Genomic DNA, 72,089 nt, shown 5'->3' on the forward strand with positions numbered 1-72,089 from the left:
ATTAACGAATACGAGGGTGTGCCAAGGAGTGTTAATGAATTCCAGGTTTCTCAAGGATAAAGTGTGTTAGTAGAAGATCAGAATAACACTTGTAGGAGGCAATCATATTGTTATAATAAGGGACTAGACAAAGAAGTTTCAGACAAAGGGATACTTTGGGTTGGACACAACACTGTTTTTCCAATGACTTATTTGGGTATCCAAGTCGCAAAAAAGTAAGGCTATCTACAAGGGAATGACAACTAGGGAGTACCAAGGTGTGTTGGGGAATTTCAGGAAGTACTAACAATTTCTAAATAGTTCCAAGGCATGATAGGCATGCCAAGTTGTGTCAGGTTCCAGACTGTGGCGTGTACGCATGCTAGAGAGTGTGAGGGCGAAGTGCTAGGGAAACACAAGGGAGCACTAGTTTCAAATGCATGGAAATGAAGTGTTAGTAAGTTCTAGGTGTGCTAAGGAGGGAGTGACAAGGTATGATAGGTAGTTCTAAGGCATGCTAGAATTCTAGGTAAGCATACCAAGATGTTTCAAGCGCCAAGGTGTGCCAATGCATGCTAAGGAGTGTTAGGGAGTACCAGGGAGAAACAAGGGAGCACTAGATCAAAATGAATGGAAATGAATGAATAAGAGTGTGTGACAGGGAGTGTTAGTGAGTTCCAGGTTTGCTAAGGGCAGAGTGACATGGTATGTTAGGAAGTGCTAAGCCATGCTAGAGTGTTAGGGCGACATGCGTCAAAGATGTGCCAAGTGCTAGGGTGTGCCAACATGTGCTAGGAAGTGTTAGGGAATGATAGGGAAACAAAAGGGAGAACTAGGTAAAAATGCATGGAAATTAATGAATAAGAGTGTCTGATAGAGAGTGTTAGTGAGTTGTAGGTGTGCTAAGTAGGAAGTGACATGGTATGATAGATAGCGCTAAGTCATGTTAGAATGATAGGGTGGCATGCGGCCAAGATTTGGCAGGTGCCAAGGTGTGCCAACATGTGCTAGGAAGTGTTAGGGAGTGCCAAGGAAACACAAGGGAGAACTAGGTCAAATTAACGCATGTAAATGAACAAATAAGAGTTTGTGACAGGAATAGTCGTTTGAGTTACATGTGAGCTAATGAGGGAGTGATAACATATGTTAGGCAGTGCTAAGGCATGCTAAAGGTTGAGGAAACATGCAAAGATATTCTAGGTGCTAGGGTGTGTCAATGCAGGCGAGAGAGTGTTATGGAATATCAGGGAAACACAAGGGAGTGCTAGTTTAAAATGGATGGAAATGAATGAATAAGAGTGTGTGACAAGGAGTGTCAACGAGTTCTAGGTGTGCTAAGGAGGGAGTGACAAGGTATTCTAGGTAGTGCCAAGGAATGCTAGAGTGCTAGGGTGACATGCCAAGATGTCCCAGGTGCGAGAGTGTGTCAATGTGTGCCAAGGAGTGTTAGGGAGTTCCACAAAAACACAAGGGAGAACTTGTTAAAAATGCATGGAAATGAACAGATAAGAGTGTGTGATAGGGAGTGTCAATAAGTTCCAAGCGTGCTAAGGAGGGAGTGACAAGGTTATATGCCAAGTAGTGCCAAGTCATGCTAGAGTGATAAGGCATGTCAGGGAGTGCTAGGGTGTGCTAGGGAGTGCCAAAGAATGCCAAGGAATGTATGGGATGCTAACACGTGGCACATAATGCTAAGGGATTATTAGACATGCGAGGTGTTATGGCATGTCAAGACGTAAACTATGTTGCTTAGTTGTTTCATGGCCACGGTTGGACGTGAGCCTTGACTTCGTAACTTGTTAAGTGGGATGAGTTGAGATTGGACATGAGTAGCCTAAGATGATTTATAGGTAGTTCTTAGCTGAACAAGGCATAGTCTAGTTGTAGTAACTATAAATTGGTCAAGTTGTTGTAGTCGACGTAGGACTTGGTTGGGTTCCCAAGTCTAAAAAAAGTAAGGATAGTTGTGAGGGTATGATACCTAAGGAGCGTCAGGTGATGAAAAGGAATGAAAAGGTATGTTAAGATATGTAAGACAATGTCAATGCATGTTGATGAGTGTTAGGGAGTGTTAGGGCATCACACGGGATAACTAGGTCAAAATGCATGGAAATGAACAAATCAGAGTGTGCACTAAGGAGCGTTAGCAAATTCCAGGTGTCCCAAGGATGAAGTGTGTTAGGAGAAGTTAAGAATAGTAGCTGCAAGAGGCAAGCCTATAGTTACAATAAGGTGTGGACAAAGCCAGACTTGGTTGGGTTCCCAAGTCGCAAAAAAAGTAAGGCTATATATGAGGGGATGACAGCTAGGGAGTGCCAAGGTGTTCCAGGGAATTCCAGGAAGTACTAACACATGCTAGAAAGTTCCAAGGAATTTTAGGCATGGAAAGACATGCCAAGTGCTAAGGCACACCAAGATGTTCCAGGCACCAAGGTGTGGCGCCAACACATGCTACTGAGTGTTAGGTCCAAGTGCTAGGGGAACACAAGGGAGCATTGGTTTCAAATGCATGGAAATGAATGAATAAGAGTGTGACAAAGAGTGTTATCAAGTAGTAGGTGTGCTAGATGTTGGGGAGTGCTAGGATTTGCTGAGGAGTCCCAAATCATGCTAAGGAATAAAACAGATGCTAACATGTGCCACATTTTATGGCATGTCAAGATGTAAACTATGTTTCTTTGTTGGTTTATGACCACAGTTGGATGTGAGACTTGTCTTCATAACATGTTAAGTTGTATGAGTTGAGATTTAACATGAGTAGCCCAAGATGAGTTATAGGAAGTTCTTAGGTGAACGAGGCATAGTCTAGTTGTAGTAACTATAACTTGGTCAAGTTGTTGTAGTCGAGGTAGGATTTGGTTGGGTTCCCATGTTGCAAAAAAAGTAAGGGTAGTTGTGACAACATGATAGCTAAGGAGTGCCAGGGCATGCTAAGGAATGAAAATACGTGCTAACACATGCCAAACACTGTTAATGCATGCTGAGGAGTGTTAATGGGGAGTGTCAGGGCATAACAAGGGATAACTAGGTCAAAATGCATGGAGATGAATGAATAAGAGTGTGTGTCAAGGAGTGTGAGTGAATTCCAAGTGTCCTAAGGACGAAGTGTGTTAGGAAAATTTTAGAATAGGACTTGCAGGAGGGAAGCCTACGATTGTGATAAGGGGATGAACAAAGCGGTTTTAGACAAAGGGAGACTTTGGGCTAGGCACAACAATATTTTTTCAATGACTTGGTTGGTTTACCAAGTTGCAAAAAATGTAAGGCTATCTATAAGGGAATAACAACTAGGGAGTTTCAATGTGTGCCAAGGAATTCAAAGAAGCGCTAACACGTGATAGAAAAACACAAGGCATGTTAGGCATGTCATGACATGCCATGTGCTAAGGCATGTCAAGTTGTGCCAAGTGCTAGGGTTTTCTGCCAATTCATTATAGGGAGAGTTAAGGAATGTTAGGAAACACAAGGGAGCACTAGTTTCAATTGCATGGAAATGAATGAATAAGAGTGTGTGATAGGGAGTGTTAGCAAGTTCCAAGTGTGGTAAGGAGGGAGTGATAAGGTATGTTAGGCAGTGCCAAGGCATGCTAGAGTGCTAGGGAATCGTGCCAAGATGTACCAAGTGCCAGAGTGTGCCAATGAATGCTAAGGAGTGTTAGTGAATGTTAGGGAAACACAAAGGAGCACTAGGTCAAAATGCATGGAATGAATGAATAAGAGTGTGTGATAGAGAGTGTGAGCAAGTTCTATGTGTGTTAAGGAGGGAGTGACATGGTATGTTAGGCAATGCTAACGCATGCTAGAGTGATAGGGCAACATGAAGCCAAGATGTTCCAGGTGCCGAGCTGTGCCAACGCGTGCTTGGAAGTGTTACAAAGTGCCAGGGAAACACAAGGGAGCACTAGGTCAACATAATGGACAAAAATGAATGAATAAGATTTTGTGACTGAAAGTGTCAGTGAGTCCCAGGTGTGCTAAGGTGGGAGAGAAAATAAAATCTAGGTAGTTCTAAGGCATGCTAAAGGCTAGGGAAACATGACAAGATGTGTTAGGTGCTAGGGTGTGCCAACATATGTTAGGGATTGTTAGGGAGTTCCATGGAAAGACAAGGGTGTACTGGTTTAAAATGCACGAAAATGAATGAATAAGAGTGTGTCATAGGGAGCGTCAGTGAGTTCTAGGTGTATGGAGGAGGGAGTGACTCTTTCACTTATGGTGAATCCCAAACCGATGAGATAGCTATCGATCTTGGTATACCAAGCATGAGGTGCTTGTTTGAGATCATATAATGCTCACTTGAGTCTGCACACATGAGACTCTTGATCAAATGTCTCAAAACCTTTGTGTTTTTCTATGTACACCATCTCCTTAATAACCCCATCGAAAAATGTTACTTTTACACCCATCTAGTGGATATTCTACCCCATCTGCATAGCCAGATCAAGAACTGGTCTAAATATGAGTACCTTTCTACAAGAGAAAAGGAATCCTCATAGCCAATTCCCTCAACTTGAGAGTACCCCTTGGCCACAAATCTGGCCTTATACTTCTCTATGCTTTTATCTGTTGTCTGCTTCACCTTGAAGATCCATCTCAAACCCACTATTGATTTATATGTTGGTCTTGGGACCTCTTCCCAAACATTGTTCTTTGCAATGGATTCATATTCCTCCACCACAATCCATACTGGTTTCTCTATTTCTTCCTCAAAATATGATGGTTCAATCTCTATAAGCTTAGCCAAAAGAGCCATGTAGCCAGTGTACCTCTCAGGTGACCTCCTTTGCTTACACAAATTTGAAGGATATCCCACATTCTCCCTCACATCCTGCACAAGTCTATCAACTTCCTTAGTTCTTTTTCTGCCTTCTCTGGATGGTTTTTCTTGAGTGAATGTCTCCACTCTCTGCTCCTCAATTTGTGGCTGCTCTACAACTTCGTGAGGTTCCTCCTTTGGAGCTAAAAGCTCATATTTTTGTGGGATCTAAAGCTCCCTCTCAAGGGAGCACCACATAACTTTCTCCTCATAAAAATTTACATCCCTTCACACAACTATCATTCTGAGTGATGGCAAGTACACATGGTAGTTGTGGGGATTTTCTGTGTAACCCACAAATACCCCCAATTCTATGGTCAACTCAAGCTTATTCCTTGGTTCTTTGGAGAGATGGTAGTAAACAGAGGCTCCAAAAATCTTGAAGTACGACATATCCCACTTTCTTCCCGAGAAAGCCTCCTCCAGTGTAATCATGCCAAGAATCTGATGAGGACTTCAGTTCTACAAACAAAATGTTGTATTGCATGCCTCAACCCACAAATGTAAAGGTAGGGCTTGGTTAAGAACCATCACCCTCGTTGATCCCAAAATGCTATGATTCTTTCTCTCAACCACCTCATTTTGATGTGGGTTGTGAGGTGTTGTCAACTCTCATCGAATGTCTTCTTTCACAAAAATTTTTAAATCATTCTACACATACTCATCTCCATTATTTCTCCCGAGAGCCTTCACCTTCTTGCTGGTTTCTTTCTCAACTAGTGCCTTGAATTCTACAAACTTGGAGAACATCTCATCTTTCTTTTGCATGAAGAGATCCAACACTTATGTGAGAAGTCATCAATAAAAAGGACAAAATATTTTTGTGTGGCAGTGGAGGCTATCGAGAAAGGTCCACAGACATCAGAGTGGATCCTTTCTTGGACTGCACACACTTTGTTGTCTCGATCATGGAATGCGGATTTTATGTACTTCCCCAAGGTACATCCTTTGCATACATCATGCTGCTCAAGTGCTCCTTTAGGGAGGCTAGTGGCTATTTGTTTTATAATATTCAAGGTGCCATGATGCAAATGGCCAAGTCTTATGTGCTAAATTTCACCTACATCGCGACCCTGCACTTTCTCTTCCTTAGTGCTTAATGTAGCACAGTCTTCCACATCTAACTTATACAGATTCTTCACACAAACCCTGATATTCTTCACCTGTCCCATGGCTATGTGTCTCAGGAATTATTTTCCTTTGTTGAAGATCACATCATAACCACAGTCTTCCAAAACTCCAACAAAGATGAGATTTTTCTTTAGGCCTAGAACAAACATGACATCCTTGAGCCTGAGAGGAGAGCCTAACTCCCTCTAAAAGGTGATTGTACCAATACCAATCATGTTGTATCTTCTGTCGTCCCCTAGCTTGATGTGCATATGGAGATCTTTCTCCTCCAGGTCACTGAAAAAATCTCTACACCCTCTCATATGGAAAAATGCACCTGAGTCCAGGTACCACACACTCCCCATCACTGTGTTGGACATGCATGTGATAAGGGTAAAGTCTTTCTTGCCTTTTTATGTGGGAACTTCATGGCATAGTGTCTATATTCATGACAATGGAAGCATTTGTTTTTTGACAAAACATTCTTCTTTCCCCCTTGGTTGGATTCTGGTTTGGTTTGAGATTTCTTCCCTTTTCCCTTCTTTCCCTTTCCAACCAATGCAAATTTTTATTCATCCTTGCCCTTGGATGAGGTCCCATCTTTGGTATTATTTCTTATTTCCTCCTGTACCAAATCGTACCATAAGTGTTTCCAATTCGGTAGTTTCTCCCTCTCGTTCACTTAATCTTGATAGTTATGCCAACTCTTGGGAAGGCCCAGAAGGGATATGCTTACCAAGTCATCCTTTAAAACAGTAACAAAAAATCCTACAAGCTCATCATGAATTTGTGAACCTCCTCAGATATTGCAGGATAAAGTCATTCTTCTACATCTTGATATTTCAAAGTTTATCCTTGAGCACCAACTTTTTGTGGTCACTACTATTCTAGAATAGATTTTTCAGTGCCTACCACATTGGATAAGGATTTTCTTTCCCATGGAGATTGCTGACAATGTGGTCCTGTACTCGCTCCAATATTATTCTCCACGCCTTGGCTACATCTTTCTTCCACTGAGAAAATTTTTGGGCATCAGATTCTGTTGTCTTTGTAACATCTCTCTTGATGTATTCTAGCAATCCATTGTCATTGAATACCTCCTCCATGTGAACCTTCCATTCAATGAAATTAAAGTTATGTTCCAAGGCACACTGTAGCCTCAGCCCGTTGAAGGTCATCTTCTCAGCTCTTAAGAGATCTTGCTACATTGAACTGCAAATTCAAATCACTTGAGAGACAATTTTGAAATTCCCACTCTAATGTGAATCCTGCAATGATACAATGTAGAAATTATGGTGTATATTTGCAACTCCTCATGAATTTTTTCCAAAATCACAAGACACAAACCTACTCTACTTCTGTACGAAAGTTAATTCACAATTTAGAACAAAAAATTCAGGCATGTAATAAGAAATAAAACACATGCACACAATATTTTTGCTGGGGAAAGAAATATGCTAAAAAATCTAATGACTTCTTGCATCAATATGATGAATATAGATGTATTACAATTTCTTTACTCAATTGTGCACAACCTATAAGTGAATAACCTACCTCTCTGCTCACTAAGAAGCTCAAACCCAAACTTCGTCAATTCCTGTCTCTTCTTAAGCCCCTGTTTCCTTGGGAAATTTCTTGAGAAATTAGGCCCTTATTATTTAGGAACTTTTCCAAAATCGATTGCGCAATTCTTAGGGTTTATCATGTGACTGCATGCAACACTTGTATGCTCAAGACTAGTCTACAACTAATGTTACACTTCCTTAGAATCTCCACCATAGCTGGGGAACTCAAATTATTTGCATGCACTAGCTATTTTGGGCTGATTGATCAGATAACTAGATGATCATTGCATTTGACTGAAGTCCCACTACACAACTGGCCTTCCACTAGTTCCTCCAACATTTAGAACTATTTTAGCTTAAAAAAACTTGAGATAATTGACTTTGATTGCTACAAATTAGCAATCACACATGCTTAACTGAATTCTGACTCCTCCAACTCAAATTTATTGTGTAAAATCGGGGACACAAGCCATGTCATACAAGTTAATTGCATCCAAGTTGTCTGCTGATGTGGAAATTCAAATTTTCTCAATTTAATCAAGGCAAAATCAAATTGAGAATTTCTTGCTACATTTTTCAACAATCCTTCAAGTGAATCTAATTCATGTTACTAATCCATCACAACAATGTGCTAATAACAACAACCAATGGATATAAGTAGCATTCAAAATAAATAAAATAACAAAAAAACATATTAAAACACAGTCGATGGAGACCCCGAAAAGTATTCCAACTATGTTACCACCTATCCACGTTTATCGAAAGTCCTTCCATCACTCCTCTCACGATGCACAGCCCCGTTGTTGACCTCCATCGCCCTAAATTCCATTAGTTGTTGTCAACGTCCATCGCTTTACTTCCTGAAGAACCCATCAATAGCGTAAAGAAGAACCTGTAATCCTTTACCTTTTTTACTAACGCCTCATATTAAAAATTTCAAGACAAAATATTTATTTTGTCTTAAAAATTGTCTTAAAATTCCCATCCATGTAGTAGTGTCGAATGCAATGACATACATGTTGTCTCTAATCATACTAACAGAGATCGAAGGGACAAAAGAGTAATTAATGTGTGGGAAATCTTGCCACGAAAAGTTTTTGCATTCTTCACAATCGGCTACCCCCACAAAATGAAAGCCCAACAAGTCATTGTCTTTATAAAATATAATGTGAATGGAAAGTGAAATAGCAGCATTGGTATAGGCACGATACAGTAGTAGCCTACAAATTGACAGACTTGGGGTGCACTGTGAGAGTCAATTTCATAGTTGTTAGATACTATTTTCTTAAATTGATATGTTTTTTTCTTAATTGTTAATTGCCTTAAATGGGTTTGGTCTTAAGTGACCATTTTCTTCAATATAAAGTTGTCTTAAAATATTTTTGTCTCAAATTTTTTTGTCTTAAATATAAAGTTTTGTCTTAAACTATTTTTGTCTTAAAATATTCTTGTCTCAAACTGTTTTTGTCTTAAAATAATTTTGTCTTAAATTTAAAATTGTGTCTTATAATATATTTGTCTTAAGTCTTTTTGTCTTAAATATAAAATTTTGTCTTAAACTATTTTTGTTTTAAATTTTATATTTAAGACAATTTAATTGATATTAAATTTTAATGTAAAATAATTAAAATAATAAGTGATTTTGTAAAACAAAAGATTTCTTTTGTCTTAAAAAAATGTCTTAAAAGTGCCCTTGGTGTAGTAGTAACAAGTCATGTGCACTGAATGTTTTATCTACATATGATATCCTATGTAAATTATTTTAAAATAATCAGCTCTCATTTATAAAAACCCTTTCACATGATAATGTTGTATTGTTTCTTACAGGACAGGGCATGTAAATTTTGTGTTTTATCTACATATGATATCCTATCTAATATGAGAAACGTTATTGTATCTTTCAAATAATAAAAATATAATGTTGTTGAAAAGTAATAAAAATAATAAATCCATTTAATTTGTTATTAAGATTAGAGGTATTATATAACAGAAATGTATTATAAAAAAGTGAAAAATAATGTGAAAAAGTTTATTAACATTTTTAAATATTAACTCAAAATATTTAAACAATAAAAAAAAATACCAGCTCAATATTTTTGTAATAATCAAATCAATATGTCTAACTATATGTTTAGTAAAATCTCTCAATCTCAATCAGTAGCATTTTTTGCAAAATTATGTCCTACCTTATTATCCTCATGTAACAACACAATCTATAATACTACGCTCTTTCGTACCCCTCCGCTACATTGAAAATTACACCGTGCATAAAAGAATTTGGAGAGGCTATACACTACCGCATTATTAATACAATCTCTGTGGCAATATAATCAATAACAATAACACTCTATGTGGCAAGAGGAGAGGCTATACACTACCGCATTATTAATACAATCTCTGTGGCAATATAATCAATAACAATAACACTCTATGTCGCAAGATAGGTTGTACCAATAACACTCTTTGCCGCAATATATCTGTAGTATATTGGGGGAAATATACTACTCGGTAGAACGAAAAAAATTACCGAAAAAAAATTTGTGGTATAAAATGCAAATTTGACATTTTGGAAATCAGATGCATGATTCATGATGGTATAAAGTGCAATTTTGACAATTTGGAATTTAGACGGAGCACGCAATTTTGAAATTTGGTAGAAGCTCCATGAAAACGATGTGAATCACATTTTTGAAATGATGGACCAAGACTGCTACTTTCACTATTTGTGATTTAGAAGTATCGACCGCAATTTTGACAATTAAGCATTTAAAGATATAAACCGAAAATTTGACAATTTGGGATCTAGATGTCTCATGAAAACGGTGTAAATCACATTTTTGAGTTGATGGGTCATCTTAAATCTGGATAATTTATTCATTAAAATTATATAAATCATATTATTTTTATTATCGTTGTAATGTCTTTTATTGTTTTACATTTTGATTCTGTCAAATTACATAAAAATAAAAATAAAATAAAATAATATATTTATAAAGGTCAGTTTTTGGATTGTAGATTTTAAATACAATACTTTTATTTTAAAATATAATGTAATATTTTCCATTTTAAATAAAATTATTCATTTTCTATGGCGGTATGGAATGGAAGATGTGTTGTCTTTTCCTTTAAGCAATAGAAATAAAATAATAAAAATTAAAACAAAGATATCTTAAAATAAAATTAAAATAACTTTTTTAGTTATTGTATTCACCATGACTTTTGCTATAGTATTTTTGACCTATGATTTTTCCCATGGTATTATCCTTTAAGGTAGGCTATTTAAAAACATGCATTCCCCGTTTCTCCAAAATAAAAGGATTTGATTGGGGGTTTGAGTTGTATCTATCCATTGTATCCCCCCACAAAATAATAGTCATTTCTTGTTGATGTTCCATGGTTAAACATTGAAGCCAAAGAATAATAAGAATCAAAACAAGAAAAGGTGAAAAGGCCAAGTATCTTTATATCTTCATTTGATTTATGCTTAATTTTGTGAAGTTTAGTGTTTTTTATGAAAATTTTGTTGAGATTACCATTTAAATCACGTTGCAAAAGTTTTATTAAATAGGGCCCATTAATAATAAAAAACATACCCAAAAAAGACATTTCAAAGTCTACTAGTGGAGATGTTTGGAACTCAATATTAGCGAAGACTTCATTGTTTATGGGTAGCAGGAGGTCAATAATTTGCTATAAAGAATCATGTGCAATACTTTTAAGATTTTCCCCTTTTTTGTATTTCCATTATTATTTATATGTGACTGATGTTTTTAGTATATTCCAGTGGTTGATTCATTAAGATCAACCATGGTCCAATGTGACATTGTGATAAAGAATGTGTTGATATGAAAATCAATCTTAGTTAATTATGGACAACCATGATTCAATGTCGCATTTTAACAAAGGTTATCTCAATATGAAAATCAACCATTGTCAACAATGGTCAACATTGTTTATTTTAGGGTTTATAATATTTACCTTACGTTTTATATACCTTGGGCTTGTAATATTAATCCCTTGAGTTTACCTTTGGGTTCATAATCGCTTGGGGTTTTAATATTAATCCTTTGGGTTTATTATTCCCTTGGGTCTATAATATCAACCCATTGGGTTTATTAATCTAATAGGTTCACATTCCCACGGTTTATTATTCCCTTGGGTTTACTAATGTCAGGTTTAATATTATTTCCTTGGGTTTATAATCGCTTGGGTTTGAAGTATTAATCCCTCGGCTTTACTATTCCCTTGGGTTTATAATATCATGCTCAATCCAGGTCAATCATGGTCAACGAATGTCAACCATGTTTTGCAAAATCAATCATGTTCAATCATGGTCAACCATGGTCCAACGTCACATTGTGACAAAAATTGTCTCAATATGGAAATAAACCATGGTCATCTATGCTCCATCGTTCCATTGTGAAAAATATTGTCTTGATATGAAAATCAATCATGGTCAACCATGGTCCAACTTCACATTGTGACATTGATTGTCTCAATATCAAAATCGACCATGGCCAACTATGTTAACTTTAAGGTTTATAATATTTATCTTAGGGTTTATATACCTTGGGTTTATAATATTAATTCTTTTGGTTTAATAATATTCCATTGGGTTTACAATTCATTGGGGTTCATAGTCCATTGGGGTTTTAGTATTAATCCCTTGGGTTTTATATCAATCCATAGGGTTTATTAATCTAAGCGTTCATATTTATAAGGTATAATACTAAAACCCCAAAGGATTATAAACCAAAGGGATTAATACTAGAAACCCAAGGGCATAATATTAAACCCTTGGGTTTATTAATCCCTTATGTTTAATATACATTTAGTTTATAATATTGGATTTATATACCTTGGGTTTAATATTATTCCGTTGGGTTTATAACCCTTTGAGTTTATAATTTTTTGTTTATAATTTCTAACTATAATTCATTGGGTTTATAATATTACTACTATTAATTAATATTACTGATTAATTTTATTAATTGATACTACTATTATTATTAATTAATATTACTACTATAAATTAATATTATTGCTATTGTTATTAAGTAATGATTTTATATTACATTATTTAAACTTAAATAATTATTATTATTTTAAAGTAAATAACTTTTATTTATAATAAATATTCTATATTTATTTATTTATAATAAATAATATTTAATATTAAATAATAATTAATAATTATAATGATAATAATATTTTTATTGCAATAAATTTTTCCTTTATTATTCTTATTGTTATATATTTATTAATGATAAATACAAATGAAACTTTCCGTTACCTCCATTATATTAATATAGTTGTGCGAATATATACAACTTGTTAATATTTGCTAATAATTTTCTTTAAAATTCTGTAATATTTTTTAACCTTCATTTCAAATATTCGTTTATATATATTTATATATAAAATTGTAGTTGAGAATAAAACGATTTTTACTTTCATAAATGATATGATATGAGAGAAGCTTTTTCTTTTTAAATTTTGAAATACATTATTTAGATTTACGGAATTAAATTAAAAAATATATGTTATATTATTTAGAAAAGTATAGCCTAGATCAAGCGCTTTGGATAAACACGTAGCATAAATGATAGGAAGTGATGGTTTTATCATTTATCTTAATCTCAATATTGTGTTAGTATTATATGTAATTTCTTTAATTAATTTAATTAACTGTTGAAAAAGATGATTAAATTACTTGATATTGTAGTCGACAATAAAACGATCTTTACTTTCATATATGATATGATATGAGAGACGCTTTTTCTTTTTAAAATTTTGATATACATTATTTAGATTTACTGAATTAAATAAAAACGTATATGTTATATTATTTAAAAAATGAAAGCTTAGATTAAGTGCTTTGGATAAACACGTAGCATAAATGATAGGAAATGATGGTTTTAACATTTTTCTTAATTTCAATATTGTGTTAGTATTATATGTAATTTCCTTAATTAATTTTAAAAAAATGATAAATTAAATTTTAAAAAAGATGATTAAATTAATTGATAATAATATCAATTATATTAAAAATGAAATATTAATTTTATTAAAAATTACATATATTTGGGTGAAAATAATATTATTAATTATGTTAATATTATTTTATTATGTGAAAAGATCACTCAAAATATAAGAAAGATTGAAGTTGTTTGATTTATATATATATTTATTATTATTATCCAATTTTAAGGTTATGGCCAAGCTAGACCATTTGTGAGAGGAGGAACTCATCTCCACACAGTGACTTCTAAATTGTCTATGAAAACATATATATTCTACCCTTCTAATTTTGAATCTATGACTTAGAAAAAAAAACACATACTCTTAATCACTAAACCCCACTAAAACTATATATATAAAAAATAAATTATACTTTGTTAGTAGAAATGATTGTATTTAAAGTTGAAAACTTTTCATATAAACTTTGTTAGTGGAAATGGTTGTATTTAAAATTGAAAACATTTGAGAGAAGTCTTGATACATCTGAGTATTCCCTTTGTTATCTTCGTACTATTATAAAATTAGATAAATCAACAGCTAGATATATATATGATGCCTCTCACGAAACTTTTTGTTTAGTGATGCACTCATGTAAGGAGAGTTCTTGTGTTGAGCCAAGTGTCGAGTAAATAAAGGAAGTGAAATACCAGATGACATTGATTTCTGTGGAAAGGATTTTGCTGAACATGAAAATCCAACGATCACATAACTTGATGCATCTCTGTGCAAGTGGACATTAAGATTGTCTCTTCAGGCACATCCGATAAAATTTCAACGATACAGAGAAAATTACCATCGCCCCTGCGCGCAAAAATCCAGAAATGGTCCAAATCAAAATTTTATGTGGACGTTAAGATTATATGCGGTGATTGTCATTCTCTGAACTATTAGTTGATATAAAAGCCTTAATGAGATTGCAGGCTTTTCTTGCACCTCACTATTACTGGTAGTCACCAGTCGAACAACAATTTCTTTGCTTTCATGTAACACAAGATTCCATGAAGATAAGCAACAATTTCTTTGCTTCCATGTAACACAATATTGCATGAAGAAAAGCAGTGGCATAAGGAAGCTGTGTAATTGAGCTACGCTAGCTGAATAAATCTATAAATCCTAGCTCATTCAACCCTTTAAATGCACAACCAAAAGAATGTAACTTGAACATGAAATAGTGCATTAACAAGACTTATTAAGGTACAACACCCTCGGTAAGTATGCACTAACAAGAATTATCAAGGTATAACACCCTCGGTAACAATGCACTAACAAGACTTATCAAGGTATAACACCTTCGGTAAAAATGCACTAACAAGACTTATTAAGGTATAACACCCGCGATAACTACAATGCAGTAACAAGACTTATCAAGGTATAACACCCTCGGCAATTACAATGCAGTAACAAGACTTATCAAGGTATAACACCCTCGGTAACAATGCACTATGAAGACTTATCATGGTTTAACACCCTCGGTAACAAATATCCTTCTCCCAACATGATCTGTCAGAACTCCTCGTGATGGTGCACATCTGGCCTTCGCAACTGGTTTTTGCGTTTCTACTAACCCGATCCTCAAGAATCCAAGCATAGTAAGTATGCAACCTCCAAGCGGTACTTCGATCCCGAGCTCTTCTTTCCTACATTGGACCTCTACTATCAGAGAATATGATAGGCTGCAAAGAACAGATTAAAAAATATAATCAGAAGTGAAGTATATTTCTTCATTCATTTGAACAAATTGAGATGAGAAACACTACTAAAAGTTGTTCATAAACATTTCTACCACGTTATAATTCTCAGACGATCAATTCCATCAAAATATGACTGAAGCTTTTAAAAGTAGTGAAACAGAAATGACGGACATTAGGGATACGTCGAAGATCAAAATTATTCTGGACTCGAGAACCGGAGTTAAGAAGTAGTATTTGGTAGTTGAGGGCATTTCTTACATTTCCAATTGAATTAACTGTAATCTAGAAACAACAAAACATAGAGGAATTGAATGTGAAATTCCAATTTAAATGAAAACATAAATGTGTTTAAAGTAATACAATTCACACAATTGGCATGAACTTTGGACCTATCTGCTAAAGAAGTGGCTCCCCAACTAAGATCTAGAATGGGTATCAATTATGTACATAAAAATATATGTCAAATTTAAGAAGATATCCCTCTCAAGAGTTAGTGATTGTGTTTGAGTGCAATTTGTTGGAAACGCAGAGGAGGATAGGCACAAAATAACACAAATAATTCACACAAAACACACAGGAGCTGCGACTCTTCTATTGATCACACAAAAATTGGATGATTAAATGAACCTGGAGAGGGGTATTTAAACCTTCTCCCACTAGTGACTCACCTAAAATAACTTGATGTGCAACCACGCACTAATTCGACTATGACTTAAATTGACTTGACTCGACTTGACTTAGTTAATTGTGTCTCTAATTTTAGCCAACTTCTTCATGTGGGAGTAATTATCTATCTTTCACACTCACCCTTAGTTACAACTGCTAAAATAGGACATGACTCATGACAACTCAAACATGCCTATGTCTCAACTAGGCTTACAAGACCCAAGTTTCCTCTATGAAACTAAAATACATATTTTGCTAATGTCTTAGTAAATATATCAACGAATTGATCACTCGATTTACAAGTGTTTAAGTGAACTTCTCCATTGCTCACAAGTTCTCTAATAAAGTGATATCTAATATCAATATGATTTCTCTTTTGATGATACATACTATTCTTGGATGTTGAAATCACTAAGGTGTTATCACAGTATATTGTTGTTGATCCTTGTTGTTTATGCTTGAGTCCATCCAATACTCTTCTTAACCACACAACTTTGCATGTTGTTGATGTCGGTGCTACATATTTTTCTTTTGTTGACGATAGTGTCACAATAGGCTTCTTCTTATATACCCATGCTATCACACTTGAACCAAGATGGAACACAAAACCCAAAGTGTTTTTCCTATCATCCAAACTTCTTCCAAAATAACTGTCTATATATCCAATCAAATCCTTCTTCTTTGTGCTTGCATACATTATGCCACAATCTGTAGTTCCTGCTATGTATCTCAAAATTCTTTTTGTTGCGCTCCAATGTGTGCCTTTTGGAGTCCCCATAAATATGTAAATAAAACTCACTCCTTGCATAATATCTCTCCCTGTAGTTGTGAGATATATGAGGCCGCCAACCAATCTTTTTAATATAGTTAGATTGATGTTTGATCCTTAATCATCCTTACTCAATTTTGTACCTGTTACAACTAGTGTAGGGAGAGGTTTGCAATTATCCGTCCTAAATATTTTCAACAAATATCTAGCATATTTATTTTGGCAAATAAAAATTCCTTTTACAGATTGCTCAACTTCTATGCCAAGAAAATATTTCATGAGACCAAGATCCGTCATCTCAAATTCTTTCATCATGGCTGTTTTAAATCCATCTTACTCAAGATCACATGTATAAATCATGTCATCCACATATAACCAAACAATCAAAATTTTTCCATTCTCATTTACCTTTGTGTACAAGGTAGGCTCAATGTTTCTTCTACAAAATCCATTCTTGATCATGTAACTGTCAATTTTGCTATACCAAGCTCTTGGTGCTTACTTGAGACCATAGGTGATTTCTTCAACCTGTAAACCTTGTATTCTTTACCTTCAACTTCATAACATGGAGGTTGTTGCACATAAATTTATTCTTCTATTTCCACTCAAGAAGGTTGATTTCATGTCCATCTAATATACTTTCCATTTCTTCTGAGTTGTTGTGGCTAAGAATGCTCTTACAGTGTCCAATCTGGTTGCCGAAGCAAACATTTCTCCAAAATCTATTCCTAGTTGCTGTGAGAATATTTTTCCTACAGGGCTTGCAACAAATCTATCAATTTCACCTTTCTCAATCAACTTTGTCCTGTACATCCATTTCACACATATGAGATTTTTTTCGTTTGGCAAATCAACTAAATCCCATGTATAATTCTTTCCAATAGCTTCAATTTCTTCCTCCATGGTTTGCACCCAATTTTCATCTTTGATTGCTTCTTAAAACGAAGAAGGTTGGAATGATAACAATTCAAAGTTTGAACTAGCATCCAAATCATCAAAAATATCTTTCAAACTTCTCATTTTTATCTTACCGTTGCTTGATTCACCACCTGATTGATTGCTAGGAGAATTTTGATATGTTGATCTACTTGAAGATCGATGTAGTTCAGAATATATTGGATTCCTTGCTGGCGTGACTCTGTTAGGCGTCTTCTGTTGTGATTCTATATCCTCCTTTCTTGCTACAACCTCTTCTTACATTAGTGGCACTTGTGCATCAACTGTTTTGTCTATATTACCATTCCATGGCTCTCATTCTTTGAACACAACATCTCTACTAATTATGGTCTTCTTGGTAATAGGGTTATACAATTTGTAAGATTTTGACTGCTCACTATAACCAGTAAATATCCATTTTTCACTTTTATCATCCAATTTGTCTCTTAGCTCCTTAGGCACATGTGCATAAGCTACACATCCAAACACTCTGAGATGAGATACGCTGCAAGACATACCTGACCATGCTTCTTCTGGTACTTTGTTCATCACACTATTTGTTGCTTCCACTTTCATGTTCTCGCTCTTCTCTTCCATCTCTTTGAGAACCTTATATTCTGCCTCATCCTCTACCTCTCGATCTACCTCTGCCTCGACCTATGTCTCCTGAAATAGACACCTAGCTTTTGAAAGTGGTTTCTAGAGTGGAATCCTTATTTATGTCTATCCTTGCCTCATTGGATAGAAGTGATCCCATCAACTCATCAACTATCAATGTTTCCAAATCCTTGACTTCTTCTATGGATGCTACCACATCGTCAAATTTGGTACACAAAGATCTGAGGACTTTATCAACCATTGTTTGACCTTTAATATCATCACCATAAATGTTTAAATGATTTATGAAAATCATGACCCGATTCATGAATGAATTGATGATCTCTGTCTCCTTCATCTGCAGACTTTAAAATTCTCTTTTAGTATTCTGCAACTCAACAATATTTATTTTCGCCATACCTTTATATCTTGTCCCCAAGGTCTCCCATGTTGACTTTGCTAAAGATGTGATCATAATTCTCTGGAACACTACTCGGTTCACTACTTGTTGGATAAGATGCAATGCTTGTGCTTTCTTCTTTATGTCTTTCTTCCATACTTCCCTGTCTGCATTAGTGAGGGCTATTTCTTTTGTTTCATTCTTAGGTTCAGGAAATCCATTCATGACATAGTCCCAAACATCATGTGCCTTCAATATGGTCTCCATTTTTATTACCCACACATCATAATTTTTCCCTATAGATAGTGGAAACTGAATCTAGAAACTTGATAATGCCATCTTAAAAAAATATTCTCTTATAAAACTCTAAATTCCTCTTTTTATAATTTTTACAATCTTTATAAATAATCTCATTATTAGTTTTTTATATAAAAGAAAAACTATAAATCACTCACACTATATAAGGTCCCGAAACACTATATCAAACGCTTATCACTTTAAAAAAAAAACCTTCTACCAAAAATTTAAAGAAAAATAACTTTAATAAGCTCCACACTCGCAAATAAAATGTTATGTCAAAAATCCACTTACGAATTTCGATGTGACCTTTGAACCTTTTGAATTAACACGACTTTTTTAATACTCACGGGATTTGCGCACCCTCGTTTCTCTGCGTAAATTTCACAAATTTAGTGTCGTAGTTTTTGCGTTAACATTTTAATTTCTTAAGAGTGTGACAATTTTATAACGCAATTAAAAAAATTATTTTCTAACTTTTTTCACTTGGTTTTCTTTTTAGTAGATCTGTTGGTTCCACGGATCTGTATTCTTTCCTCGACTATAGGCACGAAATAATATAAATAATTCAGACAAAACACACACAAGTTGTGGCTTTTATATTGATCACACAAAAACTTCATGATTACAATAAACCATAAAAACTTCTTGATTAAAATAAACCAGATGAAGGGTATTTAAACTTTTTCCAACTAGTGGCTTGCCTACTCTAAAATAACTTGACATGCAACCACATACTAATTGAACTATGACTTAACTCGACTTGACTCAACTTGATTTAGTTAACCGACTCTCTAAATTTAACTAACTTCTTCATTCGAGAGTAATTAGCGATCTTTTAACACAATTAAGCTTCAATTGAAAATTGAAATAATTTGTAACAGCATATCATATATTGATAGGTATATGATATCTAAGACACCTTTTGAATGTCTCCGCGACAGTTCAGTAAGAAGAGAAAAACAATACAGTGATGTGTGGTTTAACCGTAAGTTCGTTGGGTGAAACCCATGAGAGCACAATTCAAATCTCATTGAGTATAGTGTCCTACTATGATCTCTACTCTAAAATTAGACTCTTGATAAATCATAAGAATTTGGCATATCTATCCTGCCAGTTATGCTCCCTCAAATTAATCCAAACAATTACCGATTAACCATGTAATTAAAAAAAGAAGAAAGAAAACGTAAATTTCCAAAAGCCGCAATCACCATTCTGATAACCCGGAAATTAACCCAAAATATAAAATGTCCAAGCGGAAACCTGCTTCGTTTCAAATTTCAAAATTTATTTTTTTGGCCCCCGAGTTTGAAAGCAAAAGCATTGAATGTATACGAGGAGAGGTTGTCTTATCGCGGCCTGCAAACCATATCGGATCCCTGGGGCCATGCTCACGCTTATGACAGCAAATGCTTTTAGATGCAGGGGTGTGCTGTTAGTGTTTATTAAATAAGTTCTCCGGAATTGATAGCTATATTTTAAATATTCGAAGTTTTAGTTTTTACGGATATATATTTTAATTTTTTTCGATCTTAATTACAATTAGACTTGTGAAGTCATCAAATTTATTTGTATATTTTAAATTCCATTTAAAAGTATTTTTCCCAAAAATTTTGTTCCGATATGTGGAATAAAAAATCATTAAAGCCGTGGGAATTTTTTTGTTCCGATATTTATAAATCATTAGAACGCAATAATTTACAGGACCGTTTTTATTCTTACACAGTCGCATCGTCATAAAAACAAACCAGAAACGAAATAAAATGCGGAGAATTCCGTATATGGTAGAAATCATTTATGGCGAAATACCTTTGAAGGTATACGACATAGCTATGAATGCAGCCTGTAATGAGCAGGTGGCCTCCTGACCACAATTGTAATTGTTGATTGATTTGATCGATTTTAATGACATGGATTAGGTTGGACAGCAGCCATTCAATTCTCTGTTACACATGGTTACATGCGCATGGAAATGTACTTTGACTGGCAGCCCACCAAAGGAAAGCTAGACAGGGTATTAGGTTGCTAAGGGTCAAGGATGCGGGTAACATGGGTAGAGATTGGGCGAGGTTATGTTATTCGCACGCTGTGTTGCTGGTTAATTTGTTAATTTTTTTTTTCATATTTTTCTGTGCATGACCATGCATCTTGGCTTTTACAGTCCATTCTCTTTTAATGTTGTTTATAGTTTTGGGGTTGATTTCTTATTTTTATATTTTTGTATGTGCACATTCTCTTTTAATGTTGTTTGTAGTTTTGGGGTTGATTTTTTATTTTTATATTTTTGTATGTGCACATTCTTTTGGTTGATCGATTTGTTTTTTTGCAGGATTTAAAGAAATGGACGAGGAGAAGAGAGTCCTCTGGTTTGGATTCTTTTTATGACTAATACTAGAATGGTCAAGCAGGTATGCTTATTTTATGATTTTTTTCCTCTAATTTGAATATGTATACCTATTTAAATAATTCTTTAATAATAAATATTTGCATAATGGGATGTCTTATGTGCTGATAATCGCTGATAAAGGGGATTGGATGAATATAGTTCTTGGAAGGGTTTAGCGATGGTTGGGCTTTTCAATAAAATGAAAGCTATTCAACTTAAAGTTCACACTAAACGAGCCTATTGATTTAATTTTTTTTGGTCGGCAGTTTTGATTACTTAGGTTTTTTTCTTTCTATCCAGAGGTTTTTCATCTTTGAAATAGTTATTGGTTTTTCCCAATTTTTTTCTTTTCATCCATAATTTCATTTCAGCTTGAAGTAGCGGTGTAGTGCTCTATGTTCCATTATGAATACATGTTACACTTATGAATCTTTATGAAAGGAACAAGGCACAATATATATTTATTCAAGATTAAATTGGCGGGTGCGGTAAATTGCAGCGGCTCTGGTTGGTACATCTCCGGCTACAGCTACAGCCCCAACTTCAACCCAACATTTCGTTGCAGGTACAGCCTCAAATAATATAGGAACAAATGATATTTACATTTTAAATGATATATATGTGTGCATCTGTTCAAATCTTCTTACCTTTTGAATTCTTGTCTCTTTTTTCAGTTTTTTTATTGGGAGAGTTTGAGATCTGTTTGAAGCGGATTTATGTTATTTAAAACCATTTAAATTTATATTTTAAAGAATATATATATATATCTATCTATATATATATATATATATATATATATATATATATATGTGGATAATTGTAATGTAGATGATATGTTTGATTTGATTTGTTATATTTTTAATATTTTTGTTTGTGTTATTATATTGCTGGTAGCTTTGATATTTGTAGGGATTTTCATTTTCTGATATATTTTTATTTTAATTAAAAAATAAACATTTTAAAATTCTCGAGTCTTTAAAATTTAGTTATCAACCATGTTTGACAACTTTTTAGAAAAACAAGAACAATGACAATATGATAAATTTGAAAATATGACGATATGATTGACACCAAAAAAATATTTACGAGAGGATTTTATATTTGAAACAACTGAAATTATAGTGTGATGGAAACGATTATATCGTGTCTCATATAAAAGATATCTCAGCACATAAGACTTATCATTCATTTGTCAGCAGATTAGTTCATTTGTCATTATTTATTTGTATCAACATGAGTGCCCATCTTCCTTTCTTGTGACGAAGTCCCTTCAAAAAGAGCGTCCTCTAGAGATATTGTGAATGCTCTAATTGGGTTATGGTTTCTCATTTTGATTGTAATCAGCGTCATTTTTTTTCAAACCATTGCCTAGATTAAGGTAGCTATGGTATCAAATCAAGCACTACATGTATAACTTCTTCTGGAGGATGATGTAGAAGAACCTGGGGTTTTCTCCCTTCTTTCTTGGGAATAACTATCTGACAATTGCCATTTTTTACTATATAGCAAGCAGTTGCAAGCTAAATATGATATTAACTAATTTGCAGTTGCTGCTTTTATTTCCCTTTTTATAATAGTTGTATACTAAGTTAACACTATCATGATACATCTATGGGTTGTCTCAGAAACAAGGGGGTCACTTGATTGGTTAGGTTCTCAATGTTGTACCTCATTGCTTTTTTGACCTTAGGATACCAATCCATGTCATCATATCTAAAGTAATATACCATTCTAATCTGTGTAGGATTTTATCAAATCAATCTTGAGGAGCAGATCTTCTTGATGAATTTCTCCAGCCCATTAGATAGTTTTCAAGCTTAATTTTTTTATGGTTAATGCTTCTGTAGGAGTCTTGTAAGCCACGTAAACTAGAATGATTAGCCTGGGATCATTAATTGAGTTCTTGTTGGCCGAGTTGTGGTTTATATTGATGATGCCTGCATTAGTTTGCTCTGCAAGTGGTTCTAGATGAAGAGCTTCCAAGCACACATGCTTGTGTTTCAAATCTTTAGATTCTCTATTACTGTGACATTATAACTTTAATTTTTGCAATTATGATTTTATTGTCTATATGAGTAATCGTTTGCCTGGCTTCATTTTATTGATATCACATGGCATCCAATGCTACAGATTTAGTATTGATCTTGTGAGGTGTGTTTGCACTGAACGCTGGCTGATGCACTGCTTTCCATCATTTTTTATGTATCTTGGGTTGAACCTCCAGTAACAATTCTTGTTATATTTCTCTCTAGTACAATTTCTAAATTTAATGATATCATGTTTTTGACTAAAGAACATCAACAAGGTTTTTAGTACTCAGGAAACAGGTTTAGCTTTTATCTTTGATGAGTCTAAATTTTCTTGGGCAGAATTTGGCAAAAGAAATTGTAAGTTCGAGGCAAGTTGTTCAGTGCCTTTATGAGAACAGGGCACAGCTGAATTCGATATCTATGCACCTTGGAGAAAGTGTTGGTAATTTTTTCTTTACCACTCGTTCTCAAATCATCTTGCATACAGTTTAATCTCTGTTCTGTTATTGAATTTGCAGTTGTTTCTTACTACCTTTATCTGACAACAGCCATTTTTTACTATATAGCAAGCAGTTGCAAGCTAAATATGATATTAACTAATTTGCAGTTGTTGTTTTTATTTCCCTTTTTACAATAGTTGTATACTAAGTTAACACTATCAGGATACATCTATGGGTTGTCCCAGAAACCCACCATTAGCATATATATATATATATATATATATATATATATATATGGGGCCAGGACCATGTGGCAGGTAGCTTGTGAATTGTTATATATATATATATATATAGGGCCAGGACCATGTGGCAGGTAGCTTGTGAACTGTAATATAATTTGTACCACATTTAAAACAACAGATAGTCTTTCAGATACAAGTGACATGCAATAGTGAGAATGGATGATAGTATGATTAAATTTAAGTTTCTGACACAGGGCTGAGCATTGTAAAAGAGTCCTGCTAGACATGAATTAGATTTCCTATGCGTTATATATAAACGGTTTGAAATTTTTAGGATAGCTCATGTGGTGTTACTGGCCATATGAAATTCATATGGACCAAGAAGTTGACGAGGTCAAAATCCATCTCTAAGAGCTTCCCCTGGGATGAATAAGCTTATAGATATCAAATAAGACGCTGTTATTTTACATTTGGCTTTCAACATCCTGTCACGTTCTAAATTTTCCTCCTTCTAAAATTGTTACTTCATTTTCTTCCTTTTTTACTTTGCTCCATACATTGAAGCCAGTTTTGTAGAAAAATAAAGAACTATTGTAAAACAGTTTGATAGTTGATTGAAATGCATAAATTAGAAGTATATTCGCTTAGCCTGATAAGGATTTTTAGAAGAATAAAGTAGAACTGTGTTCTCATTAATCTTTTTCATAGCTACTTCAGATTTTTTAGAAACATAATCCTTGATTTAGTATCCTGATAAGAAGTTGAAGTCAGAGACTGATAAGCAAATGGCACTAGAAAATATTGTATACTATACATCTGCATGAGTTTCTACAACAACTTAGATTTGTACATTGATTTATCATGATTCAGTGACTTGCTTCTATCCCAAACATTACAATGGAATGTGATGATTCATCCTTGATTGGATCGAGAATTGGCATTGCCAAAGCACAATCAGTGGACACCACATCGAGCTAGGATATGTCCGAGGGTAATGTCGGTACTAGATAATTTTCAAGCTTAATTTTTTTGTGGTTAATGCTTTTGCAGGAGTCCTGTAAGCCACGTAAAGTAGAATGATTAGCCTGAGATCATTAATTGAGTTCCTGTTGGCCGAGTTGTGGTTTATATTGATGATGCCTGCATTAGTTTGCTCTGCAAGTGGTTCTAGATGAAGAGCTTCCAAGCACACATTTAAAAGGTTTCCCAATGGTGTCTTAGAAACCCTTATAGAATTTCACAGGGAGACCATCATTCCTTGGATATTATCATGTTTCAAGGAGGGATAAATCTGGGGTTAAGGCCATGACAAGGAATGGTCTGTGTCTCGGCCTTAAACGTGGTTAGTAGGACGCTGTGCACATTCCCACCACAAATTCCACTCAACATAGCCAATAGAACAGGGAAGTAAGTTACACATTTGCTAAGTAATTTTCCTACACTCCAATGGCTTGAGGTGGGAAACTGTAAGCTTAACAATCAATGAGTTTGTCTTTCTCTGTTTTCAGTTTTCAGTTTTGGTATGTGTGTATGTCTACACCGTTGTTCGGCCCATTTTATTTGCCTGCGAGATATATATGTGAACAACCAATTTTATTTTGTTGCCAGATTTAGGGCTGAAGGTGGGCATTTGGAAAAAGATCCATGATTTAGGATTCTTATGAGGTTGTAAATGGAGTAGCAGGTATGCTGTTTTTGTTTACTAATCTCAACAAAATAGGATATTATGTATAGAAAGGAAATATGTATGCATATGGTCCGAGTCTGTGTTTGGGAGAGGTTTAACAGTTATCATTTCTATTTAAGGGAAATGCAGGGTTTGCAAAGCCCATTAGGGTAGTGTTTCTTTAACAACTAATTGCCATCAAGGTAAATATCTCTCTGTACTGCTCTGTGATGTTAATTTTATTTGGCAAAGATCTTTCTGTACTGGTCCGTGTAGTTTTTGCTAGCGGATTTTTGACCCCGTGATTTTATTTTTTAAAACATTGAAATGAACCTTAACTAGGTATCTGAGTTTGTGTTTCTCTAAAATCATCCATATTGATGAACGTCTTCGAGAGGCATTTCCACAACAAAGAAACACTCCTTTCGGTGGTTGTTCCATTATATTGGTTGGTGATCTCGGTCAGCTGCCACCCGTCAAAGACATACCTCTATATGCAGGGACGAGCCACGGAAGCGCACTATGGAACACCTTCAACACAGTCATCAAATTAGACACAATATTTCGTCAACAAGGCGACAACATCGCACAGGTTACTTTAAGGAACATTCTCCAGAACACTAGAGATGTAAATCCAACAATCGACGACTACAACGTACTCACGTCACGCACATATTCCTTTTTATCAGAAGAAGAAATATGTTCATTCCATGATTCCATGCATCTATTTCCAACAAATGCTCAAACAATGGTCCATAATAAGCAAATGATGAAATCTCTAGACACTCCAATCGCAAGATCCATTGTTGAAGACGACAACACATATTCCAGCATTTCCTCAGAAGATGAGCAACTTGAGCGAATTGTATTACTATGCAATGGAAAAAAAGCTATGTTGACTTCCAACCTTTGGGTTTCAGCCGAACTTGTTAATGGTTTCCTCGGAGAAATTGTAACCATCTTTTACAAAGAATCAATTACACCACCACAAATTCCAACATTTGTTGTCATAGATTTTCCCAAATACATCGGGCCTCCTTGGGATGAAAGAAACCCCACTCACTTGCCTATTCCAGCAGTAAAAAGAAATGGACGTGCACAAATTCCACTGAAGATGGCTTGGGCTTTAACCATACATAAATCTCAAGGTATGACACTTCCAAAAGCAATAATTGACATTGGAAAAACAGAATTTCAAGGTCTCACATTCACAGCAATTTCAAGAGTACCTTCTCTACAAGATCTCTGGATTAGCTCCGCATTCAGTTTCGATCATTACAGTAAAATGAAGGACAATAAAAACATTGCTCGCAGAAAACACGCAGAAGAAATTCTCCGTTCAATGCCGCCTCTAGATAATCTGCTCCAACCCATACTTTAACATCACCAAAAGGTTTCCTCCATTTATTTACCTCATTTTATTTCATAACATACTTTTCATATCTTTCAACAACAACCAACTTTAATCAATATTAATAATTAAACAAATATTAGAATGTCTTGATATTATCTATACATCTCATTTTAACATTTTCTTTCTTTTGAAACATGACACATGGACTCAGAAATAACATACCTAAGAAACTACAAGTAGAATGGCAAGCAAAAAATATGCCTCTCCAACTACGCATAAACCTCCAATGGTGTTCAATATGCCAATTATTCACCAGGCATCTTCCACTAACAATATATAAATCCCCATGGAAAAGGTAACTTCATTTCCATTCATTCCAAATTCATTTTAACACAACTCACCTGCAAAGTATTACTAATACATTTCCACAGCTTATTTACATATTACTAATTCTAACAAAATATACATTTTGCAGGTCCATTGCTACTTCTTCAAGTCTTCGATGCCTCCAACATGTTTTGATACAACTTCAAATATGGAATGACAAGCACAATGTTCTTTAGAATATTATATTCTTTCTCGAACCTCTTATGTTACAATTCACTATTTGTATTTTCCATTTTAAACTTAAAAAAGAATGTTTCAAGACCAAATACCATTTTGATGGTTTATGTCTTCACAACTATTTGTATTTTCCATTTCAAACTTAAAAAAGGATGTTACAATTCACTATTTGTTTTTTCCATTTCATACTTAAAAAAGGATGTTTCAAGATCAAATACCATTTTGATCGTTTATGTCCTCACAACTATTTTTTTCTTTCCATTTCAAACTTAAAAAAGTATGTTTCAAGATCAAATACCATTTTGATAGTTTATGTCCTCACAACCAATTCATTGTCAATGGGTTTTAACATATTTTGTTAACAAAATCAATTGATTTTAATGAATATAATACATGTTTTCAATATATCTTCATATTAATTTAATTTCTCGTTTGAATAATGATTTCTTAAATAACCCTATCCAAATCAATATGGATGCCCGGTTGTTGTTCGCATAGATTCATTCGTTTACCTTCACCTTTAACTACCCAATTTTTACCAACTACAAACAAAGGTCTCTAAACAAGTTTATGCGATAATTTATGGCTACTTGCATTCCATTTCAACGGTTTTCGGCATGGCTTCCTCAAATTAAAACTTGGAATCATCGACCCTTGCTTTCAAAAAAACCCACAAAAGCCCATTCACATTTCAATATTCTTCCACACACTATGCCTTACGGAATTTCCTTTGCAACATTAAGTGCAAATGCTAGTTATAAATCATTAGAACGCAATAATTTACAGGACCGTTTTTGTTCTTACACAGTCGCATCGTCATAAAAACAAACAAGAAACGAAATAAAATGTGGAGAATTCTGTATATGGTAGAAATCATTTATGGCGAAATACCTTTGAAGGTATACGACATAGCTATGAATGCAGCCTATAATGAGAAGGTGGCCTCCTGACCACAATTGTAATTGTTGATTGATTTGATCGATTTTAATGACATGGATTAGGTTGGACAACAGCCATCAAGAGAATAACAGTCTTGCTATTGAGCAGGCTTAGTCAAGAGTGTAACAGTCTTGGCTTATCTTTATCTTTATTTTGAGAAGCCTAAGTCATCGAGAGAGTAGCAGTCTTAGCTTATCTTTATATTGAGCAAGTTGTTTAATAAATATCGTGCATGTTGTTGATTTTTATAATATTCTCATATTAAATAAAAAAAATATATGTACATCTCATAACAAGAGTGTCATTCAGTTTTCACCATACTTTGATATTGTAGAATATGTAAATTCTTTCTTCCTAGACATGCTTGGGTATCCACTAGTCCTGAGGTCATGTGATCTCTTCCTCAACTCTGCAGCTAACAACCTTTTCTTTTCCTAGCTGCGCCTAAATATGTTTTCACAAAACCCTTTATGAAATGCCTTCATAATTTAATGATCGATGAACCCTTCTCCAAGTCGTTGGCGCAGCTGCTCAACTGCTTCCACACCCCATTGCAGTTTGGGACACCCTGACACATCTAGCTCCTCCAACGACCTCAAATGCTCAACTGGGGGCATCATTCGTATATTGGAACACTCGCCCACGTAAAGATATTTGAGAGTTGTTAAGTTCCAGACTGAGTTTGGGAGCATATGCAACCTGTAGCAGGCGTACAAGTTAAGACTTCGGAGATTTGTTAAGTCCCCAATCCAATTTTGCAGCGTTTGTAAAGTGGAGCAGCAGCCTAGGTCGAGACTTCTTAGGCTTTTTAAGTTCTCAATCGATTCGGGAGTGTCTTCAAAGTCGAGCAACCGCGCAAGTTAAGATTTCGAAGGCTCGTTAAGTTCCCAATCGAGTCTGGGAGGCCCTGCAAAGTGGAGCAACAACGCAAATTAAGACGTTGGAGGCTCGTTAAGTTCCCAAACAAGTCTGGGAGCATCTGCAAAGTGGAGCACCCCGCCATGTCAAGACATTGCAAGTTCATTAAGTTCCCAACCATGTCTGGAAGCATATGCAACCTTGAGCAGCCGGTCAAGTAAAGCTTTTGAAGGCTTCTTAAGTTCCCAACCGAGTCTGGGAACATCTGCAAATTGGAGCACCCCGCCAAGTCAAGACTCTGAAGCCTTTTTAAGTTCCCAGTAGAGTCAGGAAGCCTTTGCAATGTGGAGCAGACGTTCAAATCCAGATTTTGAAGGTTTGTTAACTTCCCAACTGAGTCTGGGAGCGTCTGCAAATTGTAGCACCCGCACAAGTTAATATTTTGTAGGGTAGTTAAATTCCCAACTGAGTCTGGGAGAATCTGCAAAGTAGAGCACCAGCACAAGTCAAGACTTTGGAGCTTAGCCAAATTCCCAACCGACTCAGGGAGCGCTTGCAAACTGGAGCAGCCGTGCAAGTCCAGACTTTGGAGGCTCGACATGTTCCCAACCATGTCAGGGAGTGCCTGCAAGGTGAAGCACCCACGCAAATCCAGAACTTGGAGGTTCCTTAAGTTCCCAACCGAATCTGGGAGAATTCGCAACGTGGAACACCCATCCAAGTGAAGCCTTTGGAGTCTCGTTAAGTTTCCAACTGCAGCTGGGAGCAAGGTCATTTTTGCACATCATTTTAAGCCCACGTGTTTCAAGGAATACAAATAACAGAATTCGTTTGGCAATGCTTCAAGGTAACTCCCATACAGGAAAAAAATTTCGAGGTCCTTCAGGGTTCCAATGGATTTTGGTAACTTCGAAAGGGGAGCACCAATATACAATTCCCTTAACTGCAGAGGTGCCTGCAATGTTCACATACATTGTTAAAGTGGGTTCGGCCCCATAAATGTGAACCTTTTGGCACTGTGGTAGTGCAATCAATTTTTACAATATGGACAAAAAGAAAAACAACAGTGGTAAAAACACCTAAAAAATAGCATGATTACCTCAGATTCATGTCTCCACAGTGTTTCCAAATGACTCATCTTCTGAACATATAAAACTCGTAGATTCTTTAGTGAAATCCAGGAAGGTAAGGACGAGTACGGGCAATTCTCCCAGCGGAGATATATTAGCTCTGGAAATCTCCCAACACGGAAAACGCGTTCAACCGAATAACCTTCAGCCCTAACCAACTGCAACCTTCTTAGGTTGCAGCGTCCCGCTAGGGTTTCAAAAAATTGTTCAGAACCATTTCCGTTAACCATGCTAACTCCACGAACTTGAATTATTCACCAGGAACCGTTAGAAACTATAAGGACAATATGAGAACTCAAAACTTCAGAGACACAATTTTGATGGGTCAAAGCTATTTTGAATGACAGTAGAAAGATTAAAAATACTTACAACTTATTGTTCAGAAAGACTATCAGTTGGCCGCCAAAGCCGAAGATGAGACCCAGAAGTTTCCTTTGCGAGATCTCTGCCAAGGTCTCTAACCTGGTCGTGCATTCTTATACAGTTTTCACTGTCGACCTCGACCACGCATCTGTTCTCTAGGTTACGAAGACCCAGCCATCCTTCCCAACCGGATCCGTCCAATATTCTGATGACGGTATCCCTGTGTTCTCCAATGAAAAAACAGGCAATGTCTAAGAATATCTGTTTTTCCTCTTTATCCAGGGCGTCATAACTAATTTTAAGTGTGCTTTGAATATCGCTGGGAAGTATTTTGGAGGTTTTGTGCAATTGCGCTCTCCAATATTCTAAATCATATTTTCCACGAAGCAGTAGATAAAAATAATTAAACTTTGAATTAATCAGAAGGAGTTGCAGCTCACAGGTGAATACACCACCTGGAGATTGCACTCAACAAACAAGGAGGAGACTTTCGCTCACATTCACTCTGCCTTACATGAATGAATATTACATATTAAATACATCACTGAAAAATAGGTAGTTGTAAACAACCTCCTAAACTCTAGGAACAACTCCTAAACTAAGAAGATGTGTTACAACCACATAACCATTTCTCTATTATTTCTAACTCCCCCCCTAATGGAGAAAGGGTTATTTTGCACACCTAACATCCCTCTAAATAACTCAAACTTTACTCGCCCTAGAGGCTTAGTAAAAATGTCAGCTAAATTATCACAAGTATTACAATAATCCACACAAATTTCCTTAGACTGTATCTTTTCTCGGACAACGTGAAACTGAGTATCAATGTGTTTAGTATTCTTATGGAAAACTGGATTGTATGCAAGCTTTATTGTGCTTTGATTGTCAGTTTTGATGCTAGTTGCTGCTTTTTGTCCTTCGCCTGCATCACTAAGCAATCTCCTCAACCAAATGGCTTCACATGTAGCTGCACACAACGCCTGGTACTCTGCTTCACATGACGATAATGCTACAGTGCTTTGCTTTTTGCTGCTCCACGAAATAACCCCGGATCCAATACTAAATGCATAACCTGTGATAGATCTACGATCATCCAGGTTGCCTGCCCAATCAAAATCTGAATAACCTGCTAAAGTAACATCAGAAATGTCAGTGTATAAAATACCGTAATTACAAGTACCACTAAGGTACCTCAACACACATTTTGCTGCATTCCAGTGACTATCGAGTGGTCTGGACATAAACTGGCTCAGCACACTAACAGAGTATGCCAAATCAGGCCTCGTTGTCGTAAGATATATCAGATTTCCCATTAGCTGTCTATACAAAGTGGCATCCACCTGTTTCGTGCCATCGTCGCTGCTTAACTTGAGGTTCTGTTGCAATGGTGTTGCTGCTGTTTTACACTGTTCCATTCTGAATCGTTCCAACAGGTTTCTGGCATACTTTCCTTGAGTTAGAAAAGTTTGACCAGAATCTTTCCACACTTCTAGTCCTAGGCAATAATGAAGATCACCAAGGTCTTTCATTTCAAATTCCTGTGACATTTGCTGCTTGATTTCTTTGATTAAACTATTTGCATTCCCTGTTATTATCATGTCATCCACATACAAAGAAATCAAAATGATTTGCCTCTGTTTATTTATCTTGGTGTACAGATTTGGATCATTGAGGCTCCTATGGAAACTATGCTGAACAAAAAATGAATCAATTTTGTCATACCATGACCTGGGTGCTTGTTTCAATCCATAAAGTGCCTTATGGAGTTTACACACTAAATGTTCCTTCCCCTTTTTCACAAAACCAGGAGGCTGTACTAAATATATTTCTTCTTTTAATTCTCCATTCAGAAATGCAGATTTAACATCTAACTGGTGTAGCTTCCATTTATGTTTTGTTGCTAAACAGATTAGCATTCTAATTGTATTAAGTTTAGCTACAGGGGCAAAGGTGTCATCAAAATCAATTCCTTCCTATTGTGAATAACCCTTTGCTACCAGTCTTGCTTTGAATTTTTCTACAGTACCCTCTGCATTTATCTTAGGTTTATACAGCCACTTACAACCTATAGGGGTTCTTCCTTCTGGCAGCTCAACTAAGTCCCAAGTATGGTTTCTATATATGGATTCCATTTCTTCATGCATTGCAGCCCTCCATTCATCTAATCTACTTGCTTCTTCATAATTTGAGGGTTCTACAATATTTAAAATTTTGGACATTAAAGCATAGTCTCTGAATTTTGCAGGTAGTCTAGTCTTTCTACCTGATCTTCTCGGTAAAGGACTCACCTCAACTCTTCCTGTTTCAGCACTGTCTGGGCCTGCATCCTCACTTATTGAGCTATCTACTGCTACTTCTTCTTGTTTTTGCTCCTGCTCCATTTCTTCTTCTTCTTCTTCACTGTTCAGTTCTATCAGAAATGGAATGTGGCTGTCATTGTTAGAGTTTTCCTCTCCATCTCCTATCTGTTCATGAAAAATGACATCTCTGCTTGCAAACACTTTATGAGTCACAGGATTATATAATTTTTATGCTTTATATTCTGTGCCATATCCTACAAATATGCATTTCAAGGCTTTGGGATCTAGCTTTTTCCTATCTGCTTTCGGTATATGAGCAAAAGCTTTAGATCCAAATATTCTCAGATGACCAACTGCTGGTTTGAGTCCAAACAATGCTTCAAAGGGGGTTTTGAAGCCTAGACATTTGGTGGGACTCCTATTCTTTAAATAAACAGCAGTATTAATGGCTTCTGCCCAAAGACCATTAGAAATGCCCTTACCTTGAAGCATACTTCTCGCGCACTCCACAAGGGTCCTGTTCTTGCGTTCTGCTACTCCATTCTGCTGTGGAGTGTGTGGCACTGTAAATTGTTGTATAATCCCATGCTGCTTGCAGAAGTTCATGAACTCATTTAATCTGTATTCCCCCCCTTGATCCGAGCGGAGAACCTTTATCTTCTTTCCTGTTTGGTTCTCTATCATAGATTTGAATTCTTTAAAATATTGGAAAGCTTGACTCTTTTTGCTTAAAAAATACACCCAAGAGAACCTAGTGCAATCATCTATAAACAGTAGAAAGTAGTATGCACCTCCTAAAGACCTAGTCTGCATAGGTCCACAAATATCTGTATGCACTAGTTCTAGGATGTCTCTTTGTTTTCTGTTGTCATGCACAGGGAATTCATCTCTATGCATCTTCCCTAATGCACATCCATCACATTCCAGTTTGATATTATGTAAAGCAGGAAGTCCATCGACCATACCTTTATTTTTAAGCAAGATGAGATCTTGTAGATTGATATGTCCAAATCTCTGGTGCCAGAGATTCTCAGCTGTTGATGTTGCTGCAACCATCGCCTGTCGTGGCATGCTCCTTGCATCCAGTTTATACAAATTCCCCACGCGTACTCCTGTTGCAACTGTCTCCAATTTGCTATCTTGAATGACACATCCATTCTTGAAGAATTGTACCTACATGTCCTGGTCTGTTATCATAGAGACAGAGATCAAATTCTTTTTAATTCCCGGAACATATAGGACATTTTTGAGATGTTTGATATCGCCACTAGGTAGCTTCACAGGAATATCCCCACAACCTTTGATCTCATACCCACTGTCATCACCCAAATAAATTTTGGATCCACATGTAGAATCTTCAAGAAACTCAAAATATTCTCTCTTACCAGTCATGTGCGAGGATGCGCCTGAATCGACATACCATGTATTGTCCTCATCTCCTCTTGATGCTGAAAGTGCACAGTCGACTGTAAATAACCGAAGATCATAGCTGTGGTCTTCCTCTTCTTCAGCAAAACAGCCTTGATGCTTCTTCTGTTTACCTCTCCTTTCATCTGTTTGCCTCTTATAACACTCTCTGATCTGGTGACCAGGCTTTCCACAGTAAAAACAGCTCTTAGCAAAGTTATCATTCATACCTCTAGATGGTCTCTTTTGAAAGGAGTTGACCCCTTTCTGCTGCTGCTGCGGTTGCTAGTGCTGATGTTGGTGCTGGCGCTCCTTTCCTCTGTGCTGTCTTTTCTTTGCCATCAGAGCAAGGTCGTTGCTCTGGGTCTTCAAGTTTTGTCTTCGCCCCTCCTCCTGGAGCAGAATCGCTGTCATCTCATCAAAAGAGGGGGCTTTCTCCCTCGCTGACAACCCTGAGATGAATGTTTGATATTCATCGGTCATCCTGTTCAGTGTGAGGGTAACCAGATCTGAGTCTGATACCTTTTCTCCAATGGATCCCAATTTGTCTTTCAGATCCTTGATTCTGGCTGTGAATCCATCAACAGATTCATTCTCGTTCATCTTTAGTGCATACAATTTTCCTTTGAGTGCGAGAACACGATTTGTGTTCTGTGTCTCATACAGACCCTTGATCGTGCTCCAAATATCTGCGGCCGACTTGCAATCTCGAATATGAGGGATAATGTTGTCTTTGACAGACATCTTCAGTATGACTTTTGCCTTTGTTTCTCTTTTATCCCAATCCTGTTCTTGGGTTGTATTTCCGGATCTCTGCTCATTTCCCAAGACGATCGACCATGCGTTTGCACTTTCCAGCAAGGTTTGCATTTTGAACTTCCAGTTGGAAAAATTCGTTCCATCGAGCTTGCCAGACTCGTGGAGGTATGATTCCAAACTGTTGTTCATTTTCGCACTACTGAACACTCCAATTGGCCACCACCGGGCAAGTCCGATCTGCTACCACCGAACAGATCAGGAACTTCTCTGTGCCACCACCGGGCAAGTCCGATCTGCTACCACCGAACAGATCAGGAACTTCTCTGTGCCACCACCGGTCAAGTCCAATCTGCTGTCTCCAAACAGATCAGGGACTTTATTATGCCACCACCGGGCAAAACCGATCTGTTACCACTGAACAGATCACACAGCTCTGATTCGCCACCACCGGGCAGGTCCGATCTGCTACCACCGAGCGGATCACGGAACCTCACTTCGCCACCACCGGGCAGATCTGATCTGCTACCTTCGAGCTGATCAAGGATCCTCAATTCGCCACCAACGAGCAAATCAAATCTGCTACCACCGAGCAGAAACCTTCACGTGCCTCCACCGGGCAACTCCGATCTGCAACAAGGATTGCAGATTTACAGAAAGAAAGGGCTGGCGCTCTAATCAACGCCAAATCCGCGCTAATTGCGGAAAATGAAAATTCTTGATGTGCAGGAATTTTGGCGCGTTTCTCAGCCACGGATCAGCGCCAATTTTGTCGTTGTTTTCTTTGGCGCGTTTATCAGCTCCAAAACCGCGCCATTCCTCCAAAACACGCGCTAATTGCTGCAATCTTCTCAAAAAAAAAAAAAATTCCGCTCTGAATCTCCGCTCCAACCCTTCCTTCGGCTCAGTGATGATCAGTCATCTGATGCCTTTTCGCTTCAGGTGTTACTGCAGCTCCACCTGATCACACAGCTATCTCTACATGTACTCCTACCACTACAGATGTGTAACTAATGATACATTCTCAAAAGAACAAAGTTAAGGCTACCTCTACCCTAAGCTCTGATACCAAGATAAAAATAATTAAACTTTGAATTAATCAGAAAGAGTTGCACCGCACAGGTGAATACACCACCTGGAGACTGCACTCAACAAACAAGGAGGAGACTCTCGCTCACATTCACTCTGCCTTACATGAATGAATATTACATATTAAATACATCACTGAAAAATAGGTAGTTGTAAACAACCTCCCAAATTCTAGGAACAACTCCTAAACTAAGAAGATGCGTTACAACCACATAACCATTTCTGCATTATTTCTAACTGCAGTCCCCCAAGAACTTTAAGAGATAATGGCAAACCATCGCAGACATTCAAAAACCTTTCAATTACTTTTTCAAATCCTACGTCAGGGTGGGGCTGACCGAAGGCATGCCAGCAAAACAGCGTTTGCCACTGTTGTCGATTGAGGCCTTTTAGTGTGTAAATAGATGACTCTACAATCCCCGAGCTTGTAAGCACATCCTTATTGTGAGAAGTAATCAGAAGTAAACTACCTGGATGAATGGTTTCCTTAATTGGTAAAAATAATGCATCTAGTTGATCAATATGATCAACATCATCCAAAATCAGGAAAACCTTGGTAAAAAATGCGAGATGCCTTTTAATCTCCTCTATGCCTTCATCGACGCTGCTTATTTGTACATTAGACCGAGTCAAATCCTTGATAAGGATACTTTGCAGTGAAGGCAAAGATCTGGATCTGACATCGAATAAAAAGCAGGAGCAATAGTAATTTGATCTTTCTCGGTTGAAAATTTCTTTAGCGAGGGTTGTTTTTCCAACCCCACCAAGACCCACAATTCCCACAATATTAGGCCTCCAGCTTTGCCTCTGTAGAGACACTGTAATTTCCACATCTTTTACTTTGTCGTTCAGGCCAGATGGATATTTAGCAACATTTAGAGGCGGTCTGCGAACTTTCTGCAAAACTTGCTGGACGAGCATATCTAGGAGCTGCCCCTCATCACTGAAATTCAGACAATAAAATGGCCGATAAGTAACGTTTGCAAAAACCAAAAAACCATAAACCTATAAAAACCAAAAACGGAAAACTGAAAGTGTATTTTTTGGTATATTGTTTGTGATATTTCAAATGGGTTAAAGATTTTGTTAAATTTACAGATTTGAGTTGTATAAGTCGTATAATTTAAATTATTCAGAAGTAAGAAATACATTTTAAATCATCAAAATTCAGAAGATTATTCACAATTATATTTTAAAAAACCCGAAAAAAAAAACAAAATTTTTTACTGACAATTATATATAATCTCATTGACAATTATATCACCTTACTGTATTTCTATCAAAAAAAACCCAAAATATAAAATAGTTTTATAACTAACAAAACCAATCTAAAAACTAAAATAGTTAAAAAACACTCACTCAAAGACAGAAATAGCCAGACTAAAAAAACCAAAACATAAAATAGTTAGAAAGCACTCGCTCAAAAGAAATGGAAGCCTTACCCGTTACATGCGTTCAGCTCAAAGCCGCTTATTTGTGAAACATCAAAAAGAGCTTTCCTCCATTTTTCAATAGTTGCAGAGTCATGTCGTGGCTTCTTTTTATTGTTTCGAGAATCGAATGTTGTCTTCCTTTGGAGTGTGCGCAGGGATTGGGCATACACTCCATTTCGGCGCCGGCTGCAAAGGATGATGCATAGGATGATACTCAAGAGAGCACATGGGAGTAATCTTAATAGGATGCTCAAGGGGATACAGATCAGGATACACAGCAGGAGGCTCAGGGTTTGAGCAGACAGTCTTTCTCCGCCCCGCGTCCACCTAAGCTCTGAAGGTTCAACATTGAAGAAGACCGGAAGAATGGTTGATCCTGACTCCAAGACGAGTAGGAGTTCATTGAGACACCAATGTGAATTTGCATATCCTGGAGAAAAAATTACCACATGAACCGAGGCTGTTCGAATGGCCCCTTCGATTTGAGGAGTCATCCTCTCCCCCTCTTGCAATTCCTGCCGGTCCAAAAACACCCTCAATCCATGTAGAGTAAGGCGACGGTAGATATGGCTGGCCAGGCCTTTCTTGACGTCGGGACCGCGGTGACTTATGAATACATCATAGACATAGGTGTTCATATAGCCATGTGAGGTGCATGTGGAGGAGGATGCCAAAGCTGTAGGGTCAGGATCTGGTGTCAAGTTAAGTTCTGCCATCGAATACAGAATAACGAAGAGCGTCCAAAATATTGGGAATGAGCGGTCGAGCACAGTATTTTCGTCTGAGCGATCTCATAAGAACAAAGAACCGACCCACTACGCCTTTGGTACTCCGCCTGCATAGAATAACTCAAGACTGAGCCAAACGATTGAAAACCAAACAGGAGTGATATCTGACAGAGTTCCGTGTTTCTTGTTTCGTTGACCTATCTCCTCCGTAGGGAATGAATCCGCCTCTCACCTCCTCATATACATAAACGAAATTAATTATCTTTCTAATTTCTCTAAATTATGGGCAATACCACTTGTTTTTGCTTTCCTTTATATATTATAAGGGAAAAACAATAATTTTTTTGTTTATTTATTAATTTTGCTGGCCTTTTAGTTTAATAAAATATTTAAATGTTATGATGTATTGTATGTATATGATAAAATTATTGTTTTATAAATATTTGTTTAATTTTTTAATATAACTGAATTTATTTTAAGTAGATAAAGGTTATATATATAATTGACATTGAAGAGAATGATAATAAGTTAATAATTATTTATTTAATATTAAATGATGATAATTTTTTAATATAATGTTCATATTATAGTACACATGTCACGTTATTAGAGTATAGATTGATATAATGAAAGTTGTACAAATTGTACACATGTTATTTTTACATATTTTTTTCAAATTTATATTTTTTAAATTTATATTTTTAAAATTTATATTTTTTTTTTTTTTTTTGTAAATTAAAAAATAAAACAAATAAAAATTGTCTATTCAATATTTTACATAGTAGTTAATAATAGAAGACACAAAAGTCAATTGTTGCCATCATTATACAATAAGAGGGAAGACATTTCAACCAATCATATTTGAAATAGCTAGAAATAGATTTTATTTAAAAATAATAAATTTAATTTCATAATGTTAAATTTTGAATAGATTTAATTTTTTTTAGTGAAAGAAAAATTAATAGCAAATCAATAAAAAACTAAATATAATAATCATTGAAAACGCTAGATTAGTGAAATGATATTTTAATAACTCCAATTTTTTTTACTTATAAATTTATTATATTAAATTAAATATAATGATTTACAATATTATAATAACAAAGAATATAAAATATAAAATATAATTATAAGTAATTATTTAATATAAAGTATAACTCTAAATAGTTATTATTAATAATGATAATAAGATGTATGTATTAATTAATTTTATAAGTTAAAAATGGAAATGGAAATATGAAATAATATTGAGTATCTCAAATATTTATATATTCATAATTATTTTAAATTATATTTATTCATTTATAATTACTTTTAATTATATATTTCTATTACTTTCAATTATGTAGCTTTAAGGGTGAGCTTACTTAATTTTAGTTAGTTAGTTAAGGGTTAGCTCGAGTCTAGTTGTAAGCATCTCGCTAATGGGAGGTCACCTGTCACGCCCTCACGCCTGCGGTAGTCTTTCAACTGCTCTTGGTGAGGTGCGGCACAACCAAACACTTTCTTTTCACCAATACTTATGTTCATGGACTACGCCTAACCACTTGTGCTACTTAGTTTGTGTTTCTCAACTAAGTATTATTATTATTCCTTTATACCAATGAACACCCATACACATTCATTATCAACAACAATTATACATGAAGAACAAAATTGCACAGTATAAAGGGAGGGGCAACTCCCTGAACAATTAGTCTGCCCGAATATAATATATTAATCAACTTTTCAATGTTGCAAAGCTTTACAGGTATACTTGGGAAACACCAAGTTTCATACTTAGCTGATTTTACAATATTCCACACCTTCGTGTGTCAACCAAAGTTCCTTGCCCAAGCAGGGTGGGCGCACCCTCACATGAGCTGCCAACCGCTCGTCAACCGAACTTTGTTTCGACGGGCAGACGACCTCACCCAGGCAACCCTTCACACTTCGCACGGTGGGCGGGCGACTTACTCAAGTCACTTGAAGACACCTTCGTTTACTTCTACATGGTGGACGGGCGACTCACCTGAGTCTTCACCCGTGCTTTCACCCAAACGCTGGGCACCTTCACCCGCACCCTCAACCGAATGGCGAATGACCTCCTACCCACGCCTTCACCCGAAACAACTTCGTGCGATGTTCATCGTGCGGCCTTGCCCAAGGATGGGCGCATAGAGCTGCGCCTCCTCTTACTGCGGCTTCACCTTACTTTGCACCTCCTCTTGTATGCATAGATGAGAGTGTTCGAATTGAATGACTCTTCGCTACAAAACTTCGTTGTATATATATGGATGGTAGGGCGAGTCGAGCTGCCCAAGCCGACTCATCCACCATGTGTTGAACGCCCCTACATACTTCGCAAACTTGCCATCATCGTCGGTCGGCCTTTGTCCAAGTCGTAGGTCGGCCCGTGGGTTGAGCCAATGCTCCCCATGCCATATAAACTCCATCGCTTCACTTCCTCATGCGCATTATTATTATGTCCTTCGCACATTTCTGTCCAAGCTCGCATTTCATCCATGTCTCCAACTCGCTCGTTCACCAAGTCAAGTCGCACTTCACTCGGGCGGTTATGCCAAGAACCGCAGGTCCTTACATCCTCCTCCAATTGAAGTCGTTATCGTCCTCGAAAACACCCCATCCTAGTATCCATCCACCAAGATCATCATCAATAATTGTCTCATCCTTGGTCCGTGATATCAACTCCTCCACATACTGCAAACATCCCTGCAACATATGTAGAACCATCATCTCCATCATGTGTCGTCCCATCCTGTGAACTGTCATCCTCCCTACCTGCCTAATGTCAACATCTCTCTGGTACACTGCTAGCCCCCATGACTTGAACTAGTCGGGTGATCAGTCCAACTGTCACGCTCAAATCATAAGAATGTCCATCCTTATGCCTTCACCAGTCTATCTCGGATTCTGCCACATCCTGGACTCACCAAGAATCTCTCCCATGCTCATGTCCGTGGAAACTCCATCCCATTTGTAACCTTTCATGATGCTAATTCTGAACCATTCCCACACCATCTGTCATACCTGCTCAACCTGTTTTAAGGACTCACTGCCATGAGCAGCTAACAATGAGCCCCATCTTTTATGTCATCTAAGAAGATGTAGAGGGAGTAGAGCCTGAAGGCTCACCCTCACTATTAAGTTTAATCCATCTGTCAGGATCCTCTATCTCCATCCTCTATAGATATACAACCCGATCCTCCTCTCGGACATTCGGTCTCACATAAACCTCCTCATCATCATCATCCTCCACTTCTTCTAGCCTTCTTGACAAATCCAAGATACTATCAGATAGTGTCTTGATAACCAATGACTGCTCGGTAAGCTTTGTCTCAACAGTAGACAACCGCTTACTCATGTCTTCCATGTGCTTCTCATCCTCCATCTGCATCACTGCCAGTTTACAATCAGGCTTTGTCACACCAATGGTTGGAACACCAATGGGTACATCTTCCCTTCCATCGTAAATGTACAGCTTCTTCAAATGAGGAACAATCATAGCATTATATTGTTTCAAGAATTCCATCCCTAATACAGCCTCATAGTCATCAATCTGCACTATAGTGAAGTCGACTTTCCCGGTCCACTCACCTAGTGTTGTGTCCACTCTTTCAGCTATACCAAGTACCGAATCAGGAGGAGAATTCACTGTCTTCATTTGTGCCTTCACTGGTACAAATTTTAGCCCAATTCTTCTCGCAACATCTTCACTCATGAAGTTATGAGTAGCTCCACTATCTACCATAGTAAGTACCTCCATACGACCAATCTTCATCCGAACATACTCCAAGCAGTTCCTTTCAGGATCTCTCTAAGAGACCACTTCCGTAGCAGCAGCAGCTCCAAGAATGTGCATCATCCCCACAGAAGGTTCTTCTTTCCTCGTATTAGATTGTGCAATAGTGGCCACTTTCAGTCTAGAAGGGAAATTCTTCACCGTATGTGGTTCAACACAAATCCAACACTTCAATGGCTTCTTCATCTTTGACTTCTCATCCAATTTCGAAGCATCATCTTTCTTCTTTTCTTTCAGCTTATCGAACTTCTTCTTCCTCTAATTAGAAGTTTCATCATAATTCTCCACCAGTCGATCTATAGCAGCAAAAGCTTCCTCAAGTGTCTTAATCTTCTGCCTCTTCACTTCATTGCATACCCAAGATTTCAATCCAATAATGAAGTTGAACACCTTGTCCCTCTCCGCCATGTCAGGAAGTTCCAAAACCACACTTGCAAACTCCCCCTGATATGTCTATAGGTTCCCTGTCTACTTAATAAACTTAATCTTCATCCTTGCTTCCCACATTTCATCCTGAGGACTAAAATGAGCCTACAAAGCTTTCTTCATATCATCCCAAGAAGTAATGTCATCAGCATTGCCATTGGCAATCTGATCCATCTGTCTTCTCCACCACATCTTAGTATCTTTTGTCAAGAATGGAGCAGCCACCTTCACCGTTGTCTCATCATCAGATAGACCCAAGCGTTCCAAGTATTGCTCCATATCCCAGAGAAAGTTACCAAGAGTCTTATGCTTGTTGTACCATCATAAGATTCCGGTTCCTTAACTTTCACATGAGACACTTCTCCACCTGAGTTATGTCCCACGGCCTTCTTCAACATTGCGATCTCATCATTTGCACCATCAAGAGATTTCTACAAGTTCAATATCTCTGCCAGACCTTTATCCCTTGCTTCTCCAATCTCCTTGACTTCAATTTCAAGTTGTGTAAACTTAAGATCAATGTACTCATGCCGAGTCCAGACTTCATCAAACTCTTCCCTCATCTACACATGATTCTCTAGTTCCTTCATGACTAGATCCATCTTTGTAGTCCAGTAAGATTCCAATGCCTCCATTCTCTCTAGTATCTTATTTATAAAAGCCTCGGTCGCATTGTAGCTAGATTCACCCGCCATCTCTGCTTCCTTCTTCCTTCTTTGTGATCGAGTATCAACCATTCACCAACTTTACCTGTACCTTGCAAACTGAACCAGTTCTTGTTCCACTTGTGTGATACCAACTTCCTTCACTTGCAAGTACCTTCTTCACTGTCATCAACTTCCAAGTGTATGCATACCTGCACTTCGTCACAAGCAACCCTGCTCTAATACCACCTGTCAAGGTGTGTATCAGCTCTTCACTGTCGACCCAATCAGCTACCTGATTAGCTCTGATACCACCTGTCACGCCCCCAGGCCTGCGGTAGTCTTTCAACCACTTTTGGCAAGGTGCAGCACCACAAAACACTTTCTTTTCACCAATACTTATGTTCATGGACTACGCCTAACCACTTGTCCTACTTAGTTTGTGTTTCTCAACTAAGTATTATTATTATTCCTTTATACCAATGAACACCCATACACATTCATTATCAATAGCAATTATAGATGAAGAACACAATTGCACAGTATAAAGGGAGGGGCAACTCCCTGAACAATGAGTCTGCCCGAATATAATATATTAATCAACTTTTTAATGCTACAAAGCTTTACAGGTATACTTGGGAAACACCAAGTTTCAGACTTACCCAATTTTACAATATTCCACACCTTCGTGTGTCAACCAAAGTTCCTTGCTCGAGTTGGGCGGGCGTGCCCTGACACGAGCTGCCAAACGCTCCTCAACACAACTTTGTCTCGACGGGCGGGCGATCTCACCCAAGTCACCCTTCACACTTCACACGTAGAGTAGGCGACTTACCCAAGTCACCCGTAGACACCTCCGTTTACTTATGCACAACGGGTCGACGACTCACCCGAGTCTTCACCCGCGCCCTCAACTGAATGGCAGGCAACTTCCTACCCATGCCTTCACCCGATACAACTTCATGCGATGTTCATCGTGCGGCCTTGCCCAAGGATTGACGCATAGAGCTGCGCCTCCTCTTGCTGTGGCTTCACCTTACTTCGCACCTCCTCTTGTATGCGTATATGAGAGCGTTCGAATTGAATGAGAGTTGTACAAATTGTACACATGTTATCTTTACATATTTTTTAAATTATTTTTTTTGTAAATTAAAAATAAAACAAATAAAAATTATCTATTCAATATTCTACATAGTAATTAATAATAGAGGACACAAAAGTCAATTCTTGCCATCATTATACAATAAGAGGGGAGACATTTCAACCAATCGTATTTGAAATAGCTAGAAATAGATTTTATTTAAAAATAATAAATTTAATTTCATAATGTTAAACTTTGAATAGATTTAAATTTTTTTAGTCAAAGAAAAATTAATAGCAAATAAATGAAAAACTGAATATAATAATCATTGAAAATGCTAGATTAGTAAAATGATATTTTAGTAACTCCAAATTTCTTTACTTATAAATTTATTATATTAAATTAAATATAATGATTTACAATATTATAATAATAAAGAATATAAAATATAAAATATAATTAGAAGTAATTATTTAATATAAAGTATAATTATAAATAGTTATTATTAATAATCATAATAAGATGTATGTATTAATTAATTTTATAAGTTAAAAATGGAAATGGAAATATGAATTAATATTGATTATCTCAAATATTTATATATTCATAATTATTTTAAATTATATTTCTTCATTTATAATTACTTTTAATTATATATTTCTATTACTTTTAAATATGTAGCTTTAAGGGTGAGCTTACCTAATTTTAGTTAATTAGTTAAGGGTTAGCTCGAGTCTAGTTGTAAGCATTTCGCTAATGGGAGGTCACCAATCTCTTGGGGTTAGGTTAGTCAAATAAGTAGCCTGGTTTTAAAGTAATCCCTTGGGGTGGATCTCCATGTGATTATTTAAGTGAAAGTAGAGGTAATTGATCTCCCATGTCCATGAACCACATTAAAAATATACTTTTAATTATATAATTTAAATAATTATATGATATTTATTTTTTGCTCATTAATTTATAGAAAATTTAAATCAATAATTTATTATAAGGAATACATTTTTGTTAAGAGTACATACATTTAGCATCAACCTAAAACCTTATAAGCTATTGTATAATATTTATTAAGTTTTTTGTTTGTTTGTAAGTTTGGGGGGATTACATCTTTATCATGTCCAATATATCACTCCTATGTACAAAGCACACAATCACCATCTATCCAAAACCCTATGAACCATTTAAAGTTAAATTTTATATAATATTAATCAAATAAAATAAATTTTAATTTATTTTAATAAATTAAAAAATAAAATATATTTAAATTTATTTTAATAAATTAAAATATAAAATATATTTTTAATTTCAATTTTAATTAAACTTAATAATTTTTTTAATGTAAATTAATGATACACTAATTTAAATCTAATTATATTTTAAATTAAAAATAATTTACATTTCCATTTAAATTCATCCTATTTCATTTTAACCTTTAAAAATAACATCATACTTTATTTTAATCATAACCTATATCTAATATTAACTTAAAAATGATATAATTTTCCATCTAAATTAATTATTCTTTATTTTGATCCTAAACTTGAAAATAACGTTAAGCCATCCTCAAGGTAAAACTTTCTCTAATGCAACTAGACATAGGATTCTGACTTATATGTAATGCAAATTTTGCAGATTGCCAAATTCCTAGTTTTGCCTCCGAATGACTTGTGCTCTTCTGTCACAAGGATTGAGTAATTACAAGCTTTGTGTGAACTTTCCAGTTTTGCTTCCCAAGAAATTTTGTTTTTGAGCAACTAAGCTATGAGAATTTATATGAAAGAAATTTCAGTTAAGACCAACTTTTAGGATTTCCCATGGCACGGGGGTTAGGGATTATGCACCTATCTAACTGAGATTGTTGTGAATGTCTTCGAGAATTGTATAGACATTAAAATAGTACAAAGAGGCAATCTCCTAAAATTGGTTACTAATGGTGGGATCTAATCACCAAGGCAACTTCCCTCCATATACAAGCAACTATACGACCCAGACCTTGTGGTTATGCCACAATCACCTATCGAAAGCGTTTATGTGTGTATTTACATTAAAAACATGAACTATACAAAAACTTGTAATACAAAGGAATACACAGGAAACCTGCTCTGAACACATAAGTCAGACTTCAAATGCATTAAAACCGCATATACAAATCTCTCGGGTCTGCTAATACCAAACCTCTCCGCTTTATTCTCCGCCGTTGATCTGCTACTCAATCTGACGGTTTACACTTCATCTGATCTGACCAAACAGTTCACTCAATCTCAACCGTTCAATCAACCCCGCTTGATCTAATGGTTGACATCAATATAGGGTGGACCACTTGCATGATGGTTACCGGCTCGATAAAGCAGTTTTTTCTCTCTCCTTTGCTGCTACGTGTCGATTGATGTGTGGAATCAGGTGACTACCCTAAATTTCCACTTACCACCTTTTGGCTGCCTGATATTCCGCTTACTGCTTATGGAAATCGCCTTCCGCCGATTAACGCCTATACTTCTATGTCATGCGATGACCATAGATCTCCTACCATCGACAGCTCCTCCGGATTCCTCTTCCGCTAAAGCTTAAACTCATCTCCACCATTCATCTCTTAACTCAGTCCTATGTGACTTAATCTTAGCCGCTCAATTCCTTCAACCTCATCCGTTGATCTCCAAGATCCAACAGTCACTATGTATTGATCCGTCTATGCCTCTTGGACTTGATCCCGCTTGTATTTGGTTAATTTACACTTTAACATAGTTCCTCTCCCATTCTCTGTTTCACAACCACAACTCCATATATAAACTCTCTGGGATATCTTTGATTGACAACTGGGTTTTAAATTGGTTCAAACACTGTTATTAACACTAAGGACCCCAACTATGCTTGAACGCTGTGATTTATAACTTAAGACATAAAGACATAGAAGAATGCTCAAATTGTTCCTTAGGCAAATATACAGAGACAAGTGAAGGGTTTCAAAAGAAATAACACATTCATGAACAAAGAATTATTTATTCAATACAATACAGTTACAGGGTCTCACCCTCTGGCTCGATTACAAAAATAAAGAAACCCCTTGTTTCTTTCTTGAAATCCTCGCTCTCTCTTACTCGACTCCAACCTAGCTAACCTCTTTCTCCTAATATTTAGCTAATCTCTTTAGCTAATCTAGCTATCCCCTGAATTATACGAAAAGACTATATTTATACAAAAGTGGATTCATGAATCAATTTTGGTTTAGATCCAGAAATCTCTTGCTCTCTCCTAAGGAATCTCTTCAACTCCACTCTTTTCTAAAACAAATGCTAAATTAAGTTTTCAAATCCCTCATATCCTATTTAAAACCAAGTAAATGTAATTGCTTGGCCTGATCTCCACACAGGAAGGATCAATCAACGACTATGCCCTTCTCTCATATTTGACAATAAATAAACACTCTCACACATTTAAATAAATAACGGTTGACATCAATATCGGGTGGACCACTTGCACGATGGTTACCTGCCAGATAAAGTGGTTTTCTCTCTCCTCTGCTGCTACGTGTCAATTGATGAGTGGAATCGAGTGACTACCCTAAATTTCCACTTACCACTTTTTGGCTGCCCGATATTCTGCTTATTGCTTATGGAAACCGCCTTCCATCGATTAACGCATGCGCTTCTATGTCATGCGATGACCGTAGATCTCCTACCATCGACGGCTCCTCCAGATTCCTCTTCCGCTAAATCTTAAACTCATCTCCACCGTTCATCTCTTAACTCAGTCCTATGTGACTTAATCTTAGCCGCTCAATTCCTTCGACCTCGCCGGTTGATCTCCAAGATCCAACGGTCACTATGCAATGATCCGTCTATGTCTCTTGGACTTGATCCCACTTGTATTTGGTGAATTTCACTTTAACACAGTTCCTCTGCCATTCTCTGTTTCACAACCACAACTCCATATATAAACTCTCTGTGATATCTTTGATCAACAACCGGGTTTTAAAGTGGTTCAAACACTGCTATTAACACTAAGGACCCCAATTATGCTTGAATTCTGCGATTTATAACTTAAGACATAAAAACAGAGAAGAATGCTCAAATTGTTCCTCAGGCAAATATACAGAGACAAGCAAAGGGTTTCAAGAGAAAAAACACATTCATGCACACAGAATTATTTATTCAATACAATACAGTTATAGGGTCTTGCCCTCTGGCATAATTACAGCAATAAAGAAACCCCCTGTTTCTTTCTTGTAATCCTCGCTCTCTCTTACTCGACTCCAACCTAGCTAACCTCTTTCTCCTAATCTTTATCTGATCTCTTCAGCTAACCTAGCTAACCACTGAATTATACAAAAATACTATATTTATACAAAAGTGGATTCATGAACCAATTTTGGTTTAGATCCAGAAATCTCTCGCTATCTCCTAAGGAATCTCTTCAACTCCACTCTTTTCTAAAACGAATGCTAAATTAAGTTTTCAAATCCCTCATATCCTATTCAAAACCAAATAAATCTAACTTCTTGGCCTGATCTCCACACAGGGAGGATCAATCAGCCACTATGCCCTTTTCTCATATTTGACAATAAATAAACACTCTCACACATTTAAATAAATAAAATTAACTAATCTCTTATCTTCCAACCCCTTGTTAGTCACAACATGTGATCATTCCATCACATTGCTGACTAGGTCTAAATGCTCCTGCATCAGACTCCCAAAGTTGAAAATTTTCATGACCTCTTGGTCATGTGTTTCTTCTGCTGATCATCCAGTATCCCAAACTTTACTTTGTAACTGGTCATCACTTTCATTATACTGCTGATTCAATTCTTCTACCACTGTCACTTCTGTTCCTCTAGGTTTCCAAATCTTATTTTGTTGTTGTCCTCTTTCCTTGCTGATACAAATTCCTTTTGTTAATTTCTCTTCCTTGTTGTCCCTCTTTTTAATTGTCTTCATCTTCCACAATTTCTCAACTTCCTCTTTAGAATTTGTTCTCAATTGAACTACACTGACATTTGCCTGTTGTACATTTCTCCTTAGCATAGAAATTATGAAATTTGTATCCAATTCTTCTTCGCCCCTGTCATTTACAAACTGTTGTTTGTACTCTACAACTTCCCTTTCACTATCATTAAAGATAATCTTTCCCTCTATGTTATCAAGTTCATCTAATAGCTTTTCTAACAAAATCTCATTTCCTTCATATTCAATAAGCATGTCATTTGCATATGACTCCTCCTTCCTGTATAAGACAATATTTCCATCCCAATTGTCAGATTCAAAATAACTATAGTTTTCGATCTCCATAGATAATTCTGCCATCAAATCTTTATACTGTCCTTTTGCAAAAGTTATGAAACTGTCATCAATTCTCATTCCAATACTTTCCTCTGCATTACACAGTGTTCCTTGTTCTGACACAAGACTATCATTCAACAGTTCAATAGCTAGGATTTCTTGGAGCATATCATTATGAAGTACCCTTTCCTCTTCCATACTTATACTATTGCAACAAAATGATGTTGTTTCATCTTCTCCTACATCAGTAAAACAATTTTGGTTTTCTAAGACTTCTTCATGGTTTACAGATTCATAAAAATAATCCACTTTAAAATCACAGAATTCCTGAACTTCTGTATCTGTCAACATCATCTTATATTCGTTCATAATTTCCATAGTACTTTCATTTTGATTCTCGACTGAAAATACTTCATTCTAGTTATCATCACAAACTTTCATTTTCTTATCTTCAGCTTCTTTAATCATGACAACTTCCCTGTCAATACCATCATTCTCAAAATTATTAAATACATGCTCAAAATATCTTTTTGTTTCAGCCATTTCTTCCAGTAATCTCACTTCTTCTTCAACATGAATATGCACATTATCCAATTGATGTTCATTACCTGTCAAACCTGAAAATGTACACAACATGTCAGTTTCAAAAATACAAGGCTCTTCATTTGAAGCCTCAGTGATTAGTTCCTCATGCTTCTTTGAACTATTCTAATAGTTCACTAAGTTATTGAGAAATTCTTCGTCAACATCTCTGATTTATTCCTCATCAAAGAAAACTTATGGGACTGCAACTTCTTGACTATGCTTGCAACTTCATCATAAGTTTGTAGAATACCTTCCTGTTCTACACAATTTCTTCCAACACTCAGTTTATCCACATAAGATAACAATGTCTCCTCCTCTTCTATGATAAGACTTTGATCTTTCAAAGATTTCCTTGACTTAACTTCTTCAGTTAAGTTCTCTGTGTCAACTTTTCTTCTCTTCATTTCACAAATCTGCAATGCATTTATTTCCTTTCCTTTTTCCATTTCCCCTTGGTCTTCTATCCATGCTAAAATTCCTTCTAACATGATCCAATAAGTTTTCACTAAGAGAAGACACAACCATTTACTCATACCTTTTAATTTTCTCCACCAATTAAAGTCTTGAAAGTCTTTATGCATCTCCTTTTGTGGTTTTCTTGCCTCTGCCTCTTTCCCCTTTTCATACACATGCTCAAATTCATTAGGCTGAATACCTGCAATTTTACATTCACAGAAATAATCAATCCCAAAAATATGAGATTCTCTTCTTTGTGAAGATGTTACCAACACATTCCTCTCATTCCAATCTGCATAGATCCGTTCTTCATCACTGTCATCACTGTCTCCTTCCCCAAGGAGAGATCCTTTCTCTGGTTCACAGATGTATTCTACTCTTTCATCCTCAACTGTTCAGAGATTAATTTCTCAGCAAACAATTCTTTGATAGGCCATTTAACTCTTTTTCCCACATAAAATCCTTGTTTCCATTTTTGTCTAATTCCCTTCAATACTAGCCTCCTCAAACGACTGAGTTCTATCTTCATCTCAGCCAACTCTATGTTCCTTTCTTCTTTACTCATTCTTTGATCCCAACTGCTTCAGCACTCTTTTTCCTCTACTTCTGACTCTCCTCTATACCCCTATCATAACTACCAATAGTCAGTTCCATTTCTTCCTTTGGTGAACTTTCCTTGATCACTAGTGAGTTGCAACTAGCCTTCTTCATTGGTAACAAGTCTCCTTCATGCGTCACCAAACTTTTCTGAGATTAGCCTTTTGGAACCTATTTGTTCTTTCCTCGAACCTTTCAGTGACTAAAAATTCTACCCAGCACTCCTCTTGCTGGAATTGTTATATTTAAGACAACTCTATCCACAATCACAATTGTGGAGCTGCCTCAACAACTTCTACCCAACCACAGTTGGAAGTTGTTCTCATCTCCTCTTGAACACTCCCTACTCTATGCTCTGCATCTTCAATTGCTCACTTCCTTCTTTCATTCAGTAATTTCATTTACTGTTGGGTACTGTCACCTTTACTCATCTGAGAGTTCCTCTTGCTCTATCTTCTTTAACGTAGCTCATATGCTATGATGCTGGTACAACTCATTCTACCTTTCAGAAATTCCACTTCTTCTATTGACCTGCACAATCTTATCTCAAGATACATCAAAGTAACCTTTTAACTCTACAACCTTTCTTTCAAATATGTCTTAAAACTAATTCCCATTCCATCAGTTAAATCTTTGCCAAAAGATTCATATGTTCACTATTTCATTTAGACTTTCCATTCAAAAGACTCCATACAGCTAGCAACTATTTCCCATTTTAATTTTCATAATGGACTCTTCAACTTTCAAGATCAATTAAGACTAGATTTGAATTTCAATTATTTTTACCAATTCATGACAGTCACTATCAATTCCTTCTGATAACTTGTTTATAACAAAATATTTTTTTGCTTCTACAAATTCCAAAATTCATTCCTTGTAATGACTCTCTTTTCAGATCTATTGAATCCAACCTTCACTTTAACTGTTCCTTTATCTATTGATATCTTTAAGCAATGCTCAATCATTCTCAATTTTCACAAAATTCTTCAAATCATTTAAATGACTTCAATGCCATAGCAAACCACTCTTCTCTTTAGCTTTAACTTCTAAACCTTTCATTTCAATTTACCTTTTAAATCAAACTAATCATTCAATCAATTTACATGGAAATTTCATTTTTCTGAAAGGAAAGCATCTTCTCCTTTGAAATTTCAATCCCTTGTTGTTCTTTAGACATTCAAAACACATCTCTACAAAATTATCAAAATAAACATTCTTACCAGACCTTCATCAGAATTTCACTACTTCCCCATTCTGATCTTAGTTTCCTTGGTAGCCTGATCCCCATCTGTATCAAATTCACTTCATTGCAATTATACATATGCTGGAATTAAAATTCAGTCTCTCAACCAATCTCTACAGAGCATTGATCTAGCTTTGATACCACTTGATGGTGGGATCTAATCACCAAGGAAACTTCCCTCCATATACAAGCAACTACCGGACCCAGACCTTGTGGTTATGCCACAATCACCTATCGGAAGCATTTATGTTTGTATTTACATTAAAAGCTCGAACCATACAAAAACTCGAAATACAAAGAAATACACGGGAAACCCGCTCCGAACACATAAGCCGGACTTCAAATGCATTAAAACTGCATATACAAATCTCTTGGGTCTGCTAATACCAAACCTTTCCACTTTATTCTCCACCATCGATTTACTACTCAATACGACAGTGTACACTTCACCCAATCTGACCAAACAGTTCGCTCGATCTCAACCGTTCAATCAATCCCACTTGATCTAATGGTTGACATCAATATCGGGTAGACCACTTGCACAATGGTTACCCACCCGATAAAGTAGTTTTTTCTCTCTCCTTCACTGCTACGTGTCGATTGATGAGTGGAATCGGGTGACTACCCTAAATTTCCACTTATCACTTTTTGGTTGCCTGATATTCTGCTTACTGCTTATGGAAACCACCTTCTGTCGATTAACAGCTACGCTCCTATGTGATGCAATGACCGTACATCTCCTACCATCGACGGCTCCTCCAGATTCCTCTTCTGATAAAGCTTAAACTCATTTCCACTGTTCATGTCTTAACTCAGTCCTATGCAACTTAATCTTAGCCGCTCAATTCCTTTGACCTCATCCGTTGATCTCCAAGATCCAATGGTAACTATGCATTGATCCGTCTATGCCTCTTGGACTTGATCTCGCTTGTATTTGGTGAATTTATGCTTTAACACAGTTCCTCTACAATTCTCTGTTTCGCAACCACAACTCCATATATAAACTCTTTGTGATATCTTTGGTCAATGACTGGGTTTTAAAGTGGTTCAAACACTGCTATTAACACTAAGGACCCCAATTATGCTTGAATGCTACGATTTGTAGCTTAAGACATAAAAACGGAGAAGAATGCTCAAATTTTTCCTCATGCAAATATACAGAGACAAGCGAAGGGTTTCAAGAGAAATAACACATTCATGCACACAAAAATATTAATTTAATACAATGCAGTTATAGGATCTCGCCCTCTGGCTCAATTACAACAATAAAGAAATCCCTTGTTTCTTTCCTAGAATCCTCGCTCTCTCTTACTTGACTCTAACTTAGCTAACCCCTTTCTCCTAATCTTTAGCTGATCTCTTCAGCTAACCTAGCTAACCCCTGAATTATACAAAAAGACTATATTTATACAAAAGTGGATTCATGAACCAATTTTGGTTTAAATCCTGATATCTCTCGCTCTCTCCTAAGGAATCTCTTCAACTCCACTCTTCTCTAAAACAAATGCTAAATTAAGCTTTCAAATCCCTCATATCCTATTCAAAACCAAATAAATCTGATCTCCACACAGGGAGGATCAATCAGCCACTATGCCCTTTTCTCATATTTGAAAATAAATAAACACTCTCACACATTTAAATAAATAAAATCAACTAATCTCTTATCTTCCAACCCCTTGTTAGTCACAACATGTGATCGTTCCATCACATTGCTGACTAGGTCTAAATGCTCCTGCATCAGTTACCCTCTTCAATATTATTTTATTTGTAAAATTCACACACAATAGCACATCATAATAAATTTGAATTTTATTTTGAAATAAAACCAAACCCAAGAACTTTCTCATAAACGACCTACCAATTGAAGATGAAAATGATGTTAGATAACTAATCCTTAGAATTAACCTTGGGTTAGTTTGGGTGGTTATTGGAGTCCAAGAACTCTCGGGAACTAATTCAACTGTTTCCTATATGTAGTTATATGTACAACATGTACATAATTCTTTGAGATCATTTAATATACAGTTTATTTGGTTTCTAGTCTTGTGTGTCTTAAAGTGGTATCAAAGCATGGTTGATCTAGGTGAGCCACTAGTTTTGTGGCCTTCTTGTGCGCTCCAATTCATGCATGTTTTCGCTGTTGTTTTGGCATGCAATGGATCAAGAAATGCATTAAAAGGGTTCAATGTTGTTGATTGAACTTTGGATGAATTGAGAGTTAAATTCTCAGAATGAATTGATGTTGTGGCTGGCCATGCATTCATGCATAATTGTGTAATGTAGCTGGAAGTGAAGAGGCCTATGTGAATTTCACATCAGAAATGAGGATGGAGGGACCTAGAGTCTGCGTGCTGTGTGTGATTTTCATGTATAGCATTGTAATAACAGAACGAGAAAAAAAGTGACGACTTATAATACTAACTCTATGAAAATCAAGTTGAGGGGCACTCTCCCATGTATTTCCCTGCAGAATCTTTGTTGAAACAAATTCTGAGGTTCGAAGTTCTAGACCAGTGTTAACTGTTAAGATTTTTTTCATGGTGAGTTCTACTTCCGTCTCAACCTTTGTAGAGAAAATATTTATGACCGTAGAAGAAGCCTAATTTCCTGGGCACTATAACCTTCCTGGTTATGCTTTTCATGAAAATTATGAACTCCTTCCAAGTGTTATTGAGCGTGTTAAAGAACAACTCCATTTGAATTACTATGTAGATCTAGAGATAACAGTGCATATTTACCTATCTTCATGGCTTCATTCAATCCAGTCAGATTCTTTTCTATATCAAATGCATTCTGCGCCATTGACTGCAGCTTGGCATGTTGTTGTTCGATCGATCCTGTAGGGACTAAATGTGTGTTGAAAGACCATGTTGATTTGATCGATGAATTTTTTTTAACAAGTCAAGAAAAAAAAACATATGCAATATGTTTGGACAAGCAATCAAGAGGCCAATATTTTGTGTTGTTTTATCTATGTGTATTTGTTAAGATCGGTGAAGAGAGATTTTTTTTTTTTTTTTGGTGAAAATTTTTATATTCTTTTAAAAAATAAATAAAAAATGTTGGAAATGCATTGATCTCACAATGCATTGCCAAGACTATTGGATATGTTAGTCTAACATCAACAGAAAAGACGACTTGTCGTTGAACAAATTGGAATCCAGCAAAGGAGGAATTCTTGTTGTAATCAACTAGCTAAGTTTGTAGATTCAAAGAATCCAAGGCAGATTCACCTAAAATCTCGGAGTGCTTTGAACCTTCGTAAATCGAGGTTTTAAAAGAGGTTTTCTTTGCAGTTGAATTGTAAATTATGTCTATTTTACTATGTTCTCTGAGCATTTTGAAGCATTTGGAAGATGCACTCTGCAAATACACTACTTTCTGAGCAGATTCACTCTTGAAACTCGTGGCTAGGGGTTTTTGCGATATATGATATATCTCAGGTATGGTGAAATTGCTCTAATATATCTTAGGTACGGTGATATTTGATTCCTCATTGCAATTAAATAAGTGGAATGCCGTGACTTTGAATTTAGATACAAAAGGCCGATTTCTTACTAAATAGCGTAAAAGTCTTCAAACCACATTCACATTTAAATTTTTCTAGTTTTTGTCTGGGAAACGTATAAAACGGGGCAAAATTTATCTGAGATCTTTTTTTCTTGAAAACAATTTGAACTCATTTTGCCTAAGCTTCACATTCGGCAGAGAAATAGTATTTGTTCTCATTACATTCTTCTTGAGTTGTTATTATGCTGTAATTTATTATCATTTGGGCTTTATTAGGGTTTCAAATGGGTGTGCATGGCTTTAAAAATGTGTTCTCAGGGATTTTTAATTGATTGGTCTGATTGATAGGTTCCAACTTGGTATGGGAAATCTTGAGATTTGTAATTAATTGAGATTCCAAAGAATGGTTGAATATAGGCTTCTTGTTTTTCTTGGTGTTTGAAGAGGGTTTGCAGTGGAGGTGGCCGTTTTGGATGTATTAAAATGTTATGATTTTCTTAAGTGGGAGGCAGGCTGGATGCCTTCTCATATTAACAGTATGTCTGTTAGCATAGGTGGCACATTTCAGACTAAAACAAAAAAAATCCCTTTGATTCATTAAAGACCAAGCGTTGAGGATATCAAGATTGGATAGTGTTTTACACGAGATTGCAAGGACTAATTTACTTTAACAAACTAGGTGTTAAGGATAGAAAGATTGGATAGTGTTTTAGACGAGATTACAAGGACTAATTTATTGGAACAAACTAGTGATTTCTATTGGCAAGGTGTTAAAATGACATAATTATGTTTGCAATTATTTGACCTTTTTCAAAATATTGTTGAAATTATTTTGTAAATTCGCTTGTATTGGGTGCATTTTTGGTAGTACCCGACACCCCTTTTAAAGTTGATTTCTCAATAACATGGCGAAATTCGATGATTTATTACAGTTATTAAACAATTTAATGTTAGCTTCTCTGCATAATAGTGTCCAAGTTAGTAAGGACATGCTCTCTGACATCCAGTGATATTTTCAAAATGCGAAAAGCAAAATTGAATTTTTGGAACTAGAATCCCAGTTTCAGCGAGAAGAACTGCAAAAGAAGAATTTTGAACATGTTCTTGTTCCGAATAATAGTGTGTTTGAGCCCGATTATCACTCAGAAAATAATCATAGTAATGTTTCCGCAGGACTAGAAATTGCTCTTAAAGAGCCTGTTCTTGAGCCTATTTTTCAAGATGAGCAACCATCACAACCACTTCAGCAACCTTTGCGAAAGTCTACAAAAGGAAATGCAACTGAAATTTCTTATGAGAAGCTTGATATTCCCAAAACTTTCATAAGGCCATAGGAAGAGATTACACACAATAAACACAGAACTAGTTTGGGTTACAAAGAGGACGTTTTGGATGTATCTTTCCACATACCAGATTTTGCTAAACCGATAAAATTCTGAAGCACTGGATTTCTAGACAGTGTTTTTCCAGAACAAGTTGATAAATTCCAACAGTGTAACATAGTTTGACATGTGAAAGATCGGAGTTTTGATCATCACCTGTGTGAGCATTGTGGAAAGCGAAATCATCATACAAATAGATGTTCCAGAAAGAAGTCTACTGCAAGAGAGAAGGTAAATTTTGGATGGATTGCTTCTTGGGATTGGACCAAAACAACCAAGAAGATTTATAGGGCATATCGAAGAATATGTTCTAGAGTGATGAGCAGAATTGCAGTAATGAAGAGTACTTCTCACAATGTATCCAACAAGGGGGGAATGGTTGAAGGTTTGCTACAAGTTCGAGTTCGAGATGTCAAGCGAGCCTGAGTCAGATTTGAGTTGATTGAGTTGATTGAGCACTTCCATGTTTGGAATTGTTTGAGGAACTGCTATGATAGTTCCAGAGTTTGTGGTCACCTTAAAACCACATTTTTTGTTGTTCTGAGAACCGCTATGAAGGTTCCAGAGTTGGTGTTGGTTGAGACCTTGAGTTCTCCCATCTTGGTTTGTGGTTATCCTTAAAAACCATTTCTTGAGAGACATTTAGCTCTTGGTTCAGATACATTTCTGCATTTTGAGCTCTCGTTCTTGGACTTTGGTATATCCCTTCGAATTAAGGGGGGACTGTTAGATAACTAATCCTCAGGATTAACCTTGGGTTAGTTTGGGTAGTTATTGGAGTCCAAGAACTCCCGAGAACTAATTCAATTGTTTCATATATGTATTTATATGTACAACATTTACATAATTCTTTGAGATCATTTAATATATAGTTTATTTGTTTTCCAGTCTTGTGTGTCTTACAAATGAGAATTGGCTCATATAGACAAGAGTCACCAAATATTTAAAAGTGTGCTTCCTCAGCTGCCTTTTCAACTCCTCTTTGCACTGTGAATCAACTACCATCCATTAAAGGAAAACTTAACTGAAATGAAACAATTCAAGAAAGAATGAATTTTAAATTAGGTTGGGCCTGTAGTCTTCAGAGGAAGTAGTAGTGTACGGGCTCAATAAATACGACATCATTGTTGGAACTATTTTCCATTTCTAAACTTCGGGTAATCCTAATTCTCTAATCTTCTAATTTGCTTCTAAATTTATCTTTTAGCGAGTTGGCTACATTTTATTTAAAGGTAGTATTGTGGTGTTTGGCTTTTGTGCTTAAAATTGTCATTGGGCCCACTGATAAACTAGAAAATAGAGGGCTAAACCCTATCATTACACTACGGTTTGAGTTAATTGTTCGGTATTCTAGTCGAGGTAGTGACCTTCTTAGGGGTTTCTCTCCTATAAGTGTTTGTAATCTATGTGAAACCATTAGCTCTATTTCTTTCAACTTTATTCCAATTAGTTCCTTCTACCTTTGTAGGGGCTTGGTCTTGGTGGAGAATTGGAGGATTGGGTGGGCATCCACTGGGGATTTCCTTCCATGAACAGGTTTGGTTGTCTGTTGGTGTTCAGAGTAGTGGGTAGTGGGTGTGGCTTCTTATCGCCTCTCAGGTATGGTATGGAGGGGCGTTCTTTTAATTCATGAAAGTTAGTGGTGGCCGAGAGACTCTTGTTTAGTGGTTCTTCTGGTAGCCTGTACCACTACCTCTGTATTGAATTGGAATACAATAGTGAGGACCAGTGTGCTCAAAGGTGTCAACACACTATGTATTGGGTTGAAACTTGGTGCCCCTAGGCTGAATCTTTGAAAGCTATGCAATGACAACATGGCTACACACGTAGGGCGATAGTCCATGGGGTTGTAGAGCAGAGTAGAACATTAGGCAGACATGTGGAAATTCAGTGAAGAGCTAGATCAATAAGCAGATCAATCTCCAGGAAGAATAGAATTACCATGTCTATTTGATTTTTTTGAAGAACCAACTTCAAAATGTGATTTTTCTAGACTACCATGATGAAAAGAATGAAACTATTGCTTCTTCTAGCATAACCACAAGTACATGATGGACAAACTAGTATTAGTCTTTGCAGCAAGTCCAAGAACGAATACATGTGAGGCTGGATTGACTAGAACCCATAATAGAACATATGGAGTGGTAATAGTTAGGATGATCAAGAATTCGGTAACTTATTAGACAACAAATGATTATTCAGTGTTTTCTCCTTATTTTTTGGCATTTTTGGGCTATATGTGATATCTTAGTTTACTTCTATTGATGATTGCATGCTTTTGTTATTATCTTTTTGTCAACAAATTTGGTAGGAATGAGGCCAATTTTTTTTTTCTTATCTACTCTACACTATGCATATTTGACATGAATTAATAGAAAATTGAGATTCACAAAAAAAAATTATTACATTAATAAATTCTATGAAATTTTTTTTTAATGGATAATAATAAAAATTTAACATATTTTTTATATATTTTATTATTTTAATATAATGATAAAAACCAATATTAATGAAATAAAATAGAAAATATTTTTTTATATTTACACTAAAGTATAAACATTAAATAACTTAATGCATAACAATAATATTCTTTAAGAAAACGAGTTATTTTAAAATAATCAGCTCTCTTTATAAAAACCCTTTCACAGGATAATATTGTACTGTTTCTTACAAGATATGTCATGTGCATTGTGTGTTTTATCTATATATGATATTCTATCTAATATGAGAAATGTTACTGTATCCCTAAAATGATAGAAATTGGAAAGTAATAAACCTAATAAATCAATTCAGTTTATTATTGAGTTTAAAGGTATTAAGTTATTATAAGGGAGGTATTATATAAGCTATTATAAGGGAGGTATTATATAACCTAGTATAAGTATAAGGGAGATGTGAGAAATAATGTAAAAAAATTTGTTAATATTTTTAAATATAGATCCAAAATATTTAAACAATAAAAAAATGTTTTGTAATAATCAAATCAATGTGTCTAGCTATATGTTTAGTGGAATCTTTCAATCTTAAAGTAGTTTTTTTCAAAATTATATTCTACCATATTATCCTCTTTAGTGGAATCTCTCAATCTCAAAGTAGTTTTTTTGCAAAATTATATTCTACCTTAAGTCGGTTGCAGATTCCTTGAATATTCGGGAATGGGACGAACATGAACGTGGTGAAAGCCCATGTCCATCCATTCCCAAATATTAGAGAATCTGCAATCGACTTAAAGATACTCCTATGCTCATGTGCAACAACATAATCTATAATACTACGCTCTTTCCTAACCCTCTGCTACATTGAAAATTAGACTGTGCATGAAAGAATTTGGAGAGGCTATACACTACTGCATTACTAATACAATCTCTGTGGCAATATAATCTATAGCAATGGCACTCTACCGCATTACTGATACAATCTCTGTGGCAATGTAATCTATCGCTATAACACTCTATGTGGCAAGATAAGCTGTACAAATAACACTTTGCCGCAATATATCTGTAGCAAAAACACTATTGGGGAAATATACTACTTGGTAGGTACCCTATGCAGGCAAACACTCAGTCTCCTCATTCTGTTGTAAAATATACTCTTGCCCGAATACCTGGGCAACCGTTCGAAACCATAAACTGACTATGCAGGCTGCCTACACATCAATCATTTTGCGGTTTGAACGAAAACAATTCCTGTCTAATCAATTTGTGGTATAAAATGGAAGTTTGACATTTTGGAGATTAGACGCATGATTCAATTTTCACTATTTGTATATCAATTTATGGGTTAAACCAGTAAAAAAGTTCAGTGTAACCAATTTATGGTATGAAATGCAATTTTGACAATTTGTAGTTTAGACGGAGCACGCAATTTTGAAATTTTGTAGAAGCTCCATGAAAACGATGTGAATCACATTTTTGAAATGATGGACCACCATGCAACTTTCACTATTTGTGATTTAGGGGTATCAACCGCAATTTTGACAATTTGGCATTTAAAGATGTAAACCGAAAATGTGACAATTTGGAGTTCAGTTAATAATTTGGGATCTAGATGTGTCATGATAGCGATGTAAATCACATTTTTGAGTGGATGGATCATCAGGCAATCTTGACAATTTTGGATTTAGAAAATTTATGAAAAGTATATAAATCATATCATTTGGATTTAGAAAATTTATGAAAAGTATATAAATCATATCATTTAAATTATTCTTGTAATGTTTTCTCTTGTTTTACATTTTGACTCAATCAAACTACAAAAAAAATTAAAAATAGAATAAAATAATAATTAAAGTAAAATAGTGTATTTATAAATGTTAGTTTTTGGATTGTAGATTATAAATACACTTTAAAATATAATGTAATATTTTTCATTTTTAAATAAAATTACTCATTTTCTATCTTGCCTAGGGGGACTTTCTAGCCCAGTGTGGAATGAAAGATGGGTTGTCTTTTTCTTTAAATAATATAAATAAAATAATAAAAATAAAAATAAAGATACCTTAAAATAAGATTAAAATAATTTTTTGAGTCATTGTATTCACTATGACTTTTACCATAGTATTTTTGAACCATGGTTTTTTGCATGGTATTATCCTTTAACGTAAGCTATTTAAAAACATGCATTCCCCGTTTCTCCAAATAAAAAGATTTGACTGGGGATTTGAGTGGTATCTATCTTTTAGATCCCCTCACAGTATAATACTCATTTCTAGCTGATGTTCCATGGTTAAACATTGCATCAAAAGAATAATGATAATCAAAATAATAAAAAGTGAAAAGTCCAAGTATCTTCAATTTTTCATTTGATTTATTCTTAATTTTGTGAAGTTCATTAATTTTAGCATTTTTTATGAAAATCTCATCAAATTTACTATTTAAATCACTGGGTTGCAAAATTTTTATCTAATAAAGCCTGATAATAATAAAAATACATACCTACAAAAATACATACCTACGAAAGACATTTCAAAGTATACAATTGGAGATCTGAATCACTGGGTTGCAAAATTTTAATTTAATAAATCCTGTACAATTGGAGATCTGGTGGAGATCTACGAAGTCTTTGGAACTCAATATTAGCGAAGACCTCATTGTTTATGGGTCGTAGGAGGTCAATAATTGGCTACATGGTTTATGGGTAGTAGGAGGTCAATAATTGGTAACAGAGAATCGTGTGCAACACTTTTAAGATTTTCCTCTTATATGTATTTCCATTATTATTTACATGTTACAGATATTTTTTATTAATTTTATTTTTGTATTTTTTAAGTGTATAATTTCAATATTCATTTAGTTTTAGAAAATTAAAAGTTCAACCATCATTTTAAATTTTATTTTAGTTAGTGAAATGAGAGGTTAAAGAGGTCATTTTAATAATGAAAGGAGATATTAATTTTGTTATAATTACTGTTAATTAAAACATATAATTTAATTTTATAGAAGGATTTCAAATTATTTTCAATTTATTAAGAGTCCATGTTCTTTAAAAATAAGGACATAAGTTAAATCATTAAGAGTGAAAATCTATTTAAGTAAATTACTAATAATTTATTTTAATTGGTGTGGTTTTCTTGAAATAATATTGATGAGTTAGTTTACATTATCAATAGTAATAACAAATTATACCCCACACAATATAATAGTAATTTTTTCCCATGGTATTATCCTTTAAAGTAGGCTCTTTAAAAACATCCATTCCCGGTTTCTCCAAATAAAAGGATTTGATTGGGGATTTTAGTATTTGAGGTATCTATTTGTTGGATCCTCGCACAATATAATAGTCATTTCTAGCTGATGTTCCACGGTTAAACATTGCATCCAAAGAATAATCAGAATCAAAACAATAAAAAGGTGAAAAGGCAAAGTATCTTCATCTCTTCAGTTGATTTATGTTTAATTATGTTTAATTTTGTGAAGTTAGTTAATTTTAAAGTTTTTTGTGAAAATTTGGTTGAATTTACCATTTAAATCACTTGATCGCAAAATTTTTATTTAATAAGACCCGATAATAATTAAAACATTTCAAAGTCTACGGTTGGAGATGGTGGAGATCTAGGAAGTCTTTGGAACTCAATATTAGCGAAGACCTCATTGTTTATGGGTAGCAGGAGATATTTCTAGTCTAGTTGAGTGGTTGATTCATTAAGGTCAATATTGATTTATTTATTTTATTATTTTTTTTTGGGGCATTTTTCAATGTATAATTTCAATATTCATTTAGGTTTAGAAAATTAAAATTTTAACAATCATTTTAAATTTTATTTTAGTTAGTGAAATGAGAGGTTAAGAAGGTCTTTTGAATAATGAAAAAAGGGCTATTAATTTTGTTATAATTATTATTAATCAACAAATATAATTTAATTTTATAAAAGGATTTCAAATTATTTTTTATTTGTTAAGAGTCCATGTTCTTTGGAAATAAGTACATAAGTTAAATCTTTAAGCGTGAAAATTTATTTAAATAAATTACTAATAATTTATTTTAATTGGTGTGGCTTTCTTGGAATAATAGTAAGGAGCTAGTTTACATTATTAATAGTAATAACAAATTATAATTACTTTCACCCATTGAAAAATTGGTTATGATAGGTTTTACCACATTTTGAAAAAGAAAAAAATACTTTAAAAGTAGTTGTTTATATTTTCTAGATTCATTTTAATTGTTGAAGTAAGAGGGGCTAGGAGATCATTTTCATGATAAAAGGGGATATTGGTTTTGTTATAATCATTACTAATTAAAAAATATATTTTAATTTTATAGAAATATTTTTAATTATTTTAATGTTGTTAAGATTTTATGTTTTTTTGGAAATAAGTAGATTCAAGTTATCTTTTTAAGAGTGAAATTTTACTTTTTGTAAATTATTAGTGAACCAGACTAGATCCATCTTAACTCAGGATATACTAAGCCTTGAGAAGGATCAAATCTCTTTTCACTCTAAAAGAGACTTGCATCTCCAGAGATTGGATCCCTTTAGATTGGAGTTAAGATGGGTCTAAGCTAGTATTTTAAAAATTCCTATCATTCCAACTAGTTAGAATAGAACTTAAATAAAATTATCAAAGATGTCCTTTAAATTTTTATGAGCCCACATCCCATTCCTTCTTCACACTAAAGAAGTTAAATGTAATGGAAATCAAATTTAGAATTTATTATAATGACATTTATTAAACATAATTACGCTGAGAAACAACCTAGTATTGGGTAGATGTCAAGTAAATGTTTAACATTTAACTTTTAACAAATGGGTATGCATAAATGTTTAACATTTATATGCGGACTCAATTAAAAAATAATAAAAAGATAGAAGTAATATAGAACCGAGTATGGTGGAGATGTTGTCATGTAAGAATTTAAATCTTGGCTCAATTAATAATAAAATTTTAGAAGTAATGAAAATAATAAAATTCAATTTGTTAGAATGTAAGTAATTTTTTTTTTGTAGGGCACCCTAGTGTAACCACCCCTCCCACTTACCCACTTTCATCGGGGTAAACATCAGCTAGGGGCTACTATGACATGACTCAACCTCCTTGGTACGGTTAAGGAAGTGGAATCGATAAGCCAAAACTTTACTGAGTTTCTCAGGTACTATAGGACACTTAGGTGCTAAACAACCTCTCCAAGTGCCGAAACCATGAACCAAATTGTTTTCTTAGTGATATGTATTCCTAACTACTTGTATAACAAGGAAAACCAGTGAATTTAACCCTCCATTCGCATGGATAACCTTGTCTCCTAGTGACTGCAACCTAGAATTCCCAATTTTGTGCATGGGATCTCAGAATCTAAGCCACTTTTTCAGAGCTAGGATCCAAAACTTTGCCCAAAACTTGATAAAACTATCCATAATGATGAATGAAACAAGGACAAATCCATTGATGCAAAAAATTTTCAATCACTTGAACTAATTGGGCCTAACCGTGACAAAGATTCTATCAAACACATTGTGAACATTTAATCTACAAGTCATAAATGCATATCTGAATATAGGGGTGTCATACTTATGTGAAAATCATAAAGAAGGACTAATTACCTCTCAAAATAGTTGCAATAATATTTATTAGGTCATGCATTCAATAACCATTCATTGAAAAATCAAAACATGATAAGAGCCATAACTAGAATATGTCATAGAACCATTCTTATGACCAACATATAACCAAAACAAAAACAATGATAGAACAACCATAAAAGCCACATAATTAACACATATAAATACTCATGAAATATTATAGGAAAATAGCTCTTATTAACATATGCAAAAACCAACCAAGTCAGGGACTTCCACGTACCACCAACCAATAGATTTGGTTGAACCAAATATTTCTTTTAGCCAATCAACCACGTGACATATAACAAACATGAATGTGGGAGTTACAAAAAAAAAAACCAGGCTTCCTCAGGCTTTACGCAATCCCATAAAAAACGGTTAAGGAATTCCTAGGCCCCAAAACAAGCACCTACACAACTAGGCTTTACCAAAATCTTGCCATTATTGGTCATGGGATTCCTAGACCCAAAAAAAAACATACACTACTAGGGTTTACCACAATCCTACCAAAACTGGTCAAGGGATCACTAGGCCCTAAAAAAGCGTGGATACCTCTAGATTTTTTACCAATACCTTGAGGAATTTTCCTCTCTCCACCCTCAGGCTTTACCAAAATCCCACCATTACTCGTAAAGGGATTCCTAGGCCCTTGGGAATTTTCTTGAGACTAGCTGACCCGATTCTAAAACCATCCGGAAATCCAAAGCTCCACCACATGAAAGAACCCCATCACCCATTTAGTATTAATAAATTGCAAGGAAAATCTGAAACCATTGTCACACCTAGAAAGGTCCATTCCAAAGTCAGTAAGAGAACCAAATACCTACATGCATGTACCATGCATGCCAAAAATAACAATTAAATCATATATGCAACTTGATACCTGCAAGAAATCCCCTTGTAGCTGCTTGGTCCAACTCTTCCTTGCTTGATCCTTGTTTTCCTTTGCTTTCTTGTCCTTCATTTTCGTTCCTTTCTCTAGTGTTAGAGTGCTCCAAGAATGTTCTAAGTGTGCAAGAGTATGTGAGAGAGAAAATAGAGATAGAGCTCCAAAACTGAACTAAGAAAAGCTTAAACTAAAAAAAGTTGTAAACTAATCCCTAGAAGCATTTTTGTCATTGAGGCCTCTATTTTCTTCAATTTCCTCTATTTTCCTTCAATTTCCTCCTCACATGAAACTTGTGATGTTTCATCTTCCTTCTCTCCTATTTTTCATTATTTTCATAAATAAAATATGAGTTAATGCATTTTTGCCTTTTCAAATCCTTTTCCAATTTCCTTAGCCATAATAAACCAAAATGAACACCCACTAGGATGTTTTGACCAACTTTCAGCTTGGAATACTTGTGCCACGACCATGCTATTATTTTTCCTTTATTAACTTTATTATAAAAAAATTTAACGTAGACTGTTAAAGACCCCTCACACTTAGGGGAACACTGTCCTTGGTGTTCTATGACACCTATAACTATAAAGACCGCTGAAACCAAAAGGTACTTCCCATGGATCTTTATAACTTAGCTTGATGCAGTATTTACAATGAACATGTTGAAATTAAAATAAGCATGAAAAACATAAGAAAATGACATACATATAGCTTATTGGAAATTTATAGGACAACTCATTGTGCTATTTGTAAAAACAACCAAAATATATACATATACCAAAACTCCTTTTCCTAAACCAGTAAACAATGAAGGATACATAACCTGCATCTGATTAATCATCTTCCATGTAGCATCATCAGGCTCAAAGTGCTTCCAATACACTTTAACTTGCTTGATCACTTAGTTCCAAAGCATGAGATGTTTCCATTTCGAAATTCACTAAGGTTTTGACTGAAATTCTCCTTCTGAATCTACTTGCAATACAAACAAATCAATCACATGATCAACCCCTTTCAGATATCTTTTAATCATTGAAACATGGAAAACATCATGGAATTTCATTATCGAAGGCAATCCAAGTCTGTAGGCCACTGGTCCAATCCTCTCAAGGATCTCGAAAGGCCTGTATTACTGAGGTGCCAACTTTTCACATGAACCTATCCTCAAGTAGTTATTCATGGGCTTGATGTACAAGTACAATTGTTCATCAACCCGAAACTCCTTAAATACCCTGTGTTGATATGCATAACTCCCTTTTCTATCCTTTGTTTCCTTTAGATTCTTCTTGATAACCTAAATTTCATGTTCCATATATGCCAACATGTTCGATCTTATCAATACCTTTTTTACTGGATCACTCTAGCTGATGGGAGTATTACAATTTTTCCCATAAAGTGGATCAAACAGACTCATCCTCAGTGACTCCTGATACTTGTTCTTGTAAGCACACTCAACCAGTGTAAGATACTCCTCCCACCTCCTCTGCTAGTGCATAACATACATTCTCAACATGTCTTCCAGAATCCTATTGACCCTCTCTGTTTATACATCTATATGTGGATGATAAGTTGTACTGAAGGCCAACTCTGTAGCCAAACCTAGAAATAACTCGTTCCAAAACCTCGAAGTGAACTTGGCATCTCTGTTTGACATAATCTTCTTAGGAATACCATACAACCTCACTATGTCCTTGATGAATACCTATTCTACCTCACTAGCTGGATAAGTAGACTTAACTGCTATGAAGTGAGCTACCTTAGTTAACCTTTCAAATACAGCCATAATAGAATCATGCTTTCTAGATTCCCTTGATAAACATATGATGAAGTCCATAGAGATTACCTCCCATTTCCACTCTAGAATTAGAATCGGTCGTAGTAGACCACTTGGATTCTTACACTTTTCCTTTACTTGATGAGAATCCAAGCACCTTGCGACTAACTCAACTACCTATTTCTTTAGGTTCTGCCAATAGTAGAACTTATTCACAATTGTTAATGTATTCTAATATCTCAGATGACCTGAGTATGACTTAACATGAAATTCCCTCAAGATAACCTTCTTGAGATCATTGTTGTCTGGCACATAGATCCTTTCCCCAAATTTGACCAAACCATCTAGTGTGAGATGATAACCCACATCCTAATCACCTGTATCCTACTGCTATAACTTGTGCCTAAGCTCCATGTAACTGTCATCTTGTTGTTTTCCCTATTAAATCTGATCATGTAAATATTTCTCATACGAGTTCATAGTTGTTATGTGATTTACATGTACTCTTCTACTGAGAGCCTCTGTAAGCTTATTTTCTTTAAATTTAACGTACTTGATTTCGAAGTCAAACTCACTAAGCATGGGAAACCATCTAGCTTGCATGGAATTTATATTAGGTTGGTCAAACAAGTATCTTAGCCGATTATGATCACTCATAAGCACAAACCTCCTTCCAAGAATATAGTGCCTCCACATCTTTAATTCATGAATGGTCATTGCCAATTCAACATCATGAGTCACATTGTTCTGCTCATGCTCATTCAGTTTCCTTGACTACTAGCATATCACCTGTCCCTCCTACATCAAGACCCCACCAAGTCCTCTCTTGCAAGCATTTGTACACACCACAAATTCTTTATCTCGATCTGAAATATTAGGAATAAGAGAATTCGTAAGCGACTGCTTCAACTGCTCTAAACTAGATGCACATTCCTTTGTCAATTCAATTTTATTTCCATTCCTCTACAATGATGTAATAGGATAGGAAATCTATGAGAAGTCCCTGATTAACCTTCTGTAGTAACCTACTAACTGCATGATTGGTTTTATATCATCCACAGTCCTAGGAGTTGGCCATTCCATGATAGCTCTTATATTTTCTAGATCCATGACTATAACCTCCTTGGAAACAACATGTCCCAAGTAATTTACCTCTAACTAAAAGAAACTGCATTTATTAATCTTGGCATACAACTGATTCTCTCTTAGAAATATCAATATTGTTTCGAAGTGTTCGACATGCTCTTCCTCATTCTTAGAATATATCAATATGTCATCAATGAATACAATCAAAAAATTTCTAGATAAGGAAACAAGACACTATTCATAAAAAACTAAAAGTCACTAGATCATTAGTCTAACCAAAAGGAACCACATCAAACTCATAATTCCCATACCTGGTCTGGAAAGTAGTCTTGTAGATGTTCTCTTCATTGATGCGTACCTGATGATATCTTGATTTCAAATCAATCTTCAAGAACATTGTTTCTCCCTTCAGTTGATCAAAAAAGTCATTGATCCTCAGCAACAATACCTATTCTTGATGGTTACCTTGTTCAACTCTGTGGAATCAGTACACAACCCGAGATTACGATGTGATTTCTATCGAAATACTTTTCTTAGTACCATCCTTCTTCTTCACAAACAACACTTGTGCACCCCAAGGTGACACACTAGGCCTAATGTATCCCTTGTTAAGCATTCCTTTAGCTATAATTTCAATTCTACTAACTCTGGTGTGCTCATGCTATATGATGCCTTTGATGTTTGTGCTGCTCCTGGTACCAATTCAATAGAAAAGTCCAGTTCCTTGTGAGGCGGTAAATCTGAAATCTACGTGGGAAATACATCCTAAAATTGTTGCAAGACCAGATACTTCCTAAATACTTCCGCATCCTAAGCATCCTTACCTTTATCACTTGAAATATACATTGAAAATAATACACACCCTTTCTTGCGACTGCACTTTATCTACATAGTTGTAACCATTCTTACTAATGTTTCTTTCTTCTTATCTTGCAATATTCCTTGTTCTCCATTGTCATCCAAGCACTCAATATTCTTTTCATAACAATCCACCTTAGCCCTGTGAAGATAAAACCAATCCATACTCATAATCATATTGTATGATCCCAACAAAAGTACATTAAAATGCACTGATGTAGGCATACCATTCAACTCAAATGCATAAGCTCTTACCAATGATGAACTCTCTTCTAAGTACCTATGAACAACTACACTAACCAAGAATCTGCATGCACTTCTTTTCTAAAAAAAACTTATCCAAAAGGTCAGCATTAACATAACTATAAGTAGATCTAAGGTCAATCAAAATAGAAACAAGTTGATCATAAAGCTTATTGTCTATGTCGATAATAGATGTCTGGAGATCTGCTTACCTGCTACCCAATGCTTCATAAATCCAAGGAATTTTGTATCCAAAATCCCCAACTATATGTGCCTCCTGAGCACTGTAGATTTTTGGCCTACCATCCTGATATGACGAAAAATCGTTCTAGAGATACCCCTTGCCACATATCCAACACTACAACTATCTCCTACCATCACCTATATTATGCTTCTCTCTAGGCTCTGACCCATGTCCCTTCTCAACTGCATTAAAATTCTTGTAAGGAATAACATTATCTTTATCACATGCATCCTAAGGTCTTATTAACTTCAGTGGAAACTTACCTTTATTCTTTTCATTCCCTTTCTAGCCTTACTTAGATACAATCTTACGCTTTGATTTCACATAATAGTGCTTCTACTTATCAATGAATTCCTCCAATGACTAAGGCTCATCATACTTGATCTGGTATTTAAATTGTAAAGGTAATCCACTGTTACCACCCTCCTCCCACATCTACCCAAGAAACCAACCCACCTCCTTGGTGACCTTAAGGAAATTGAATCGAAGGAAACACATAAACCATGCCTTCCACATCAGCAACAACACTCCCAGGAGGCATCCTAGCAACTCAAGAATATGGGCATTGGGTTCCACTAGCATTTTAGATCTATTGACCTTTGGATTCTCTCATGCTATGGGTATTCCAACGTCCAGGGACCTCTAGGCACTCTCAAAATCCTACATTCCTGCATCTATGGACTTTTCCCAACATACCTATGCCAACATCTGTGAAATTTAATGCACTTTTCTGGCCCAGAATTCTGGTCACTACCCAGAACTTGCTATACCTTTTAGAATTCATCAGACACATGATGAAAAAACTAATAAACCAAAAATAAACCTCAGGACTAGGCTTGACCACCCCTAACTAGGACTGGCATTCTATCAAACACTTGGCATTAATGCAATCTACAAGTCTAGGATACAAGAGAGAGCATGAATGTGAAAAATATTATGAAAAACGACAAGAAGGATCACCACCTTCTCTATTGAGCTGTTATAACATCAATTAGGTCTTTCATCCATCATTTTAATAATTACAATTATTTACATGAAATAACCATGACACGATCGAGTAAATTAACCATGCTTATAACCATCATAAAACCATGTAAATAACAGAGATATAACAACCATTAAATCCACACATAAACAAGTACAAATTTAAGATAAATGAGCTTTCATTAATCATAGGCGAATCTGAACATGTTCGAGACATCCACATACCAGCCGACCGTAGACATGGCATAACCAAATATTTATTTCACTCAGACACCTCTCTGCCATATTCCAAGCATGAATGTGGGATCTCATGGATAAACAAATCCAAAAAGACTAAGGGAATCCAGAGGTTAAACAAAATCCATCCTCACCAACCCGTGATCACACCAAAACCAGTGCTCCGATGACAAAACTATTCCGAACTTGGAAT

General features: G+C 35.6%; 2 protein-coding genes and 1 pseudogene across 2 annotated transcripts; 1 reads left to right on the plus strand and 2 right to left on the minus strand.

The window, feature by feature from the left end:
• The first annotated feature begins 14,233 nt into the window (after positions 1-14,233).
• On the plus strand, positions 14,234-14,327 carry LOC149207803 (U6 spliceosomal RNA; annotated as a pseudogene).
• Positions 14,328-34,811: 20,484 nt separating this feature from the next.
• On the minus strand, positions 34,812-35,474 carry LOC149207804 (uncharacterized). The gene has a single exon (XM_089398151.1). It carries the CDS (start codon positions 35,472-35,474, stop codon positions 34,812-34,814), a length of 663 nt encoding a protein of 220 aa, XP_089254277.1.
• Positions 35,475-35,623: 149 nt separating this feature from the next.
• LOC149207805 (disease resistance protein RPV1-like) lies at positions 35,624-38,442 on the minus strand. The gene is made up of 4 exons (XM_089398152.1): positions 38,251-38,442; positions 36,610-37,376; positions 35,986-36,129; positions 35,624-35,882 (listed from the first exon to the last, which is right to left on the minus strand). The coding sequence occupies exons 1-4, from the start codon at positions 38,440-38,442 to the stop codon at positions 35,624-35,626; spliced, it is 1,362 nt and encodes a 453-aa protein (XP_089254278.1).
• Between the last annotated feature and the right edge of the window lie 33,647 nt (positions 38,443-72,089).

The sequence above is a fragment of the Pinus tabuliformis genome, chromosome 1_2 (assembly GCF_031772625.1).
Source record: "Pinus tabuliformis cultivar Carrire ecotype Pingquan chromosome 1_2, CPIR1, whole genome shotgun sequence".
In the NCBI taxonomy this organism is placed as follows: domain Eukaryota; kingdom Viridiplantae; phylum Streptophyta; class Pinopsida; order Pinales; family Pinaceae; genus Pinus; species Pinus tabuliformis.

Excerpts from the sequence above, each read along its gene's own strand:
- LOC149207804 (XM_089398151.1), bottom strand. The coding sequence starts at position 35,474 with ATGAACAACAGTTTGGAATCATACCTCCACGAGTCTGGCAAGCTCGAT.
- LOC149207805 (XM_089398152.1), bottom strand. The coding sequence starts at position 38,442 with ATGAACACCTATGTCTATGATGTATTCATAAGTCACCGCGGTCCCGAC. Across the intron at positions 36,130-36,609 it reads AAAGTTCTTGGGGGACTGCA|ATTGCAGCAATTAGCGCGTG; the intron begins GTTAGAAATAAT and ends TTTTTTGAGAAG. Across the intron at positions 35,883-35,985 it reads ATCAAGAATTTTCATTTTCC|GTTTCTGCTCGGTGGTAGCA; the intron begins GCAATTAGCGCG and ends AGGCACGTGAAG.